This window comes from Lactuca sativa, chromosome 2 (genome assembly GCF_002870075.4).
Source record: "Lactuca sativa cultivar Salinas chromosome 2, Lsat_Salinas_v11, whole genome shotgun sequence".
NCBI classification, from domain to species: domain Eukaryota; kingdom Viridiplantae; phylum Streptophyta; class Magnoliopsida; order Asterales; family Asteraceae; genus Lactuca; species Lactuca sativa.
In genome coordinates this window covers 123237603-123309691 of record NC_056624.2, presented here as the reverse complement: position 1 = coordinate 123309691, position 72089 = coordinate 123237603, and the positions used below count along the sequence as shown (strand labels likewise).

The 72089-nt window shown below is 38.7% G+C and overlaps 3 protein-coding genes across 4 annotated transcripts; all 3 read right to left on the bottom strand.

Moving 5' to 3' along the window:
* Positions 1-27609: 27609 nt before the first annotated feature.
* On the bottom strand, positions 27610-28242 carry LOC111888463 (F-box/kelch-repeat protein At3g06240). The gene has a single exon (XM_023884637.1). It carries the CDS (start codon positions 28240-28242, stop codon positions 27610-27612), a length of 633 nt encoding a protein of 210 aa, XP_023740405.1.
* A 549-nt stretch (positions 28243-28791) lies between these two features.
* Positions 28792-33111, bottom strand: LOC111888223 (uncharacterized). The gene is made up of 5 exons (XM_042899711.2): positions 32982-33111; positions 32638-32878; positions 32303-32494; positions 29273-29374; positions 28792-29093 (listed from the first exon to the last, which is right to left on the bottom strand). Exons 1-5 carry the CDS (start codon positions 33089-33091, stop codon positions 28992-28994), a joined length of 747 nt encoding a protein of 248 aa, XP_042755645.1. The 5' UTR covers positions 33092-33111; the 3' UTR covers positions 28792-28991.
* Positions 33112-35725: 2614 nt separating this feature from the next.
* Positions 35726-41313, bottom strand: LOC122196469 (uncharacterized). Of its 2 annotated transcripts, none has more exons than XR_008230246.1 (5): positions 40639-41313; positions 40452-40546; positions 36489-39719; positions 36307-36382; positions 35726-36128 (listed from the first exon to the last, which is right to left on the bottom strand). XR_008230246.1 is itself a non-coding variant. In XM_042899164.2 (5 exons), the coding sequence occupies exons 3-4, from the start codon at positions 37280-37282 to the stop codon at positions 36349-36351; spliced, it is 828 nt and encodes a 275-aa protein (XP_042755098.1). In that variant the 5' UTR covers positions 37283-39719; positions 40452-40546; positions 40639-41312; the 3' UTR covers positions 35726-36128; positions 36307-36348. The 2 variants fall into 2 exon arrangements, 1 of the variants encoding a protein (XP_042755098.1); XM_042899164.2 differs by having other exon boundaries at positions 40639-41312.
* Positions 41314-72089: the final 30776 nt, after the last annotated feature.

The window sequence follows — 72089 nt, the reverse complement described above, 5'->3', positions numbered from 1 at the left end:
ATCTTCGAGGAATACATCGGCGGAATCACAAACTGAGGGTTGATGAAGATTTTTATAAAATAAATATTCAACTAAAAAGGAATTTCTAATAAAATAAAGAGGTGTGATGCGTGCAATCGGCTTAGCTCAAGTAAGTGGTTCTTAGAATACCAATACATCTTTATTATGATATGATATGATTATAAGAATTGCATGCTAGTTTGGACTAAGGATCTGCTTAGTTTTTTCATAACAGAATGCTAGGAGAGATGCATTTTTGTATGTTTATTATATGGGCTGGTAGACTTGCATGCTAGAGCTGATTAGTCAGTAATAGATTGGCCTGATATGTGTGATGCTTAGTGGTCTAGGGAGTATTGGATGGTATGCTGTAATGTAAACATCTAATGGTATCAGTAACTTCTAAGTGTATGCTTTAAAAATTGTATACGGTTCGGATCTTATAGCCCTAGAATAATTGATTTGGCCTTATTTCCTGTTCCTTTTCTGGTTGTGGTCCTAGGGCAGAGTCTATTATTTGACAGTCTATTTGATCCTATTATGTGTATAATTTGTATGCATAAGGCAGCCAACAATGAGGGTGGAAAGGGATAGCATGAGTTATGGTTTGTGGGTGGAATGTTCTATGATAGTTTTATGGATTGGAGAGTTACCGCACGAATGTTGTTTGCTTTATGCTTTATGGAACTCTTGGATGATAGGAGTCAGCTACAAGATGAATATGTCGGTATTCATGAGGTGGATGACTGGCATTATGAGGAGTTCTTCAACAATTGATGGCAGAGTGAGGTCGGGATCCTAGGAGACTCTAGGATATGCTTCATTGAATCTAGTGGTGTGGTTTAGTGAGTTTTGGTGCTTTTGCTAAGAAAGTGACTTCGAGGATTTGGGAGGATTGCAGTGGAAAATATGGATAGGTGTGGAAGGTAGTATTAGGCACGTACTACTGAAAGCACCTGATCCAAACTCGAATTGGTGAGAGTCTTGGAGAATCTAAGAAGCTTATAGGAGGAAGATTCTTGATTTTGTTTTGATCTTTGGCATGTCATATTCGAGTTTGGGGGTGAGCGCTCAGCGAGGTGGTTCTGGTTCTGGACCAGGTTCCAGCTTAGGTGCAGGTGCTAAGCCGTAGTACAGACCCCTGCTTCCGGTAGTACGGGCCCAATACTACCTTCCACATCTATACTTTCCTCAAAGACCGCCCTGAATCCTCCAATTTACCTCCCTATCAATCCATACGATCTCTCGCAAAGGAAATCTCACTGCAACGAAACACCTCCTAGGACTACCATCACACCACTCCTTGCCATCAGCTGCAGAAGGAACTCCCTCTAACGCCATATAAGTAGCTCATGAACATAATTACATATCATTGACTCCAAATAATTCTTTGACTGAAAGGTCTCACTCTACAACGGTTGGACTTAAACGGTCTCACTCTACAACGTCCTAAAAACTTATGGCCAAAAATTTCATTTTTGTATTAATAAAACCATCAACCAAACATATTTATTAAAATCATAAGGAAATCAAACTATGTCAACAATCATCAAGAGTGTGCACGATGCGATCATTTCGAGCTCTTCCCATTCGAACCGGAAGTACCTAAAACATAAATTGAAAATCGTAAGCATAAAGCTTAGTGAGTTTCTCAAAATACTGCATACCATACATATACGTCATCTCAAGGTTGTATCTGGTCTATTTCACCCCCGGGTCTGTTTCACCCTCGAGTCTATTGCAACTCAAATGTCAGCTCAAGGCTGCACCAGGACTATTTCATCCTCGTGTCTATTTCACCCCTGAGTCTATTTCAACTCAATCGAAAATTTTCAACCGTATAGGTCTATTTCACCCCACATACATATAGTAAACAAGCATACAATAAGAGTCATAAAGATAACAAGAACATACAACCCTAGTGTCCTCCAGTATAGTGAGCAAACTCACCTCGCTCCGCTAATAAACGAATAGATGCTCGTGTTGTTGAACCATAAAATCCTCACACTAAACAATCAAATAATACCCTAATTAATAATTAGGTCATAAACGATAACTGGGAATCTAATTCATTAAACCCGACACCTTGGGTAAAAGACCATTTTACCCTTTCCTTTAATCGGCCCAAATAACCGTGGCCTAAAGCCAAAAGCACGCGAAGCCCAAAATAGCCCAAAACCTTCTAAACCCACAGTTGGGAGTACAATGAGTGTACCCGACTCATACACCATGCATACTCACGCCGACCAGGACATGGGTTCGAACCCAATACGCACAACATGTTTAGAAGTATGCCCAACGTATTGGTCTGTTAATCATTCCTTATATAGATGGCTTAATCCCTTAAGAACCTAACGTCCAAACTTCATATCTACTCCAAAACAAGGTCTTAATCCATAAAGTTGGAAGCTTTAATCTTACGCATGGATTAATAAGCCCCAATAACCAATTCTAACATTCTAACTCCATGAGATGAACATCAACCCTTTCATGGTTGAGTTAAACCCATAAAGATACAATTTTTATGCTTAAGGGACCTCGAAATAACTAAGATCTACCATTCCAAGCTTCTGGAGTAGCTTATACTCACATAAAACAACTCAAGGGAATAAAACATGCCAAGAACTCTAAGCTAACTAGATCTAAGAGATGAATCAACAAGGTTGAAACTTTATACCTTCTGGGACTTGTTAAGATGATGACGAATCTGGATCTTCAAGCTCTACTCTAATCATTGCTTGATCAACAAGTTCCTACTTCTTCAAAATGCACAAAAAAACACCAAAAGTTCACTACCAAAGCTCAAGAACACACAAGGAAAAGCTAGGGTTTCGTGGGGAGTCTCTAGATGGAAGGAGGTTGATAAGGGGGGCAGAAGCAAGGTCCACAATGACACTTAAATAGGGGCCAAATCTTAATAATTAGGGTTTGTGGATGCTCGCGTACGCCCGATGTACGTATGGGTATGCCCGACATACGCTAGTAACCCCTACGCCCAACTTAAGGGAGTACAACCATCGTATTGTTATGCCCAGCGTAACAGGGACCAAAGTGCTAACTTTTAAGACTTAATCAAGATATTGAAGGGTACCTGAAGCTCGAGGTTTATAACAGTCAATTTATGCAAGGTGATCAAAAGCATCCGACAATAATTTGAGAAGAAGTGGCGTCGTATGACCTTTGGACATGACATGCATATTTTGGTTCATTAGGTGCCAACAACGACATCAATGGTCTAGACTAATCATAAATATTTAACGACATTTACCTTGGGAAATCATATGATATGGCTTTTCAAGCAAATGAGACATCATACAAGCGTGGGTATTACCGTACTGATGAGATATATCTTGAGTTAGTAGTATTTGTGAAATCATTCTCATGTCCAAATGATGATAAACAAATAAATTTTAAGTCGGCACAAGAATCTGCTAGGAAGGATATCGAACGAGCCTTTAGTATTCTAAAGAGACGCTGATAGATAAGCATGGAGCGGAAACGAATTAGTTGCATGATGTATGCATGTATTATATTGCATAATATTATTATATACTCATGTATCGTATTGCATAATGTGACAATAGAAGATGAGGTGAATGCAATTTGCCGCTACAATGAAAAATGAGAATTTACCAAATGGCGAAAGAGTTGGTATTGGTATGCAGTCGTACATGGCGAGAAGAGGGGAAATATACGACCGAGTTGGACACCATAACCTTCGCGCTGATTTGGTGTAACATATCTTCAATGCTCGAGTGAATCTCGTTGTCGACGGTTTTGATGAAGACGACTTATTCGATGATACAATGGCAGATCATAAATGTTTTACGGAGATTTGGGCGATGATTATGATGACGTGGCGAGCGGCGATGATTAGACTTCACGTACTGTTTTACTATGTTGCGATTATGTTTTTTTTTATATTTTTAATTCGGTATGTATTTTTTTTAATTAAGGAAGTATTTCCTTTTATTTATTTTATATAATTAAATTTTATTCTATTAAAAAAAGAAAAAAAAAAGTATATAAAAGTGTGGTATGCCCCTGACCGGTTTGTGGGGTAACGAAAAAACAATGTTACGATGACGTGATAATGCAATAGTGTGGTACTGTGGTATAGTCACTATTAGAAAAATAGCCTTTTACGACGCACAATTAATGACACACACTAATAGAGGACGTGCATTTGTGCGTGCCTTAAAAATTAATGTCAGTTTTCCTAAATTTGAAGGATAGAAGACACGCATTTTTGCGCCCCTAAAATTAGTGTCCAAAAAAACACAGAGGGCATCTATCATATGAAGTGTGTCGTGTAAGGGTGTCGTTTTATATTTTTTTAGGAAGCGTGTTCTCCATTTTTTTAATAGACTACGGGGGGAATGAAATCCCAAAAAAAAATTAAACACCCCGCCTCTTCTTCTCCTTCTAAAATCCTCTACCAAATTAAGAACCCTAAAATAGACTAAACACATTTTCGGTCATTCCTCTTCGATCAACCCAATCGATCGAACATACCAACACCTTATCTCCTATTAATACTCTCCTCGTCCTATTCATTCTCCAAATTTGATTTCTCTCTTCCTCCCTTAAATTCCCCAAATCAGTGATGTCTTGTAATCTTATTCCTCCCTAAAATCGACGTACATTACATAATTGGAGCAATTTTTCTTAATGCATCAGATTATCGTATAGTTAGAGCTACTTGTCTTCTGTTGCATCGTAGTTCTAACCAAGAACAGTCATTCTTGTCTTCTTCTTCTTCTCGTCAAACATGTAATCTTCATCTCATATTTCTGGCATTAGGGCTTTTTCGTTGGCGTCATTCTTTTGTTACTGATTCCATATTTGTGTTCCCAAGTAGAAAAGCTTCTCATATGCAAATTGGCCCAACATAAGGCCCGCTTGCAACCGGATCTAACCCGACTGGACCCGGCGTCTGCATCTCAACGACCAAACCTGCAATTATCGTAATCGCCACACCAACAAAATGGCAGCAGGATCCGATTCCGATTCTGCACCCCCCTCCGCCAACAGCTTCTCGTCCGCCGCTAAGGACGACATGATGGTGGAGGAGTGCAAGACTATGATACAAAGAAGCCTTAGAAGTAATTCCGCATAACTTTTTTAGATTCTTAGTGTTTAGGGTTTATAAGTTTTTTATTATTTTTGCATCGTAATCACTGAATCTGCTATAAATATCAGCTCCATCGGTGAAGTTTTTACTGGAGCATTTAGAGAAAAAGTGGATGTAATATCGAGTTCAAGTCCATCAATTTGTTTGTTGGTGTTGCTTCAATCTTAGGTCAGAGAATTGAAATGGATCTGACTGAAGAGATCGAAAACGAAGGTGACATATGGGTTTTGGAGCAGAAGATCGATCAACCAATGGACGAAGAGGCTGGTAGGTGTAAGATAATAAGGATAAAATAGCCTTGGAAATTATGAGAATTGTGATTTCACTATCAAATCAAAGTATTGGGTGGTACTCCCTAATCTTTGATTGGATAAGACTCAGAAGAGAAAAGAACAGAGAATGAGTATATGAATTTTCGTAAGTACCAGAAAAAACTGACCAAAATCGGTTAAATACCTTCTTTGTCTAAAAACTGTCAAAACTGTCATAAAACAGTTTGGCAACAGTCAACAAACTGTCATAAATCCGGGTTTTCTATAAGAATTAATACCAAGTCAAAAATGAGTCAAATATTCTAAATTTGGATTTCTGATGCATTTTCAAAAACGGGTCAAATAGTCAAAAACAGCTCGATCCCAGCAAGGGGCTACCGCCCCTTGGACCCCGCTTCCATGGGCACTGCCCCCGAACTCCCGTTCGTTTAGGGGCTTCGCCTCTAAATGACAGTCTACTTTTAATCTTGAATAAACTTAAACAAGTGTGCACTACACACCTTACTTACTTGTTTAATATTTATCAAGATCACTTTTGGTCACACAAAAGTAATCCCATTACACTTAAATCACATTAGTGAAACAAATCACCAACAATAGGCTTAAGAATATGTATAGAGAAAAGGTAACTTTATGCCACTTTCTTTTTCTCAATGCTTTTGCTTTTTGGAAATGTTGCAAGCTTTGCACCCCAACGAGCACCATCAGACCACATTAGTTCTCCCCTTGTTAAGCGTGTGGCTTGAAATGCTTCTCCCCCATGGTGCCAAGATGATAAAGATGGTCATTATGTGTTTACACTTGGAGATAATCTAACTTCTTGATGTAACTACCCTTCACCACCATCAAAGAATCTTCATTTTCTTGATTGCATCCTTGCTACGAATAGAATAGAAATCAATAGGAAACAGTGGTTTTCTACTTTTTATTTATAGACACTCATAGAACTTATGTTTGTTGACTTGTAGTTTTGGATATATATGTTCGATACTGGCTAATTCGTTTCTTTCTTTGTTTGATTGTGTGACTTGCAGATAAGATTCATGGGAAAATGGGAGAAGGTGAGTACAATTTATGAACAAATTACATCTAACTGTTTGTAATATATCATTATATTGACTAATCTGATTGATTAATGTATCATTCAGGTACATTTGGGCAAGTATTGGAATGTTGGGACAAGGAAAGAAAGGAAATGGTGGCAATGATCTCGAGGGAAGACCCCAAGAGGTTATTGTTATTATTATTATTATTATTATTTTTTAATAAAAAATGCTTTTTGTGGGTTTTGATGTATTTATATTATATATATATATATATATATATATATATATATATATATATATATATTTATAGGTAAGGGAGGTTATTGGTACTGAAGATGATAGTGAGGTGAGGAGATATAAGGCAAAAATGGTAGAACGTGCAAGGAGGGAAGAAGACCTCTTCACCCGTGCTCCTCTTACAAGTAAGGAAAAGAAGAAGCTAAAACAGATGCGCAACTCAAGAAATGGGTGAGCAAAAATACAATCAGTCATTTAGTTAAATAAAAAAAATAAAAAATATAACTTATTCTGATGGTGGATGTTTGTTTGTTGTACAGGCTGGCAGGTCTAGCTGATGGTTTCTATGATGATATTAAATCCTTGGCCTTACCTTTAGAAGAAGGTGATGAAGGTCAAACATCCTTCATCATGGATTCAGATGTTGGAGAAAGGAAGTTGAAGAAGAGGCACAAGGTATAAATTTTTTTACCACTTCATTGTTTTACTTCTTTTTCTATTATTTGTTTCTTAATTTTTTTTAATCTCTTCTCTTCTGTTGTTGTGTTGTCAACAGAGACGACATTAGGGATGGATGGATGGATTGGTGATAGAAACTCTTAGTATCATAATTCTCCTACAATCACACAACCTTTACTTTTACCTTTATGCCATGAGGATCAATCTATGTGTTTTCTATAGTTTCTTGTATTTCTTCAAACTTTTTTCATTTTATCAATTTTGTTTTGATGCTTTCTTTTGTATGGGGTTTCTACTTCCCTATATTTTGCACATAAGCCCCTCCCCCATCGAATGTTCGTTGCATTATCAAGATTTAAATCCTTCCAACCTTAGAAAAATAGCTACTTTCATAGTTTTTGTGATTTGTTGGGTGGGTTATTTTATAAGGAATTATTTGCAAATTCATATGATTTTTTCTGACACTTTTGAAAAAAGTTACCTACATTGTTTGGGTTTACTATTTTCCTATTTTCCTTTATTTTTATCTTCTGATTTTAGTTCTACTCATGTCTAATCGGTTCGTTGTATGCATTTTATGGTAGTAGATTCGAGGTTTAGCATGGTCTGTAGTTCTTGTTGGATGGGTTGCTCAGAGTGCAAGGTGATCATATGATATAATCTTGGTTCCACTAATCCTTGATTTTTATTGTAGAATCTAGTGCACACCATTTCCTGTTAACTAACATGTTCTCGTTTTTTTAACAGTCTTTGCATGAAAGATTCATGGGGACCTCTAAAAGCTCTAGCAATTGCAAGTGTCATAAATGGTGTTGGTGATGTAATCCTCTGCTTATACTTAAGCTATGGTATTGCTGGAGCAGCATGGGCAACAATGGTTTCACAGGTATATATATACTATAAAAATTGAAAAATATCACAGCAATACAACCTGCATCTATTTACTTGTTTTATATGTTAATTTTAGTTATGTCACACTTTAATTTACACATATTGTAGGTTGTTGCAGGATTGATGATGATTGAAGCTCTGAAAGACAAAGGGTATAATGGGTACGTCATTGTTGTCCCTTCACCTACTAAACTTTTTCAAATATTCAAACTTACTGGTCCTGTCTTTATAATGATGATGTCAAAGGTCAAATTTTGTTCTTTACTTGTGTACATTACTACATCAATGGGAACACAAACTGTTGTTGAACATCAGGTTGGTTTGACTTTGACTTTGACTCTCTACTAAGGTCCAATTCTGAGAAATTACTTTTAGGTCCTTGTCCAAGTATACTGCATGTTTGTAGTAGGGGGTGATGTCACACCCCAAAACCGGAACGGCGGAAACGTTCTGGGGTGGATGACGTCATGTCAAGTATCACAACACATGCATATAGTAATCAAAGTACAACAAAACATTGCATTAATAGTAATAATTTTACATGGTTACATTACATAGTATCAAAGTAATACAAGCAACATATATAAAGTGCAGCAAGGTACTTAAGCCATCTTCAACAGCAGCTCCGGGGATGTACCTGTCTAATTGCTGACCTGAGATTACAAGTTATTTGAAAAGCGAGTATCAGCATTTTTACAAATGCTGGTGAGTTCATAAGTATTTAGTGTCATTTAGTCAAATAACTTTAATAAGTAGTAGTTTAAGTGTTTTCAGTGCATCAGTGTTCTTTCCAGAAAATCCTATATTTTCTTTAAATAAAGCAGCCTTCTACCAAGACTGTTCAGTGTATTGTGGTAAGAGGTAGTTTTCCCTTAATTGCTATTATTATCAAAATACTGAATTTGATTATTAAAGAAAGCAAGAGACATCAGGGAATAACATATGCCTCAACAGTGAGGACTGCTGACTAAGGCAAAGAATCATAGACTCCAGGAGGGTATCGAATTAACGACACACCTGGTTCAGTCTAACAAAGGGGAGACACAGACCCCAGAAGGTACCAAATGAAAGGTACAGCTGGTAAGGTCTAAAACAGTGAATATAGACCGAAGACGATGCTAAATGAAAAGTACATCTCGCAAGGTCAAAACAAAGACTACAGACCCCAGTCAGTATCAAATGAAAGATACGTCTAGCAAGGTCGAAACAGAGACTACAGACCCCAGACAGTATCAAATGAAAGATACGTCTAGCAAGGTCAAAACAATGTGACTCTGAAAAGCGACATCAGCATATAGTGTAAATTGCTGACGAAAATACCGTTACCTTAAAGCCATGAATTATAAGGTAACCCAGGATACTTGTAACCATACTAACCGACACTAGAGTACCAGACGCCCTACAGGCGTCTATATAATGTGACATTTGTCACCCCTTGGCTTGGTGAGCCGTAGACTGTAGCTAGCAGTCAGGGTGCGGGGGTATCAATCCCGTATAGATCTATACACATAATGTCCGCTCTCCCTACAGGAGACTCTGGTTACCAACTAGACGACGGAGAAGGCCGTGTCCTGAAGATGCATCCCAAATAGTGGGTTTCTAATGAAAGTGTTGAACTAGAGGTAGAGACTCTTAACTGAATTGACTGAAGTAACCCGTATGTCTAAGCTTGTATACATAGTATATAACTAATGAATCAAACGACCTTCGAATGGATATCCGATCCCACAAGACCACATCTCAACGAAGAAAAGGAAATAGGGCGGACAAACCTTCCTAATTCCTTCAACCATTATTTATATGCGTCTACACAAGCACAGACATACATCTAACTATGCTTGAGTGCGTATCAAGTAAAAGTGATTCTCATGAAGTAGGAGTGTCTAACAAGTGAAGTAAGAGCGGTCGCAAGTGAAGTATAAGTGTCGAATAAGTATAAGAGCATCGCGAAGTAGAGACGGCAATAAGTGAAGTAAGAGCGGTCGTAAGTGAAGTATAAGTGTCGAATAAGTATAAGCACATCGCGAAGTGGAGATGACCACAAGTGAATTAAGAGCGTATCAAGTATAAGTGAAGTAAAGTCGATCTCAAGTATAAGCGAAGTAGACTCGTATCACTAAGTAAGAGTGTGAATAAGTATAAGCGTCATCAGGTATAAGTGACTTCAGGCATAAGTGAAAGCATTACTGAGTAGGAGTATAAAATAAGTATAAGCGAAGTGGCAGTAATTAACAAGTAAAAATATACGTCGAAGAAGGGAATTTTTGTTGAAAAGCCTTTATGAACAGAAAATTTCACAAATTGTATCCTTTCGTAAAATATGTTTAAAATTCCTTGGAAGTCTTTCATAAACCAGTTTAGATTGAATTTGGATAAATCAGTGTAAGTAAAAGTTTTAAAACAAGTAAAAATCCTTATAGTGTCCTACTCGATAAAACAGTGTAAAGAGTGGTAAAATCTTGTGCATGCGGGTTATCAATCACATGTGATTGATATGATAACTGGCATGTTTAACTTGTAATCCCCCCCTATAAAACATTTAAAAGCATTTAAAAGGTTCATTCAGGGGTATGAACTCACCTGGTGTAAGTAGGTCCGACGAAGGTGTCGTTTGGGCGTTCGGGGTCACGCAAGGACTTGAACACACACAAGGACCTATTTTAACATATGATAACATATGTTCACATACAATTAGCATATAATATACTAATTAAACAATTAAACACACTCAAAGGAGCGGAAAACACTTTTGGTTGAGTGTTTGGGGTCCCGGGTAGCGTTTAAGGGTGCTAAGGGTCTCTTTTCAGTTGTGGAACTTTGCTAAACTCAAATATCAAGTGTGTGAATGGATTTAAAGCATCAACATGGACCAAACAAGGAGTTTACGGCCCAACCTAAGGGAGTTTACGGCCGAAAACTCCCAAGGTCATATTCTTGGGTGTTTGATGCTTCTAGCTTGTTCATAGAATTATTCCAAGCACTTTTCCTAAAAGGCATGAGTGGGTTTGAGGCATCTAAGGGTATGTTCCAAGAGTTTACGGCCAAAGGACCCCTCCCAAAGGAGTTTACGGCCGTAAACTCTAATCCTTAGAGTTTTGGGAAGTTTAAAGCCCCTATTGCCTTTCTAGGATTTTTCTATGATGTTTGATGCTATTTTGGGTAATTAAAACCAACATTTGAGGGGGTTTTGGGGAGTTTACGACCTAGAGAATTGCTTGGGCCGTAAATGTAACAGCCCGAAATCTCAGGTATTGTTAATTATGTTTTTGGGGTGAGTTGAGAGGGGACTCGGCGAGTTGGAGCCTAGACTCGCCGAGTAGGATCGCAGACCTAGTCGCGGGTCCGCGACTGGACTCGACGAGTCCAGATATGGACTCGGCGAGTCGACGCTGTTCAGCAGAAACCCTAAACGTTCGGTTTTGGATCGTATATAATGCTCTTATATGCCGTCATTGTTCGTTTTTAGTCGATTGAGAGGAACCCTAAACGGTTGTGGGCATCTAGAGCAAGATTGGAGGATATTAGGGCTTGAAGAGGTTGTGGGGCAAAGAGGAGAAAGGTTTTGGCTAAAGGAACAGCAAAGGATTCGAGTTCTGCGGTTTGGAAACACAGAGAGGGCATATTCCAGGTAATATTTCGGATTCCCTTCTGTTGTTTGTTGTGTTTATGAAGTTAGGGTTTATGAAACCCATTTAGTGATTAGATGGGTTATTATGTTATTACCCAAACGTTTATACCCCAGTAATGAGATGTTTAGAAGTCCAGAAAGTCCCATGGTTGTATATCTCGGGACCACACGTAATTCAGGAAGCAGTTGCTCGTCTGCATGGCATGGACTCGCCGAGTTGTTCTTCAGACTCGGCGAGTAGCTTGAAGATTTACTGGGACTCGCCGAGTTGTTCTTCAGACTCGGCGAGTGGAGTCGGGGTGGCCCCGCGATTCCTTCAAGGGTAACTCGTCGGGTCGAGGAGGGTACTCGACGAGTAGATAAGGAATCTCAGAAAGTTGGAGGACGTCTAGACTCGCCGAGTCGCCATGGTACTCGCCGAGTCCGGTCGAGCTGACCGTTGACCGTTGACCAGAGTTGACCTAAGTCTGACTTCTTAGGGATAGTCACCCTTAGAAGATATAAGTGTTAATGAGGTATGTGATGTTATAGGAAGGTTGTAGCTCGTCGGATTGTGCACGAGTGATTTCAAGAGTTGCTAGCTTTCAGCATTTACGAGGTGAGCCTTCTCACTATACTGTACCCGGAAGGGTTTGACTGTGTGACCGGAAGGTCGGATATGTTATGTGATATGTATGCTATGTGTGGTAAGTTATATGTTATATGTGCTATGTATGTTATGTGGGCCGGAAGGCAATATGTTATGGGCCGGAAGGCGAATATGTTATGGGCTAGAATGTGTGATAATGAGGACCGGAAGGTCAGGGCCTGGAAAGGCGTATGTGCGTAAGTGTATATTGGGGAACTCACTAAGCATTTATGCTTACAGTTGTTGTGCATGTATTTCAGGTACTAGCGAGGACCGTGGGAAGGCGCCGGCATGATCGATACACACTGAAGATTGTCTTTATGATCTTGGGATTTTGAATATTTGTATTTGACAGAATGATTAATCTATTTATGCCTTGTTTAAAATGGAAACAATTATGTTTTTAAAATGAAAAATTTGTTTGAAAAATTTGAGTTGTTACAATTGGTATCAGAGCCTTGGTTTGAGGGATTCGGGTGCACCTTAGGGGGTAACTGAACTCAAACCGAGGATTTGAGGGAGCTTTTCAAATAAAGGCATAAACTTTTGTAAATGGTTTTGTGGTAAGCAAGAAAGAAGCAGTGTGTACGATCAGTCAGCGCCCGAACGGTAAAGATCCCCAAAATACCTTACAATATTATATGATATGAATTGTTATGCATGCTAGAAGACTAGGTATTCATGATAGGACTAGAGTGGCCTGATTTGTGATGCCTTAGTCTAGGGAAGTTGCCTATATGAGATGCTTTGCTAGTATGTGGGTAGATAGAGCGTATCAGAAGTAGAGTACTCACTATCCGGAGTTTGGGGAGGAGGACTTGGGATGAACATTGATGCGGTGTGGTCGGTAGTATTGGGCCCGTACTACCGAGGACACCGGGTCAGTGGGAGGCTCAAGTAAGAATCCCTGGATATCTGGGACTGAGTAGGGTTGCGTATCGAGTACGATTATACTCGGTAGAATCTCTGATAGTTTTATGTTGTATTTCAGAGATATCATGGTTAGACCGCGTCACGGAGCAAGTACGAGCGGTGTGAGTGACGAGGATATTCGTCAGATGATCCACGAGGAGGTGGCGGCGGCGATCCGGGCTGAGATCCCGGAGATGTTTGGGTCTATCAAGACCACCCTGATGGAGACGTTCGACGAGCGGTACGCCGCATTGACTGAGGCTGCAACCGCTGCAGCTACCGCAGCTGTGGCCGCTGCTAGGCCACAGGGGGGTGATTCATTGCTGTTCCGAGAGTTCAGCAACACGAAGCCACCAGAGTTCGATGGGACGCAGGATCCGATTGCTGCGATGAGGTGGATCGCAGATATAGAGGGGTGCTTCTACACTTGTTCATGCCCGGAGCACCTGAGGGTACGGTTCGCTTTGAACCAGCTCCGTCTGGGAGCAAAGGACTGGTGGAAGTTCGTGACGGCGAACTTCACTTTGGCAGAGACTGCGGCAGTGACATGGGAGGGGTTCACTACCATGTTCAGGGAGGAGTACGTTCCCCCGGTGGAGCGGGAACGATTGGTTCAGGAGTTCTTAACCCTCAAGCAGGGTACTGATTCGGTGGCGGCGATCACGCGGAAGTTCCATGAGAGGGCGATGTTTTGCCCCGAGCTGGTGGCCACAGAGCAGGCTCGGATGAGCCGGTACTTGGGTGTTCTGAGGAGGGAGATCCGGGAGTTTGTGTCAAACTCCACTTACCATACTTTTACTGAGCTTCAGGCGAATGCCAGGAAGCGTGAGATCGAGTTAGAGACTCAGGCCAGGGAGGAGGCCGAGTCTCAGCAGGCAGACCGGCGGCCGGCTCAGTCTCAGCCGGCAGCCAAGCGGATCAAGTCCGCCGATTCGAGGACGGGAGGTTCGAAGAACCGCACTTGCGTAAAGTGCGGCAAGGGTCACGATGGGGCGTGTCGAGCCGGTGCCTGCTACAAGTGCGGCAAGGAGGGGCACATTGCTAGGGAGTGCCCCAAGGGGTTTATGGTTTGCTTCCATTGCAACCAGACCGGCCATCGGAAGGCCGAGTGTCCGCAGCTTCGTCAGGGATCTGCACCTGTTGCCAGGACTACTGAGACTCGACCGGTGAAGGTCGAGTCCCCGAGGGCTCGTGGGAGAGCCTTTCAGCTGACTGCGGAGGAGGTCCGCGCTGCGCCCGATGTTGTGGCAGGTATGTTGTAATTCGTGTAATTATTTTAATGTCGATATGTTATGCTTATGTTATTATGCGCGTAGGTACTTTCCTTGTGAACTCTGTGCCTGCCTTAGTGTTATTTGACTCGGGTGCGAGTAGGTCCTTTGTGTCCTTAGCCTTTAGTCAGCAGATCGGCGTTAGTCGTGAGTCGTTGAGTCGACCTTTGCGAGTTTCTATAGCTGACGAGAAAGTGATTCGTGCTACGGAGGTTCTTCGGGGATGTGTACTAGAGATTTTCGGGGTTGAATTCCCGATTGACCTGATTCCTATTGCGATGGGGGATGTCTGTGTTATCGTGGGCATGGACTGGTTGAGCCGATTCGGCGCTGTCATCGACTGCGAGCGTCAGTTGGTGACCATACGAGACCATAGTGGGGGAGTTCTTTCGGTGTACGGTGAGGGTACCCGTTCAGGATCAGCTTTTTGTTCGGCCGCTAGGGCGAGGCAGTGCCTACAGCAGGGCTGTAAGGGTTTTGTGGCGTATGTGACGGATACGCGGGAGGTTTCCGAGAGACCGAAGTCAGTTAAGGAGGTCCCTGTGGTGGGCGAGTTTTCAGATGTTTTTCCCGAGGAACTGCCGGGAGTACCTCCTGTGAGGCAAGTAGAGTTTGGTATCGATCTGGTTCCGGGGGCCGCGCCTATTGCTAAAGTGCCCTATCGTCTTGCACCTCCAGAGATGCAAGAGTTGTCCTCGCAACTCCAGGAGTTGCTGGGAAAGGGATTCATTCGGCCGAGCAGCTCGCCATGGGGAGCACCTATTCTGTTCGTCAAGAAGAAGGATGGTTCACACCGGATGTGCATTGATTACCGGGAGTTGAACAAGCTAACGGTCAAGAACCGTTACCCGTTGCCTAGGATCGATGATTTATTCGATCAGTTGCAGGGAGCATCTTGGTTTTCCAAGATCGATCTGAGATCAGGATACCATCAGGTGAGGGTACGGGAAGAGGACGTCCAGAAGACAGCGTTTAGGACGCAATATGGGCATTATGAGTTTGTGGTGATGCCTTTTGGACTCACCAATGCCCCGGCTGTGTTCATGGATCTCATGAACAGGGTATGCAGGCCGATGTTGGATCGGTCAGTGATTGTATTTATCGACGACATTCTAGTGTATTCGAGATCTAGAGAGCAGCATGAGGAGCATTTGAGGGAGGTCCTTGAGGTATTGAGGTCGGAGAAGCTTTATGCAAAGTTCTCCAAATGTGACTTCTGGTTGCGGGAGGTCCAGTTTCTAGGACATGTGGTTAATCAGAAAGGGATATTGGTCGATCCGGCCAAGGTTGAGGCGGTGATGAGTTGGGAGGTGCCGAAGTCACCCTCTGAGATCAGGAGTTTCCTTGGGTTGGCAGGGTATTATCGGAGATTTATCAAGGATTTTTCCAAGATCGCAGTGCCACTCACCAGATTGACCCGGAAGGGTGTTGCATTCTCATGGGGGCCTGAGCAGCAGACCTCCTTTGAGACACTTCGCCAGAGATTGTGCGAAGCCCCGGTATTAGCTCTCCCAGAAGGGATGGAAGATTTCGTGGTATATTGCGACGCATCGATTTCGGGATTGGGTGCAGTGTTGATGCAGAGGGGTCATGTGATAGCTTATGCGTCGAGGCAGCTGAAGCCTCATGAGACGAGATATCCCACACATGATTTAGAGTTGGGGGCAGTAGTGTTCGCTCTCAAAATTTGGCGTCACTACTTGTATGGGATTCGATGTACGATATACACAGACCATAAAAGTCTGAAGTATTTGATGGATCAACCCAACCTAAATATGCGTCAGAGGAGGTGGTTGGATGTGGTCAAGGATTATGATTGTGAGATCCTGTACCACCCAGGCAAGGCTAATGTGGTAGCCGATGCATTGAGCCGCAGGGCGGAGAGCACTCCATTGCGAGATGTATGTTTGAGACTGACCGTGATGACTCCAGTATTGGACGCTATTCGTGGAGCCCAGGCAGAGGCTGCGCGACCAGAAATGCGGAGGAAAGAGCGGGTTGTGGGGTTAATCTCAGAGTTTGTCAAGGATAGTCGAGGCCTTATGACGTTTCAGGGTCGGATTTGGGTACCGTTCGTGGGCGGTACGCGTATTACGTTGATGGAAGAGGCTCATAAATCGAAATTCTCGATCCATCCCGGTGCTACAAAGATGTATTTCGATTTAAGGAAGGAATATTGGTGGCCCTGTATGAAGAGGGACGTAGCATGGTTCGTTGAGAGGTGCTTGACCTGCCGTAGGGTTAAGGCCGAACACCAGAGACCGCATGGCAAGTTGCAGCCATTGGAGATCCCCGAGTGGAAGTGGGAACAGATCACTATGGATTTTATCACCAAATTGCCAAGGACTGCTAGGGGAGTTGACGCAATTTGGGTGATTGTGGATAGGTTGACGAAGAGTGCACACTTCCTTGCCATCAGTGAGAGTTCTTCAGCGGAAAAGTTGGCGGAGATATACGTGAAAGAGGTGGTGTCTCGGCACGGGGTACCGATCTCGATTGTGTCAGACCGCGATGTGCGCTTCACTTCCAGGTTCTGGAAGAAATTCCATGAGGAGCTGGGTACTAAATTGCATTTTAGTACCGCATACCATCCCCAGACAGACGGTCAGAGCGAGCGGACGATTCAGACGCTGGAGGACATGCTCCGAGCGTGTGTGTTAGACTTCGGGGGTAGTTGGGATGCGTATTTACCATTGGCAGAGTTCTCCTACAACAACAGCCATCATTCGAGCATTGGTATGCCACCTTTCGAGCTGTTGTATGGTAGGAGGTGTCGGACCCCCATTTGCTGGGGAGAGGTGGGACAGAGAGTGATGGGCAGCACGAAGATCGTGCTCCAGACGACAGAGCAGATTCAGCGAGTGAGACAAAGGTTATTGACTGCCCGGAGCCGACAGAAGAGTTATGCAGACAGGCACCGATCCGAGCTTGAATTTCAGGTCGGCGACTTCGTTCTCCTGAAGGTCTCTCCTTGGAAAGGAGTGATTCGGTTCAGGAAGAGAGGCAAGTTGGGGCCCCGGTATATTGGGCCATTTCGTGTGATTGCAAGGATAGGTCGGGTAGCCTATCGGTTGGAGTTACCAGCGGAGTTGGGTCAGATCCATGACACTTTTCATGTGTCGCAGTTGAGGAAGTGCATAGCCGATGAGTCGGCAGTGGTTCCATTGGAGGATATTCAGGTGGATGCGAGCCTGAATTACGCGGAGAGACCAGTGGCGATCATGGATCGGAAGATCAAGGTTCTGAGGAACAAGGAAGTACCTCTGGTTTTGGTTCAATGGCAACACCGTAGGGGATCGGAAATGACTTGGGAGCCGGAACGTGAGATGCGGGAGCAGCATCCGGAACTATTTGCAGAATGAGACTTCGAGGGCGAAGTCTAACCCAAGTGGGGGAGAGTTGTAACAGCCCGAAATCTCAGGTATTGTTAATTATGTTTTTGGGGTGAGTTGAGAGGGGACTCGGCGAGTTGGAGCCTAGACTCGCCGAGTAGGATCGCAGACCTAGTCGCGGGTCCGCGACTGGACTCGACGAGTCCAGATATGGACTCGGCGAGTCGACGCTGTTCAGCAGAAACCCTAAACGTTCGGTTTTGGATCGTATATAATGCTCTTATATGCCGTCATTGTTCGTTTTTAGTCGATTGAGAGGAACCCTAAACGGTTGTGGGCATCTAGAGCAAGATTGGAGGATATTAGGGCTTGAAGAGGTTGTGGGGCAAAGAGGAGAAAGGTTTTGGCTAAAGGAACAGCAAAGGATTCGAGTTCTGCGGTTTGGAAACACAGAGAGGGCATATTCCAGGTAATATTTCGGATTCCCTTCTGTTGTTTGTTGTGTTTATGAAGTTAGGGTTTATGAAACCCATTTAGTGATTAGATGGGTTATTATGTTATTACCCAAACGTTTATACCCCAGTAATGAGATGTTTAGAAGTCCAGAAAGTCCCATGGTTGTATATCTCGGGACCACACGTAATTCAGGAAGCAGTTGCTCGTCTGCATGGCATGGACTCGCCGAGTTGTTCTTCAGACTCGGCGAGTAGCTTGAAGATTTACTGGGACTCGCCGAGTTGTTCTTCAGACTCGGCGAGTGGAGTCGGGGTGGCCCCGCGATTCCTTCAAGGGTAACTTGTCGGGTCGAGGAGGGTACTCGACGAGTAGATAAGGAATCTCAGAAAGTTGGAGGACGTCTAGACTCGCCGAGTCGCCATGGTACTCGCCGAGTCCGGTCGAGCTGACCGTTGACCGTTGACCAGAGTTGACCTAAGTCTGACTTCTTAGGGATAGTCACCCTTAGAAGATATAAGTGTTAATGAGGTATGTGATGTTATAGGAAGGTTGTAGCTCGTCGGATTGTGCACGAGTGATTTCAAGAGTTGCTAGCTTTCAGCATTTACGAGGTGAGCCTTCTCACTATACTGTACCCGGAAGGGTTTGACTGTGTGACCGGAAGGTCGGATATGTTATGTGATATGTATGCTATGTGTGGTAAGTTATATGTTATATGTGCTATGTATGTTATGTGGGCCGGAAGGCAATATGTTATGGGCCGGAAGGCGAATATGTTATGGGCCAGAATGTGTGATAATGAGGACCGGAAGGTCAGGGCCTGGAAAGGCGTATGTGCGTAAGTGTATATTGGGGAACTCACTAAGCATTTATGCTTACAATTGTTGTGCATGTATTTCAGGTACTAGCGAGGACCGTGGGAAGGCGCCGACATGATCGATACACACTGAAGATTGTCTTTATGATCTTGGGATTTTGAATATTTGTATTTGACAGAATGATTAATCTATTTATGCCTTGTTTAAAATGGAAACAATTATGTTTTTAAAATGAAAAATTTGTTTGAAAAATTTGAGTTGTTACAGTAAACTCCAAGAAATCCCTCATTTCCTTGAGTTTATGTCCTTAAATCCCCTCCTAGTATTTTATGGTAAGTGTATAAGGCCATTTGGGGGACAAAACAATTATTTTGGGCATGTTTAAGGGTGTTTACGGCCTTGACCCTTGTCTGGGCCGTAAACTCCCTTTAATAAACCATTTTGAAGTGTTTCAAGGGTCTAAACTCAAGAGGATAAGTCCCTAAATTATGTAATAAGCCCTAGGATGAGTTTGGGAGTGTTTTGGGGCACTTTTGACATGATTTTGAGGAGTTTACGGCCTAAGCTTGTGCTTGGGCCGTAAACTCTTCTTTGAGTCCTAAATCCATGCATTTTAGTGTTTAAACACTCCTAGGCTATTACCTCAATTTATTTCCTAGCCATTGGGGACGAGTTTGGGTCGTTTTGGCCTTGTTTTAAGTGTTTACGGCCTAAGGAGGAGCTTAGGCCGTAAACTCCTTTTCCAATGCTTCTAAGTCCGAATTTTTGTCCAAAAACATGAATCAATATGTTTAGAATAGGCTAGGGTAAGCGGACTTACAATTTGGAAGCGTTTGGTTGCGGATTCGGGGCGAAAACGGGTCTAGAGAGAGAGTATAGAGAGAGAGTGTAAAAAGTCTCCAATGGACTCCACTCACCCTTATATAGGTTTCCGGGTCGGGGCTCAGTGGAATTTTACCCGATACTACCGTTAAACGGGGCTTTTGGTCGCACCCGATTTAGCGGTCGTAATAATGAAACTTGACATTTTCCAAATAAATGGAAATGTGTGTCCTATGTTTTTATTTCCTTTTATCACGACTTAACGGCATGTTGAAGGTAATCAAATGGAATGCTTATTATTAAATTGACGCCCTCTAACTAACGGAACTTTTATACAGTGGAATATTCCGTTAATGGTAACGGGGAAATGTAACGGGACAACTTGGGTTGTCACAGGTGAGCATCTTTCACAAACTACACAGTCATTTATGTCAGAGCTTATTTATGGCGCTAAAAGAAGCCTCTCAAAGGTTGGTGATATTAACTTAATTTGTGTTTTTTATAATGGTGATGTAATTTTACGATCTTGCCCTTGGCCCAGGTACGAATGCTGTTGAAGTCATTGGTGATAATAGGTGCATCATCTGGGTTAATATTAGGTGCTGCTGGAACAATTGTTCCCTGGTTATTCTCCTAGATTTTTTCACCTGATCCTCATGTCATAAAGGAGGTCAGTTTTTTGTTTTCTTGTGTTTATTAAAAAATTTATTAAATTACAAGATAAGTCGAATGTTACATTACCTGTTTTTATTTATTTAATTTAAAGTTTGTCTTGTTTGAAAGCAGATGCACAAAGTTCTACTTCCATACTTCATTGCTTTGTCTATGACAATAAGTACTCAATTGAGGAAGTAGCTGATCAGTGTCATTCCCCTGAGGATGTATGTATTTATTTATGTCGTCTTCAACATTTATATTTTGTTAATCCCATTTTGGCTCTGTTTTTTTTAAATTAAGTGCTGTTAAAAAATATATATTTTATAAAATGAAAATGCACTTGAAAAATGAAAACAACAAATAAATGAACACAAATTTGTAAAAATTTAGGACTTAATGGTACTTTCTTTATTAATATCAACTATTTATTTCTACATTAAGTAAAAAAGAAACAAATATATATATATATATATATATATATATATATATATATATATATATATATATATATATATATATATATATATATATATATATATATATATATAGGTGAGGTGTTGTTATTAATCCATACAAAATCACTTTTTTATTGGCGGATTGAGATGGTGTACAAGATTATTGCACACATGGCTGCTAATGGTCGAGCTATACTTGCAGAAGGTGATTGTGGTTTGCCTCGAAGTGTCAAAGTTTTTCTTGGGGAGTGTAATGTTGATGGCTTGTATGGGTAATCGTGTAACAGATTTTTCTTTTTCCTTTTCCTCATTGAGATTTTTTCAAAGATGGATTCTCATTTTAATGAAATAAGAACAAATATCGACATATTGTATAAACCTTGATGAAATTTATTTAATGGTGTGTTTGTATGTCAAGGTGATGATAATACTGCTGCACAAGGTAGATTCTCTCTCTCTCTCTCTCTCTCTCTCTCTCTCTCTCTCGCTTCTGTGAATAGAACCTATTACAATGGATGCTGGTGAAAGATACAAATTATGATGTGAAGTATATGAAAGATACAAATTATGAGGTTAGTCCCATGTGACTTTTATGATGCAACGTATATAAAAGATACGAATTATGGTAACTTGTTTCTGTCTTTTCAGGAGACTAACTATGTTCCAATTAAACATAGGAGTCGTGTTGTACTTATGATTAACGGGTATGCAATGTAATCACTCTTGCTTCGTTGCTTCTTGCCCTTTGATAAGTGGTATCTTACCCTAGCCTCTGTTAAGATTTTAATGGAATTCAGAACTCAGAAGCTATCTATATGCATATTGTTTTATCTTTTTCAAAGTAAATAAGATTGCTAATTATGTATTTCTTTTTGACAGATTGGATTTATGATTTGGAAATTGTAATCTCAGATTAGGGGGGACACCTTTAATGGAACTGATGACTGATGCTGGAAAGGTTGTTCTTATTTTATAGTTGGAACATGGAGTAGCTGTTGTTAGAGTGTATACAAGGTCATTCATGACTCCTGGCAAGTTTTTTAAGTTCATTTTGTTTTCTGATGCAAAAAAGTGGCTAATATATTTGTGTTGTGTTGTAGTGTAGGGTTTTCAATAGCTATAATGAAGGCAGAGCAAGCAATTCTGCAATGCCTGGATGTTGCAACTAAGTCTCCGCATTGGCCTGTTGGTGTTGATGGTTGGTAATTCCATTTGATTTGAATATGATATAGCTATTAGTTAGTTTAAAATTACAATATAAATATATGGTTGGTGGATATAAAAGACACAAATTGATTTCCAAAGTGACAGATTATTAATTAGTTGATATTAATATTATACAAATGACATGATTATTAAATAGTTGATATTGATTTGAATATGGTTGATTCCACTCTCATACATACCATGTGTATAATTAATTAGTTGATATTGATATTGTACAAATGACATGATTATTGTGTAGGATTTCCGTGTTGTTCTTGATCAAGATTTGGGATTGATATTGAAGCTAAGAGACATGATGATTGGTTGGATACATGAAGGGTTTTAGAGCTTCTTCAGACAACTTAATGACGAGTTACTGAAACAAGAAGGTGCCCCTTCATAGCAATGTAGTATTAGGTTATATAGTTAGGGAAAACCTTTTAATAACAATGTATAGTCAGATCCGTTTAATATCAATGTATTACATTTTTTTGACATGATGTTATTGGATGAAATTGATTGTTTTGGGATATATATATATATATATATATATATATATATATATATATGTGTGTGTGTGTGTGTGTGTTTCTATATATTTGTATTATGCATAAAAGAGTATTGTAAAGGCATGTCGTATATGCATATCGTAAATGGTTGCTGATGTTTATGACACACAAATGTGTGTCATCTTCATTTATGACAGGGGATTTAATGATACGCAATGCGTGTTCTAAAGGCGCGTTGTAAGGTTACGACACGCAAATGCGTGTCGTCTTCCTTTATGACAGGGCCTTCCTTGATACGCATTGCATGTCGTAAATAGATGACGCGCAAAAGCGTGTCGTCTCTCGTTATGACAGGGCATTCCTTGACACGCCTTTGCGCGTCGTTTGAGCGTTTTACGACACGCATTGCACGTCGTAAAAGGCTATTTTTCTAGTTGAGTGTGGTACCTGTCTAAAATTGTGTGGTATAAAGGATGATGTAGCATGTGAATGTGAAGTGGTAAAAAGTAATATTAAAGCTGGTGGGTATGGGTCCTAACCACCATAATATTTTTTTGTCACGTTCCATGTCACTCTACACACCATATAATTTTAGGTAGGATATGGTAATCACACAAAAACAATTTCCATCTTATAAAAGTTTTAATTTTTTTATAAAATAAGGACAACTATCAATGCGTGAAGTACGACTCTTGAATCAATGGAATGTCAGTTGCCTTACGTTAAGAGGGTAATGCCTCATAACATAACATTGGTCAGGGGTGGTGTTGCTTGGCCTTTAACAACGTTAAGCCTTTTCCACATAAAGGATCCATACGAAGTGGTCTAAGACATGATCCCATATCCACATGTCTAACTTGATGAAGACCCCTAACTTACAGGTCTGATTTTTAACTATGCATTTTCCTGAAAATGATTAGTTGTATGTTTTATCAAGCAAAAATGGAATGTTGGTTATTGGATTTTAAACGATGCCATCATGTCGATATTAATATAAACAATGAAAAGTTCCCCACGCATTACATTTTATTCACTTAAAGATAACATGGGAGTCAACAAAGCTATTATAAAAAACAATCGGGGACGCTTGCTATTTGACTGCATGAGGTATAGTATATAACACATAAGCTTTAGTCAGCTTTGAAAAGCTAGGATGGTAAATAAAAGAAACATTCTTTGATAGACAACCTCATAAGCAACATCCACATAAATGAAATGTTATTGAGCAAAAGAACTCAAGTGAGTTTTTTGCAAAAATGGGTTGATTTGAGTTCTTTGCAAAAATGGGTTGAAAATAGGAACCCTTTGCAAAAATGGGTTGATTCTTATTTCTTTTGCAAAAATGGGTTCTTTTTTGTGGCCCCACATAAAAATCAAACGTATTAATATATAAATTTACATTTTGGCCCCTTCAACTCTCATAATAACCTCATAACTTATCTCTTATTTACTTTTTATATCTTTAATTTTTTAAGTGTATATTTTAATCTTTATTACATATAATACATAAGTTTATTATTCAAATTACAAAATCGGAATTTATGTAAATATCAAATATTTCTTTTTAATCTAACATATATATATATATATATATATATATATATATATATATATATATATATATATATATATATATATATATATATATATATATATATATACACACACACAATTTCTATGTCAAATTATTTGTAGAAAAAACCAAAAGCCATTGAATTGTCATTCTTTATCGCAAAGTAGATGTCTTAGTTGTCACTATCCATATGCAAAAGTAGGCGTCTTAATTGTCACTATCCACAGGCAAAAGTAAAAGTATGAATTGTCATTTTCATCTGAAAATATGTAAGTAAAGTTAAAAAAATAATTATCACTTTGTTTACGTTCAATTCATTTTCTGATGTATATATTAAATTCACCATTTTAGTTTCCATCATCATTTTCATAATCCATAGTTCTCACAAATTTGAAATCCCAACTTTTCTTCTTTAATTCTTCAGTCACGTTTGTAACTTCATATACGAATCCTCCTTCGCAACTAAATTGTAAGGTACATACTCTTGTCAAAATTTCAAATATCTAACGTGAAACATTATGTAAAATATGATAATTTATATATTTCATCTTATTGTTTATTTTGCAGTTACAAAAAATGTGGCCTGCGAATACTAGTCTTGTAGATCTTCTTAACAATTATGGAGTATCACAGCCAGTTCAGCCTATTGATTTTGTCACCAACCCCTCTGAGGTACAATTTCCTTTACCTAATGGTGCTAGATGTGAGACAGATAATGACTTTGGGTTTGATGAACCCAACTCCCAATTTAGTGAAGATAGTGTTAGTGAATCATTAAGTGATGTTGGGGTGAGTCTGACGATAATGTGAATGAAACTCCGATTGTGAGTAAAAGTCCAATTATGAACTTTATGAACGATATTGGAGACGAAGGCGACAATGACGTAGTAGATATCCAAGACAAAATTTATTTAGATTTTTGGAATGAATCTGAAAACAAAATAAGGTTAGGAATGTTGTTTGAAAATAAGGATCAGGTAAAAAAGGCAGTAAGACTTTGTTCGATCAAGCAAAATAGAGAGTTTAAGGTTTGTGAAAGTAAAAGTAGTTTTTAGATAGCAAAGTGTAAAACTCTTGGCGGTGAAGAAGGAAGTTCTAATACTGACCCATATACAACGCAGTGTGCATGGTATGTTCATGTAATGAAAAAGAAAAACCATCATATATGGAAGATCACACGTTGGGTGGATGCACACAATTGTTTTGGATCTTGTAGAGGCAATGACAACATAAGTCTAAACTCTACAACAATATCCTTCTACATCATCCACTCAATTGAAAAAGATATTGCTTATCCAGTGAAACATATACAAGCAAATATTAAAAATATTCTAAATGTTGACGTTTCTTATTGGAAGGCATGGCATGGTAGGAGAAAAGCCATAGAGAACATTAATGGAACTTGGGAAAGTAACTTTGTAGAGTTACCCAAGTACATTGCAACTTTGCAAACTTCAAATCCTAATACCGTCGTGAAATGGTTTCATAATCCAAATGGCTCATTACATGTGGCAACATTTAAGTATATTTTTTGGGCTTTTGGACCTGCAATTTATGCATTTCATTTATGTCGACCTGTTATTTCCATTGGTGCTTGTCATTTGAGAGGTTCGTACAAGGGTAAAATGCTTATTGCTGTTACAAAAGATGCCAACAATAATATATTACCAGTTTCTTATGCCATTGTTGATGAGGAAACTATAAACAGTTGGAGTTGGTTTTTGTATCAGTTCATACATTTTGTTGCTCAAGACATACAATTGTGTGTTATTTCAGACCGACATCAAGGAATAATTCATGCAATGGCAAATCTAGAGGAATGGAAAGAGCCATTGGGATACCATCAATTTTGTCTTCGACACATCAGAAGCAATCTCATGAAAAAGTACAAGAACGTGAGGCTTAAATCATTTTGTTGGGATATTGGAAGCACCACACAAAAAAGAAAGTTTGTGAAGTATAAGAAACAAATCAAAGCAATCAATCTTGAAGCTTGGTAGTATTTAGACCAAATTGATAAAAGTCAATGGTGTCTTTTTTATGATGAAAATCTTCGATGGGGGTCGTTAACGACAAATATATCTGAGAGTATGAATAATGCGCTACGAGGAGCAAGACAACTACCTATTAGGGCGTGTATTGATCTTACATTCAATAGAACTGTACAACTTTTTAGAAAACATAGTGATGTTGCAATGAATTGCAATACACCTCTACCTTCACGTATGTGGCGTCTCTTTCGTAAATGTGACACTTCTGCACAAAGTCATACTTTAAATGAGTTCAACTATAATGAAGGTGTCTATAGAATTGTCACCAAGTTACGAATAAATGAAAACGGAAGAAATACCCACACTTTCAGTTATTATCAACATACATGCACATGTGGTAAGTGGCAGATGGAAAGATTCCCTTGTTCACATGCTCTTGCAGTTTGTTGTTTTAGAGGGGATAACCCTTTTTCCATTATCAATTATGTTTACACAACTGTGACATACAAGCAACAATATAATGATGGGTTTTCACCACTTCCTCATGTTGATTATTGGTTAGAGGCTGATTGGAGTATTCAAGCAGATAACTCAATATGTGCAGTCGGTCGAGGTCGGAGGCGTGCAAATCGATTTCGTAACAAGATGGATGTTCGCCATCGTGATGAACCTCGTAAATGTGGACTATGCCATCAACCTGGTCATAACAGGAGAAATTGTTCAAATTCTCAACCTAGATTCAATGCGATGTGAACCATGTAACTTTTATTATTCTTGTAATTTTATGTTTAATTTAGTTTTTAGTTCATTTTTAATTTCTTTTGTAGTTGTGTCTTTAATTATCTTGTAATTTCGTAATTTCGTAACATATAATATATTCGATATTGGTATCAATTAGAATGTGTTTATTAAAATTTTCTAATGATGTAAATCGCAATAACATAATAGACATATTTTGGTTATATGTTTTTAATATATACAAATTTACATTTGTTGTAAAAAAGCTAAAAAAATAATTCTTTTATAAAAAAAAGATATAAATTAAATATAACATATAAGTTGTAGGGTTATTATGAAAGTTGAAGGGGTCAAAATGTAAAATTATATATAAATACGTTGATTTTTATGTGGGGACACAAAAAAACAACCCGTTTTTGCAATTGAAATAAAAATCAACCCATTTTTGCAAAAGGTTCCTATTTTCAACCCATTTTTACAAAAAACTCGAACTCAAGTATGACTTGGTGAACATTAAGTAGTCTTTTTAATTTCAGGAAGAAAAAACACATAAGAAAATAGAGGATAGATAAGTCTAGACCCAAAAAAGAGTGTCCACATACTCCACGATTCTATGTGCGCTTTGTTCTGTAGAGGTCAATTTAGCCTTGTTTGAAATTGGATCATACAAAACAAGTCGACCCCTACAATCTACAAGAAGCAGTTCATTGCGTGATGTGAATCCAAATGGAAATCTCCAACCATCATTAATAAACTTAGGGAAAACATAGCGTTTGACCCATAATTCAGGCATCCCATACTCCTCCATCACCCACACCTCCCATGCACCATTCTTTTGCCATGAAATCTCACAAAGCTTTCCACCCAAAACTCCTAAACGATGTGCAATGTGGTTGGAATCTAGTAGAGAATCTGGAACAGGTATCTCACGGAACGTCTCTAAACCTAAATCAAATGCCACTATCGTTTCTTCTGTCTCATTTTGCCAATGAAGATGACCATCATGGCCATCTACACAAAGTTGATCGGTGTTTTCAATCCTTCTGATGTGTGATGGAAACGGTTGAGTGATTGATTCCCAAGAACCCTTTCTCATGCTGTAAACCTCACCCACATTTTCAAAGACAGTGTCATGAAGGCGAGTAAGCGCAACTAGTTTGTAATCGTCACTTTTGGGATCAAACCCAAATCGGATAGAGGTTGACATATAATGAGAAGTTGTGGGCATAAAATGAATGTGGTGGGGGGATAGTTGACATGGCAGGGAGAGAAGGGTTCCAAATATGGATGTTAGAACAAAAGTATCCAGAAATGCATATTAAGCCGTTGATAGAGCCAATAACGTTCATCACACTACTAGAAAAAGGTTAATAGAGTACGGTTGAAATTGTGAATATAATACGTACATAGAGGGCGTATTAGTAGAGGGGTGTATTAGATTACATGCATAATAGAGTACGGCTATTTGACCGTATTATATTATGCTATCTACTTTTTACAACCATCGCATACAATCATCTAATACGCCATATATACACATCTAATACACCAATACACAACCGTACTTGATGTCTCAAGTGTCATCTAATACGCCATATATACACATTTAATACACCAATAAACAACCGTACTTGATGTCTCACATCCTTTGCATTCCAGAGCCTTATTAAACTGGAAATTCCACTCCAATTCCACTCCAGCCTTATTAAACAGCCAATTCAAGTCCATGGATGCTGTGGAACACATGGATCACCATTCCAACTGAAACAAACTTTTCAATCTCTGCAAAGCTACTATATGATTACCATGGATCAATCTCTACAAAATACAAACCTACTATATGATTCCATTCCAACCATAAGAAGTGGGACATCACTGATCATGTTTTCATTTTTAGAAATAGAAAAAAAAATTACCATGAACTTAGTTCATTAAACAGAAAAAAATATGTTAATGTCACATCTCTAACCTCTCTTTCCCCTTTGTCACCTCTAACCTCTCTTTCCCCTTTGTCACATCTAACCTCTCTTTCCCCTTTGTGGTTGATTCATTGTATGCCTACAAAAATTAACAAGAAAACTTAGGATTCAAAATCTCAAATAACTTTTAACGAAGAAAACTCAAATTATAGGACTTTTCTGCCATTAACAACTTCATCTATAGCAATGCAAGGGTGAAAACTTCTCCAGAACATAAAAAAATATGAGCAAATACAACATGAAATACAATTTGAGTACCTTACAAAAAGGCTTCACTTTATCACCAAAAGTTCTCATCCATGTTTTAACACGTTCCTCCAATTCCTCACTAGAAAATGGTTTTTTGTCCTTCCAAATGTTCTACAAACAAATTAAGATAAAAAATTTGTTATTTAACAAAGGTGAGCCTTTATTACAATAAAAAAAAATGAAAAAAATATCTAACAATATACTTACTTTCGGAAATCCGTGTTGTCGAAAAAGTACAAACTCATGCATCCAGTTCATAACGTAGTAACCACACACCCAATCGGACAATTGTTGATTAAACTAAAACAATTATATACGTATGAGAGTTTTCTTTTCGGATATATATATATATATATATATATATATATATATATATATATATATATATATTAGTTAATAAGATTAATTACCTTGGGGAAAATCCAAGTTAATGGACACAAATGTGATTTGTTGGTTTTTGTTTTTTTAAACCTTGTAACAGCCCTAAAACAAAAATAAACAACAATGATTTGTTAAAATTTATAAAAAGATATATCATTTCGAATACTAAAATAAGAAATTTCTAACTTATTCACATGTTCAACTATTGTGTAGTCTTTCAATGTCTTTGTCCCTCGGGCGGAATCCAAAATGTAGCTTTTATATTGATGAGGACAAATCACTATCAACATCCATTCCCAATAAACAACTTTTGATTAAAAATATCATAACAGTAAAGACATTTAGAATATCATACCATTCCCAATATGGTGCAAGAAAAAATTATTTTTCCTCATGAAAATTCATCACATCAACAAGATCATTGATGACATGATCTGTTTCACCCCTATCATCGTATTCACATCTTGTAGACGTGATACATTGTGGGTTTATAAAAGTACATTTGTTATCCATTCTTGATACAAGCATCAGTGGATGTAGCATTCTGAAAACACAATATATATTATAATGGTAAAATAATATGAAACATTAATACCGTAAATGTTAAAGTACTTACATTTGATACCATAGAAAACAACTAATATCAAGTTGTTCGTTTTTCAACATCTCCATAATGGCCATTGAGCTAATCACGGTTTCAACACTTGCAGCGTTGAAGATCCCGGGTTCAGAACACAATGGGAAACGACTCCGGAATGTTGTGGCTCTTAAACAGTTTCTTTGGCATCATGGGTTCTTGCATCGTTTTGTATAACTTTTCCTTTTGTACCTACATTAAGAAACCAAATGATTATCATGAAAACTATATTGCTATGAAAATAATAACAATAAGAGAGAGAGAGAGAGAGATAGAGAGATGTAGGTTTGTGCCATATACCCTATTTTTTGCTTCATCCCCCATCATCTCTTTAGATGCTTCCAGTTTCCTTTTCTTTCTAGGAAGATTTTTCTGCCACCAAAAAATAGTAAAAAATACAGTATATTTCTGAGGGCTAAATGCTAAAAATAGCATCCAACTTTCATATCTTTTCATTGTAACTTTTTATCTTATTAAGGCATGTTAATATATAATATCTTTCAAAGAAAACAAAAGAAGAAAATTATGCACCTCATACTCTTGCTTTTTCTTTGCTTTCTTCTTATGCTCTTTAGCTTCTTCAACATTCATGTTTTCTTTCTCTTTTTCCTGAAGTCCAAATTAAAAGATTATATTTTAATATATGTAGTTTTTTTATGGGAAATTAACTATAAATGAAAACAATAACTTTCCAAAATTGTAAGTTAGAGTGACTTACCTGGTCATGAAGAATAGGAGCAGCTTGGGTCGACATTGGTAATGGTTCAATGAGAGGTCTTTTATCTTTCTGCATAATTGAAATCGAGTTTAGTAAATAGTCACAGATGCATGTGATTAGATATTAATGTACCTTAATAAGAGGAATTGAATCTCGAGGCCATTGAATAAAACTATGAAGTGCTTGACCTAGATTATATACACCTTCAATTGGCGAGACTGGAAGAAGGAAAGAATGATGATCTCCATAGATAATATCGACTGATACCCTCAAGTGACCTGCTTCTAGAGGAACCATATGAATTACACCATCTCCGAAAGGGAAGACGGTTCCTTTGGCTAATGATGGGCGTATTGTACAATATGGTAGCGTCAACTCGCAGTTGGTGGCTTCCTACAAACAAATATACATTTTGTTTAATGCAAAGTTATATTATCAAACATGCAAACAAATATATATGTTATAAAAAATAGATACCGTTATCTTATGCAAATCATCCAACAATGTCGTGGATGTCTTCGATCCAACACTTGTCGTCTTCACCCGAGAAAAATTTGTGTCTTCCGCCATATCAGTTGTCTTATCTTGCTTCAACGCAGCAACCACTATCGGTACTAATTGTTCCGACAGCTCAGTCATCAACCTATCTTTGATCTTGTCATATAAGTTGCTATTCAACATCCTCGTCTCTAGCTTTTCTTGCATCTGTTCAACATCGGGTAACTCATGTCCTTTCTTTTTTCTCTTATAAATCATTGATTGCTTTAAGCCGATATTATGACCAACTGCCCTCGTGCGACCGGAATGTTCCCGTCCTAGTACCTCCGCCAATAGATCAGACCGAGGTCCAAGCTCTAACACTCCTTGAGATAACATAATATCTTTTTGGATCTATAAAAATGCAAACAATACAACTGTAAAAGCAGTTTATTTAATAAAGAACTTTCAAAGGGACATGATAACATTAAAAGGAAAGACCACTATCTTACAATCTTATCTGCTAGAGGCTTGGTCTCTGGCGTTATAACCAACTGCCCCGATGAATTGCGTTTTCTACTGGCATAGAGAAAATTCCTTGCCCGCTTGCTTGATATATTGTGGCCTTTTATTGTTACACCGGATGCGACCTCTTCATCACATTTGCTTTCATTACCACGATATCCGCTTGGGCCCAACCGAGGATGGTTCTTGTTTTTATTTGCTGCCTCCCTTCCTTTTCTTCTTAATTCCTTTACAAATGAATTATCCAATTAGAAATAGTAAAACATAATAATATTATAAATAAGAATAAACTCAAACATACCTCAAATTCTTCCGTGGATTTTAGAACAAGGAAATTTTTCCACATTGCTTTGTCAAGGTACGGGTATTGTTTTACTGGATTGACACCATTGTCCCACAACTTAAGAAGCTCCGACTTGTAGGCTTTCCAATGCGTGTTGCAATCTCTAAGTACTTGTGCTTTATGATCATCATCTCGTATATGCCAATAATTCTGCTTTTTTAAATAAAAAATGAAGATAACAACTTTTAGGTATATGATATGATACAACTTGTATGATGGAAGAGAATAACATGGCAGGAAACTGTGATTGCTAGTATTAAATGATATCAAAAGTGTGTTGAATTGAGTTTTACCTTTATGTTTAACCACAATTGATCTTTTTCACATTGATCCACTAAATCCCAACTATCTATCAGGATAGAAATCATCTTCCTCGTAGTCACTCCACGATAACTGGTGAACTTAAAGCGGTTAGGTCCAATAGCTCTACCAAAGTGATCGAACTCAACTGTTAAATTTGATAGATATTCTTTGGAGTGATCTCTGATCAATGTCACACTTATCTTTTTCTTTTCTGGACGTTCCATTGTATTCCTACAAAAGCATAAACACTCGTATAATTAATTCTAAGAGTCCCGAACACCAAAAAAAACCAAAATTTTATATAAAATTGAAGATACCCAAGGTAAGTTTATACCTGGCTTCAAGATGTTTCGTTTTGGGTTTACCAACACTTCTTTTTCTAGTTTTTCTTTCTACCATACGGATCCTCCTACTCTTGGTTGTTTTCACTAGTACCTCATCCATATGTAATGGAAAATTTCCGATGTATAACCTTAGACCTGGTTATAAGAAAATGAGCATAAAACTGATGATAGAAAATGATGAGGGTCAAGATATGTTAAAGATTATGACTTAATCCAACTAATGAGAAGATTATGACACTTTTTTTTTATAGTAGATCAAAACAATAAAAAAAATCATACCAAAAAAATGTGATAGAGACCTTGATGGTTATATAACATAAAAACTGTAAGAGAAAGCTTTTAAGGACCAAGATAGCTACCATTGGCACTCTCAAAAGAAATATGATGCAATTTATAATCAAATACAACAAAAAAAGAATTACACTTGATGGAAAAAAACAAATATGATGCAATTTATATTCAGCCCCTATTTGTGTGAGGTTTAGGCTCCCATCAATTCAGCCATTTGTTTTTATCTATTTTGACAGGTTAATGGTGTAGCACAATTGCACAGTGACATCTTAAAGGCAGAGTTATTTGTAGATTATGTGTCAATATGACCAAACAAGAAATTTGGGCATTACTCCTAGACGTTGGCTCAGATTTTGTAGTCCTGAACTTAATCAGATCATAACAAAATGGTTAAAAACAGAGAAGTAAAACGCATTAATTCCATCTGCAGAAAATAGGTATCTAGTAACTACTTGTGGGTCTGTAGGAGGTACAAGTAACTAGTTTAAGTGCAATTAGATTATCTCACAACCTGCTCTTCCCTAAGCTTAATCTTTATCCCTAACCAAAAAATTTCAAATAAGAAACTAAGGTTTTTGGAGGTGTGTTGATTTTCACCATGAATAGTGATTTCAAACCTTGTAGATTAAAGAGATAAAAGTATGGAAGGAAAACCACCTACCTTTTGGACTTAATCTAGGAGAACTTGAAGAAGGTTTGAAGTTTTATGATGCTATGGATGGTTTTCCACCAAAGAGGTTAGAGAGAATGAACAAAATAAGATATTGCCAAACTTCTAATTCCCTTTCATTTACTTTCATTCCTTGTAACGTGTTCATATGCATTGACATCTGTTTGATAGTGCATTAAAACTCTCATATCCTTTTACAAGTTTTCAAACACACCCTAGCTTGGACTAAATCAAATATTACACTATTGTCATTGCATGCATAGTACACTCTTTTGAAAGGGTATCTAATATTCTAATGTGTTTATATTTACAATAATTATGTAGATTTATAAAGAAAATGTTGCAAGTAGAATAATTTCAGCAATCAACTATATCCTTTCCAAAATGTAGCTTAAGTTCAACCTTGAACAATTTCAAATTTCCTTATTCAATTTCAAACCTTCATACAAAAAGCCAATTTCACAGCAAATAGTGATTCTGTGTCACATAAGTGGCAAAATTGTGGTAACCTTGAAATCAGTTAACAACTTATCAACTAACTCGATTGGAACAAAATTAGAAAGTTTGGCAACCAAGAACTGAATCATTAATAATAGATGAAGTAGTTTTATATTTATATCCAACAACTTAGCATAATGGTATTTACAGAATAACTATAGCACTACTGGTGTATACAACTCCTCTTATACTAGGAAGTGAGGTGTCACAGCATATAAGTACAGCTGGAATGGAAGCTAATGGGACAAGTAATATGAAATTTGCACTCAATGGATGCCTGATTATAGGAACATTAGATGGGGGTTAATGTTGAAATCAGGAAGGAAGTTGGAGAGGACAATTTTTTCTTTTTGGAGCAACAGCAGATGAAGTTAAAAACATAGTCGATGATGCTTTCTCCAAACCTTGGGTCATTCCTAAGCTTTGTCCAAGATCGCCCATTCGTGCTTTCATGGCCTATAAAGGGGCAAAATGGTCAACTTAAAAATATATTACCCCAAGGGTAAAATTGTACTTTTATATCATCATACAAACCTGGACACTTTTTGATGCACATCTCTATATGCTTCTGTTATGTACCTCTCTTTTCTTTTCTATGACAGGAATGGAATCAGTCATTCCATTCCCCTATCAATTCCATTCCTTTGTGAATAATCAGTCATTTTGTGTTTCTAGACAATGCAAATGGATTCCACTCAGCAGTGTTAATTTTAATTTTCATTTGTTGACTTTTTCCATTTGTTGACTTTTTGACCGACTTTGACCGAGCCCAATATCAAAATGGAGACCGAAGATGAGTATGTTGAAATTTCTATAGCCCTTGCTTGTTGTTTCTTTCTATGGCCCTTAAATAAAAATTTAGCCACTGCTGAATGACATTTTTCATTTTAAAATGATATTGTTTATATTTTTCATTTTAAAATGATAAAATGATGGACCATGTTTATGTATACAAAATGAACATAATTCTTGAAACTATCACAAAACAACCACATAATTTGCTGTATTTTAATATGCCTTTGCCTTGTCCATTTAGCAAAACATATTATTATTTATTTCAAATCCCAATAGGTAGAACCCCAAAATGGGGGCAAATATGTAACATATCCTCCTTTGATTGCTTCACAAAAAATTATCATCCTGATTCCTTTTTATTTTGGTCAGCTTAATGATTATCCCTTAAATTTTTTTTCTTCAAATGGTAATGTACAAAAAGTTATTAAAAGAACAAGCAAAAAAATGAAATTCCATACAATTTATTGACTCCCTGTTCTATTCAGTTTTGTTGCAAATCTTGAATGGATCCACCGACTTTCAACACAACACCATCTTTCACCTCACCACTTGCTTCACACCCTTTGATGCCAATTCTTTCAATTGGGATATAAAAAAAGAGTATCTTTTCAATAACTTTATCAATCTAACAGAAGCAAATAACACAACACATATAATAAGCAAAGCAATTAACACATCTATCTAACAACTGCAAAGCCAATTACTGTTTGAGAAAAGAATTGTTATCCCAACAGTTTGTGATGCTTAACTACTCCATGACTCAAAATTCTATCAACAATTACTATAAGAATTTTTTGAGACTGCTGATCAAAAATCCTCAGAGGAAGATATGCCAAAATGACCATATTGTCCTTTTTAATTCTCTAATCCTTCTTTGATGTACCTGAAAGAAAGTGAGCAAACCAAACCATGAATGAAAGGGCATTTTGGTCATTTGATCAACACTCAACTCAAGACATTTTTAATGAATCCATTAGTGGCATCACACTAGGAAAGTACTGATATTATCATGATACATAACCTTTTTTTTTTACAGAAATGCTACATAATTCCAAAAATACCTGATACCTCCTTCTATATTGCTTCAACTACAACAATCACTGTTATTGTCCTTCAGTGTCGTGTCCGTCTGTGTTGCTGCAAACAAAAATGTAGTAAATACATACATAATACTATCCTCATATGTTTCAAATTTACATTCAAATTATATTTTATTTTTAGATCGAACAGAGGGGTTTATTACCTTTCTTCAACATATGATCCTTTGTTATGGTCCAATCTTAAGTAAGCAGCGTCATTAATATCGACATTCATAGATGGAATACCAATAGAAAATGGAGGTAGGTCGTCAAACTGGTTATATTCTTCCTCGTCCACGACATTTTCAACTCCGAGTATACGTCGTTTACCATGAAGAACAATGTGCCATCTGGTGTCCATTGGGTCCTCAACAAAGAATACTTGGTTAGCTTGCTTAGCTAGAATAAATGGTTCAGATACATAACCGTTTGTAGAAAGGTTGACAAGTGTGAAACCGTCTTCATCAACTTTAACACCTCTTCGATTGTCAACCCACTTACACTTGAACACGGGTACTACAACCGAGGAATCATAGTTCAATTCCCAAATTTCTTGAATGACACCATAATACGAGTCTTTGGCTATACATGACCTTCCCTCATGATTTGCACTAGAGTATTCGGTCGACATGGCTATTAGCGTCACTCCACTATTTTGTAGTGTGCTCTTTCTATCCTGGTTTTGGGTATAAAACGTATACCCATTAATGTCATAGCTTTGATATGTTGACACAACATTTTGCGGACCATACCCCAACACCTTCACTAATCTATCAACATCTTTTGTCCTTAAGCCTAATTTCACCTTATCTTTCAACCATTGTGGAAATTTTTTAATATGCTCGTTAGCCAACCATTTTTCGGTCCTCCTACTATTTCTTGATCGTAACATTTCCATGTGTTCCTTTGCATAAGGAGCAACAGATGTCATGTGTTGCAGGACTATAAAGTGTGCCATGTGGAATTCGTCTCGATCAGGAATTACCACTTTCGATCCAATTATACCAACTCCTTGAAGTCTACCTTCATGATGTTATTTCGGTATTCCAATAGTGTTGACTCCTTTGAGATAGTTTGTACAAAACTCAATCACTTCCTCTGCAGCATGTCCTCTAACAATACTGCCTTCTGGTTGATGTCGGTTCCTTACATATCCTTTTAAGACACACATATATCTCTCGAAAGGGTACATGTATCGCAGAAACACCGGACCACAAGCCTTTATTTCTCTTACAATATGGGATACAAGGTGAACCATGACATCAAAAAAGGAAGGTGGAAAGTACATTTCAAGTTCACAGAGAGTGAGGATAATATCATGTTGCCATGAGTCCAAAACTTCAGGATCAATCACTTTCGAATGAATCATGTTGAAGAACAAGCAAAGCTTTGTTATTGTATGTCGGACATGGTCCGGAAGTATTCCACAAATTGCAATAGGAATCACATGTGTGATTAGAACATGATAATCATGTGACTTCATACCAATCAATTTCAAGTCTTTCATTGACACCAAATTCTTGATGTTTGCAGAATAGCCAGATGGCACCTTGATACCATGTAGGCATTTACAAAACTTTGTTTTCTCATCTTTAGACAATGTATAGCAAGCTGGTGGTAGATATGTACGTCTTCTTTCTTTCTTAATAAGAGCAAGCTTTGGCTGAATTCCCATTGCAACCATGTCATCTCGAACACTAAGCCCATCCTTTGATTTTTTAGGAATGTTCAACAACAAGCTTGTTAAGCTTTCAAAAACATTTGTCCTAATATGCATGGGATCAAGACAATGTTGGACTTCCAACGTTTTCCAGTATGGTAATTCCCAAAAAGTAGACCTCTTCTTCCAATTGGTCGGTTGATTGTTTTTACTGCGTTTTCCAAAAACAATATTTAAATTTTGAACTCGGGAAAATGTCATTTTTCCATCCATTGGGAGATTCATATCTTCATTCTCGATTTTACCGTCAAACAAGTTTCCCTGGGTACGATACAAGTGATTCTTTGGAAGCGATCGTCGATGTCCCATGTATACATTTTTTTTATAGTTTTTCAACCACATCGACCGTGTGTCCTCTTCACAAACTGGACACGCCTTCTTTCCTTTTGTACCATATCCGGAAAAATTTGTGTAAGCTGGAAAATCACTTATAGTACAATAAATCATTGCATGTAGCTGGAAATACTCTTTCTTGAATGCATCATAGAATTCAACTCCCAAGTTCCATAATTCTTTCATGTCGTCAATTAATGGAGCCAAAAACACATCAATGTCGTTACCGGGTTGTATCGGACCTTGAATTAGCAATGACATCATGATGTATTTCCGTTTCATACATAACCACGGTGGAAGATTGTATATGCAAAGAAGAACCGACCATGTGTTGTGACTACTTCTCATGTGTTTGAACGGATTAATTCCATCTGCACTAAGTCCGAATTGGAGATTTCTAATCTCATTACCAAATTCTTCAAATTCATGATCAATGTTCTTCCATTGCGGAGCATCAACCACGTGTCTCATCTTTCCATATCTTTTACGCTTCTCGGCATGCCAACGTAATAATTCTACATCTTTGGCATTTGCAAACAATCGTTTCAGTCTTGATACAATGGACAAATACCATAATAACTTGGTAGGGGGGCCATTCTTTGTCACATCACTATTCTATTCTGTTTGTTTCTTCCACAAATAACGCGACCTTCCACATGTAATACATTCATGTAGATTTGCATGCTCATTTCTATACAACATACAATCATTTGGACATACGTGTATTCTTTCGATTTCCAAATCCATTGCACACATTATTTTTTGTCACTTGGTATAGTGAAACATGTAACTCATTACTTTCAGGGAGCATTTAATGTATAACCCCTAACAGTTTTGTGAAACTTTTATCACTCCAACCATTATTTGCTTTTAGGTTAAACAATGTCAGGACAACAGAAAGCTTGGTAAATTTCATGCAACCGTCATACAACGGTTTTTCAACGTCTTCAAACAACTGTTGAAATTTTTCATAATCTCTATCAGGCACATTATCTTCAATATCATGTAACATGTCATCTAGGTTATCATGGATGTCATCTTCTGAATCATCTGTATCATCATAACGAGATTCAACATCAATTGTGTTATGGTCAATCAATAACTCGCCATGTTGTGACCAACACGTATATCCATTCATAACTCCTTCACATATCACATGTTCTTCTATTATATCCAAATCATAGACCTTTTTACAATTTCGGAACATTTTACAAGGACACCAAATGTAAGATTCTCCTCTATGCACCCGATGATCCTCAGCAACTTTAAGAAATTTCTTGACGTTATGTAAATATTCACTGCTAGCCCGTGGTAGTCCATACATCCAAGTTTCACGATACATCTGTGTAAAATAATACCACAAAAAGAAAGGATTAGAGTCATCCCACAAAATAATAACAATGTATTTTCTTTTATTTACAAATAATAGTATAATGCTTATATTGATAGTGAAATGTACAACCTTCCACAACACAACTCATTACTTTTTATATCAACTTTGTTACAATTTTTGTGACCTGAATCAGGCAAATATATCATGTTTTACCAAAAATGTTGATCATTAATAAACCCGTTTCAAGGATAATTTGGTCCAGATAAAAGATTTAACCACCAATTTTATCATTTTTTACAAATCAAAAAGATTCTATTAAACAGTCGATTACATTGGAATTGATACAATTATTAGAAGAATATGATAGAAATGAAAGAATAACCATTGTTTATGAGGTACAGAGGGAATCTTTATCCTTTTAGTTGATGCAAACTCAAATGCTTACAGTAAACAAAAAAAACAACAATTAACCACCAATTTTATCATTTCTTCGAAAGATTTTAGCCAAAATTTCAAGATTATTAAGCAGGTATACATATTATCTTTGCACTATATATGTGTGTATTATGGAACTTAATCTAATATTTTGACAGACTTGATGAGACAGGGAATGTGGTCTCTGTGAGTAAGAAGTTGATATATTGAAATTGATTGGTATGAACTTAGTACTCAAGGACTGTTAAGGACTTGATGAAATAGGGAATGTGTTTGAATTTTAAGTTTTCAAAATAGAGGTCCTACCATTTGATTTTGCATCTCCATCAAAGCCAAAACGCTTCCTTGTCCTTCGTGAACAGTTGTAGTTCCTTTGTATTTGTATTTTTGCTCTTGTTTTTCTGTTGCAAAAACAGAAATCAAATCTCTTACCTTTAAATTTGAACCGCTACCTGTGTTTGTCTATTGAAAAAACAAAAATCAAAGCTCTTACCCTTTAAATTTAAACCGCAGGTCCGGTGGTGGGATTTTCAGGTTGGTTGAATTATTGGAGGTGGCATGCGAGGCGAGGCTGGCCGATGATGATGGTGTTGCGACAGGGGAGATGGAGATGAAGGACCGATTAGTGTGGGAGGAGGAAGCTAAGTATGTGAGGAGGAAGAGGAGGAGGCGTATTCAATTTAGGTATTAGCCGTATTCAATTTAGGTGTTAGCCGTACTTAATCAAAATGGGGGCATATTTTTAGTTATTTGATTTTGTTTCTAGTACATCTCATTAACCGTATTAGATGCTCCAATTAACCGTATTAGATGCTGCAATTGTGTGTATTATATTTATTTATCCCTTTATAATACGGGTATTTTTACAACCGTATTAGATGGGGGTGTACTCTATAGCCAATTTTCCAGTAGTGTCGGGAGATTACTTGGGGTGTGTTTGATGACATTAGTGGGTTCTAGATGGGAAGATTGAAGATTGAGAGGAGTATTGTTTGAAGGGTTTGAAGAGACCATAGAAGATCAAGAAAATTTGTTCATTGTTGTTATGCATGGAACGATGGAGGTGGGATTTTACAAAGGAAGGATGGGATAAAAGTGTATTCCAAGATTTGGAGACAGACCTCATCTGAGCAAGCTGTTTGGCCAATAAGCGGACGAATATGTTTAATAAAATCTTGTTTGGGAGATTCTCCATCGTCGTTGGGCGTTGGATTTTAGACCTGTAGCAGCAGTATATAAAGTATTATCAATGGCTTTCTACATCCAATGAAAAAAAAAGCTAATTAATTGAAATGGAATGCAACAACCATTATGAAAGAAAGAAAAAAAATTTATAGAAAGCCATAACAACTAGGATGCCCTAAGACATTCATACGATATAGCATCGAGAATATAGTCCCTAAATAAGCTCACATCCACAAGAAATAATTACAAATTGATCTAACTGAAAGCAAATGTGTTAAACCTGGCTAGAAAGGGCTTTTCACGAATCTTAATTTTCTCGAGTTCCACCGCTAACTTATTACGTAGGGAACGTTCCCATCGCCGGCAGTCACCATAGGGGAAACACGAACTGTTAAAGGAGATTTTTGTGCACAAATGTTGCTTACGGAGAAACGGAGATGATTATTAATTTCCATGAGAATTATAGAATTTTAAAATTAATATCTTTTGTTTCTTACTTTCTTTTATTTCTTTTATTGTTTTTTTTATATTAGTATATTTCTAAAACTTTTATTTTTATTTTTTTTACATGTTGACTTATACTTCTAAAACCTTTGGCACTTGGAGCATGTTCAATAATAATTTTTACATAGTTTTTAAAAATTGAGACTCATAAAACTCTACAAACTCTAAACTGATTATTGGAAAATCGACTTTTACTGCTTTACTAAAAATATAGCGATGATATGATGCTATTTTTTAAACCAATATATTTGTACCAAAGGATTTACTAAAACAATGTTAAACAAATACTAAAAATAGAGCAATCATAAATATATTTGTTGTTTTTATTTTTATACAACAATAATAATAACAAAACCCGTGAATCTTGTTCTGATGCCATAATTAAGGAAAGTAAATTTTAAAAGTCATGCCTTATAGATAATTGCATTACACCACTATAAAAAAATATAGTCATTAGCGGCAACACCAATAGCGGCGACACCTACCTTTAGCGGTGACATATCAAATTGTCGTCGCTAAAGGTAAGTGTAGCCGCTAATAGCCCATGACACAGATCCGCACTTTAACATTCCAGTAAATTGAGACGTCCGATCATGTTTCTAATCCAACGACTATGGTACTCGATGAATGCACAAAAGCAATACTGGCGACAAAAGTCGCCACTAAAGACCTAACCGAGTCGCCGCTAATTATCGAATAAATGATGCGACATTGATTCCCTCTTAAGTGTCGTCGCTATTGATAGAAGTCGCCGTTAAAGCCAAAATTGTCGTCGGTAAAGGAGTCGCCGCTAAAGGTCGACGTAGTTAACCAAAGAAATCGATGTTGTTTTCCTTTTCTCTATTCGCTTCCATCTTGAGCTGCTGTTGCGATTTTTTCTTCCATCTTCTTGGTCGATTCAATACTAAACCCATCCGGCAAAACCAATATTAAGGATTCCGACTACATAAAGGAAGATACTGGCGGTCAAAGTTGAACTTGACTAGTTTCCGACGTCATCCGGTGACAGACACTATTTTCCGATGACAATAGGTATTTTCAGCAAAAGATTACGATCCCTTTTGTCTTGTAACATTGATTTTTAGCATGTTTTAGTGATTAATTGCAAAATATTTTCAATTTCAGCTTTTGATTGACTTTCCCGGCCACCACCGGCGACTACCGTCACCACTGCACCATTTCTTTGATTTCCGCCGTCATAGGTTCTATTTCCTTCTATTTATTTTGAAATTTGAGTTTAATTGCAAAATATGTGTAGTTTTATAAATTATGTGAAAATTAGCATATATTTGATATATGCATGTGAATGTATGTAAATTTGGTGTATATATGTGAATGTATATGTGTTTGTTGTATATGTTGGATATAAATATGAAATATGTGTATTTGATATAAGTAGGATATTATTATCTATACTAGTTTATAACCCGTGAAACCACGGCTACAAAATTAATTAAACTTTAATAGTTAGAACACAAAATTATTAATCAATTATAATCATTAATTTAAATAAATATATGAAATTATATCACCTTATAATTTGTATTAATTTTATTTTAATTTTTATTGCATTGTTATTAATTTATTGTAATTAAAGTGAAAATTTTAAAATTTGAAATAGATAATTAATAGGTTGACAAGTGGCATGGATTAATTAAGAGGTTTAATAGGGTGACATATGGCAAAAAAACAAAAAAAATGAATAAAATGTGTATTAATTAGGAGGCCTAATATGATGACACATGTCAAAAGGATATTAAAATTATTCTTTTATTAGAATAGAGATATGTACAAGTATGTGTGTATTTGGTATAAGCAGGATGTTATTATGTATGTATGTGATATATGAATATGAATTTTATGTATTTGGTATAAGTAGGATGTTAAACTTTATCTTTCCATAGAGACACGAAGCATTACCGGTGACGGCAACAATAGCGACGACTTTATCATTAGCAGCGACACGAAGCATTACCTGTGACAGGAGCATTAGCGGCGACAATTCTTTTTAGCGGCGCCATTCTGATCAATATCGACAGAGCAATAGCAACGACGTTTTACCGACAACGTGTCGCCACTATTGCATTTACCGGTGACTAGCTAACTCTTTACCAACGACTTTTGTCGCTGCTAATAATTGTATTTCATGTAGTGCACACAAGACCTCTGACATGTTTTTAATTTTTTTTATATGTAACATAAATTAAAATATTATACCATAGTTTATAAGTTTATAAATAAATATGTGTATAGAAAATGACATTTTAGACGACATAGGTCTAAAATAAGGTTAATGATACTGTTCCCCAACAAAATTTTCCGTTTGGTTTAAATATCCTCATTAAAGTTTCATTATGCATTCTAGACCCCTAAAAAGGGGGGAAATCCTAATTGATCCAGGTTTCATGATTACATATAATCTATTTTGCTTTTTTGTGTTTTCTAAAAATCAAAGATTAAAATTTAGTTGAAGTGGTTATGTGAAACTTATTTCATTTGTTACTGTCTTCATTACCTGCTTTTATTTTTGCTTCTAAAAGAATGGTGAGCAAACACTAACATCAATGTCAACCTCTTATCACAACCAACAACATCCTAACCATAAAAACAAAATCAACCACAAAGATCTTGATTAGAACCTTAATACTTCATGACTTTAACTTATGAAAGAATGGGTCTCTTCTTTATGTGGTTTTGTTTGTAGGATTTTGCCTTTGAGAAGTTGAAGTTGGGCTTGGCATGTACGATTGAAATTTATGTACTTCCCTCTGTTATGACATACGCATATAATCAATGAAAAATGTTGGGATGCGAAACTATTCATTGGATGATGACTTAGAAAGTTTCACCCTACTCGATATGGAAGGCTTCTCATGTGGAAGGTCTTATGGGTTGAGCTAACCTATAAATACTAGTTTAGTATTCATTGTAAAGGTTGAGAGAGCTCCCATTGTATAGATGAGTAGTTTAGTCTAGAGTGTGTGTGTGTGTGTGTGAGGAAGAGTATTATAGTCAAACACGTACATGCTTCTACAAGTTTTGTAACTTCTCCATTACCTATACATCTTGTGCTTAAAGTGCCTTAAATATTAATTTGTGTCTTTTCTATTATGCATTTCATCATAATTTCGCATTGTCATCTCCATGGGATCTTATGTTAGAATTTCAGGGTAATAAAGGTACTTGAATATTTTAAGAATTGTGATTTCACTATCAAATCAAAGTATTGGGTGGTACTCCCTAATCTTTGATTGGATAAGACTCAAAAAAGAAAATAACAGAGAATGAGATATATGAATTTCGTAAGTACCAGAAAAAACTGACCAAAATTAGTTAAATACCTCATTTGTCTAAAAATTGTCAAAACTGTCATAAAACAATTTAGCAATAGTTAAAAAACTGTCATAAATCCGGATTTTCAATAAGGATTAATATTAAGCCAAAAAACGGGTCAAATATTCTAAATTTGGATTTCTAATGCATTTTCAATACAAGAATATAACCAAAATATTCTAAATTTGGATTTCGATGCTCGCCAGGGGCTGCCGCCCCTTGGACCCCGCTCCCTGGAGCACTGCCCCCGGACCCCCGTTCATTCAGGGGCTTCACCCCTAAATGACAGTCTACTTTTAATCTTGAATAAACTTAAACAAGTTTGCATTCCACACATTCCTTACTTGTTTAATATTTATCAAGATTACGTTTGGTCAACAAAGTAATCCCATTACACTTAAATTATATCAGTGAAACAAATGACCAACATCTTACACGTGGTATCATGGTATCAGAGCTTAATCTTGAAGGTTTAATAACTTTTTAAAGGTCAATGATCCTAAATGACAACTTTAGTGCGTAATCCACCAGAATATGCAAAATCTTTGGTGAGTCTCAACATTAGATATATTTTCTTTCATGTCAAAATTTTGATCCAATTTGTTTTTGTTAAATTATCCTAAAACATTTATCTATATTTGCTTGATTTGATTACTGTTCATTATCCAAGTTCGAGCCCAAACCTTGAAAATCCTCAATTCATCGACTTGTGAGTCTGAAACTCATTATCTATCAGTTTTCATCTGATTGTAAGTTGTTCCTGCTTCATGTTCGACCAATTTCTCTTATCTGGTTTTTTTGCTTGATTGTCACAGCCTTTCTACCTTATCGATCTGATTATGTGTTATGCGTTTATCTGTTTGATTGATGATAATTTTTTCTCACACTAAGTTGTTTTGTGTTATCGAGTGATCTTGTATATTCTTGAATCACAAACAGATTCCTGTTTCTAGTTCTTTGATCTAATTTTCTAAAATCATTCCTTTGTTAGGAATGATTGATATCGAATAGTTGGATTGTGAGTGATCTAGTGTTGATTTTAGATGTCGAAGACTTGGAATGTTGAGTGGTTGCCTTGCGAGTGGTCGATATCGAGTGGGTTAATATCGAGTGGCTAAATTACGAAGGATTTGATATTGATTTTCGTTACGAGTAGTTAGAGGGTGCTTGTAATCGTAATGAGTGATGTTGTTTGTTCCTAATTGTAACGAATATCATTGCTGGTGTTTGCAACTGGAACGATTTCGGGGAAGAAGATGATATATTTACAATTTGGGTCCCTGCAGTTTCAGCATAATGATAATTCTAACTCAAAAACCAGAATCTTAGTAACTTTTGAAAAAAAAATTCTTGGACTTTCAAGATTGTTATTTCTACAAAAAAAGATTCTCGAAGCATGAACAATATTGTTCGCTTTTAAAGTCACGTTATTGAAGAATTGACATATTTTTCACGTTTTCCGGTTTTTGAAGCTTCATTTTTCTCACTTATCGACAGAGAGTGTTGCATAGAAAAATCCACATCAAGCACTTTCTCATTCCCATTTTGGAGTTTTATAATCATATTTCGATTATAAAAAGTAGGATAGATTATGATATGGGTATTCGAAATCCAAAGTTATTGGATATTCATATTTTGCGAATGATCATTTATAATTGAAGACAGGGGAGTTGATTATGAAGTAATTTGAATTTAAAATTCTGAAGTGGTTCGTTTTTATGAAGGGTTTGCTCTTAATGAAGATTTTTAGGATGTGCTTTAATGCTCAAACATGGGTAATTTTGTAATTTTCCTTGGAGTTTTGGATACTCAAGGTCTCAAAGTTGTCTTTTGATGCATTGGATTGCAATGTCTCACATTCTAGAACTCGGATTAGAAGACCATTGAAGACTTCAAGATTTGTTGATTGCTTCTACATTTTTGTCATGCTTGAAGTCTTGTTGCAAAGTTTCTCTGTTTGGAAATTGAAGTTGGGTCATCCATTCCAAGCTTTTTTTTAGGGGAGGGGGTGGGGGGATGTTGGGATGCAAAACTCTTCATTGGATGATGACTTAGAAGGTTTCAACCTACTCGATATGGAAGGCTTCTCATGTGGAAGGCCTTACGGGTTGAGCTAGTTATAAATTCTAGTTTAGTATTCATTATATAGGTTGAGAGAACTCTCATTGTATAGATAAGTAGTTTAGTCTAGAGAGAGAGAAAGAGAGAGAGAGAGAGAGAGAGAGAGAGAGAGAGAGAGAGAGAGTATTCTAGTCAAGCACACATATGCTTCTAAAAGTTTTGTAACTACTCCATCATCTATACATCTTGTGCTTAAACGTTAAAGCATGTCTTTTCTATTATGCATTTCATCATATTTCTACATTGTCATCTCTATGGGATCTTACGGGAAAAAAAACAACTACCAAATAAAACAAAATAAATTCAATTATATATAATATACAAAAATCAATACACATAAAACATGCTTGAATGATGATTACACATAAAGTTACAATCTCAGAGTTTACAGAAGATTGAGGCCTGCCAACGGTGACCTAAGACAAAAAATTTCCAGGGTATGGATCTACCTTGAAGATAAAAAAAAATCAATCCAATAAGTGATCTTGAATATGTTGAAAATTTCAGTGTTCCCTTCATTGTTGCAGAAAACTAATCATAACATCCGGTTTCAAGAAATTTCTTATTTCAGGATTGTGAACAATAGACGAATCAAGTAAAGGCATTGGGTTTCAAGAGAATATGGCTAGAACCTATTGGATGTTGTTAATATTGGTTAGGTGACCTAAGCCTTGGATTTGTGTTTTGGAGTCAAAGGGGAAAGTGGGAAAAGCGATGTTTTGGGCTTTCTTTATAGATTATGGTTTTTAGTTTGGCATGTGTTAGGCCAAAAATAACTAGATAGAAGTGTGGGGCTCGTCAATACCTTTTTGGGTATATAAATATTACTGAAAACGGAGTTGAAACGAAGAAGTTATGATTGTTTCAAGCTGGAAAGGATTTGGGCAAAACCCGTCACCACGGAATGGTGAGACGGGACCATAAGATGGTGGCCACCACGGAGTGGTAAGTTGGACCACGAGGTGGTGGTCACCACAAAGTAGTGATTCGGAACCACGAGGTGGTGATCTGTCAGGCCCAAGCATATGATTATATGGTTTTCAATATATTTAAACTTAATGTTCTACATTTTTGGGCATTTTATCAGCCTCCACCACCTCTAAGACCCTTTGGGAGAAACCCTAACCTCCACCTTCAAGATTTGATCCCTTCCCCTCCCTTCTCTCCTCTTTTGGATGCTCTTTATGCTATTTTGATTAATTTTAAAGATCAAAAAGTTTTATTTGGTTGCAAGGAATGCTGCTCCAAGTTTGGATCCATCAAAGATACTAAATTTCTAGACTATAGTAAGTATAAAGTTCTAATGTTTCTATCTTGTTCATTAGATTGTGTTATTTGGGGTTTTTGGCACTTTTGTTCCATTTTATGAGTAATCTCGGAGTTGAGTAGACTCCAACATCCTTTAATAGGATTTGAATGCTTCTTGGACATTTTGGACTAGGAAAGTTATGATCTTTTTCCTTCCCATTTATCCATGGAAGTTATCTAGGTCCTTTAAGACATTTTGCTGTAATAAAGTTTAGATCTTAGATGATTATGATGTTCTCATGGATAAACTTGGAAAGTTTATCCCTCTAGACACCTTGTTGATTCAGATCTGAAAGTGGGAGACTAGGACTTAATAGACTAAGGGGAGAAAGATGCATTTTTGGGTCCCTTTGAGATGTAAAGCCTTGATCTTGGTGGCTTGGACCATCCTAATGGATAAAGGTTGAAACTTTATCCATTATGAAGTTATTAAGAATCAAATCTAATGATTTTGGACTTGGTCCTTATGGATTATGACTTATTTAAGAAAAGCCCTTCATATTGAAGACCATGGTGTAGCCAAGGAAGACCATGGTGTGGTGGTGGGACTTATCAAGCCTATTTTATCCAGACATGTCCATGACATTGTGGCATGTCTGCCACAATATTGTAGCAGATTTTGACCGAGACTAGATTGAATGGTCACGACGTGGCCATGGGTTGGCCACAACATGGCGTCAGGTGGAGTTGACTTTTTCACCAAGTTTGAATTTCAGTCAAACTAGGGTATAATTAGGTATTTGACTAGTGGGTTGGTATATGTTTGGTTTTAGGAAGCTTAGGTTGGCTATGTTGTTACTAAGGTAGAGGTAAGGCTTCTATCAAGTTGTTTAGGTGAGTTTTCCTCACTTTACTTATGGGTCGAAGGCACCAAGGCTGGACCATTGGATTTGATATCCTGTTATATTGATAGATGTTAACTACCTGATGATTACTGATATGTGTTAGACTAGTAGAACTATACGGTTACATGTATTACTGGATATGTGTTAGACTGGTAAATCTATAGGACTACTTGTATTTTCTGGTGATTGATTGAAATGATATATGTTGTTGTGTTACGGTCGGTTGGGTTGAGGTGTTCCTTGTTTATAATGAAGGCTAAGATACCCAGGGAGGTCCGGATAGACTGAAGGCCTGCAAGGCAGTCCAATCAGACCGAAGGCTCGGAGAGTAGTCTAGATGGGTTGTAGGCCCGACATGGTGGTCCAGGCATGTTGAAGGCTCAAAGAGTGATCCAGATAGGATGTAGGCCCGACACGACAGTCCAGTGATGTTGAAGGCTTAGAGTATGGTACAGATAGGCTGTAGGCCCAGTCCCATGGTCTAATCGGGTTGTAGGAACATGTATACATGTTGTTATTTGTATGGTTATGTGTGGTACTTTAGGGGAACTCACTAAGCTTTGTGCTTACAATTTTAGTTTATTGTTTTAGGCATTTTAGATGATCATGGCAAGGCGAAGGCGTGATCGTGCACATCATTTGAATTTTATGTTATTGGATTCGGGGATACTCTGATTTATGAATTATACTTCTGAAACAATGTTTTTGTAAACAATTATTGTCTTGGTGTTGTTTTGGAAAAATGAAAATTTTATTATGATTTTTAGGATGTTACAAGTTGGTATCAGAAACCTATTTTGAGAGAATTAGATGAACATTCATGTGAATCCAGACTCAAACTAAGGAACTTCAAAACTTTTCAAATAGTTTTCAAAATTGTTTTCCAAAGCAACGAAGGAAGGATGTGATATGTACAATCAACCGGAGCAAGAAAGGTTTACCCAAAGATACCCACATTGTTATTTTCTTATGATGATTATGATAGAACTGCATGCTAGTGGTAGGCTAGGTATCTTTAGGAATTGCATGATAGAATTGTCTGATGTAAGATGCCTGATAGCCTAGGAGGAATTCTTGTATCTTAGATAAATATGGCATCATTACTGTAGTTGCTTAGTGTGTGCATAATGGTTGTGTATAACTAAGATTTTATAGCCCGATAATGTTTGATTTAGCCTTATTTCCTGTTCTTGTGTGATTAAGGGCTTAGGGTAGAATCAATTATTTGACAGTCTATGAGATCCAACGTTGTGTATGATTAGCATGCATGAGTGTCTGCAAGGTTGGTGGAAGTTTCATGAGTGATTAGATGAGTATAGCAGGCTGGATCAGGAAGGATTAGCCACTCTAGAGAGAATGGGGGCAAGCTAAATATGTATCCTAGATGTTTGGGCCTAGAGGTCGGAAAATTCGTGTGAGAATCTGCCTGATTTTATTGTGTCTTAGTGACAGTCGACTGCACTGATCGAATGTTGTTTGCTTCATGCTTTGTAGGACTCATATTGATGTGAGTAACTATCAACTGAATACCTTAAATTACATGCTACAAAGGTTAAATAATCTTAGAGTGAAGGATTTGGAACTATTGCATAGCTCTTGTCTGAGTCTATCCGTTGTAGGGGTTTTAGTCGAAATATTATTTAAGTTTTGTTGCATGTAATTGTATTCATGAAGTGATTAGATGAAAATAATAGGGGTTTTTTAACAGATGATGGCAGGGTGAGGTGGAGATCCTAGGAAGTGATATAGTGCGGTTGCTATGTTGTTTAGTTGGTATTGGGAGTAATATTATGAGTAGGTAACTTAGAGGATTCGGGATGAATCTTGAAGAAAGTATAGGTATGTGTGGAAGGAGGTATTGGGCCCGCACTAATGGAAGCACATGATCCATAATCGAATCAAGGGAAGTTATGATGATTCTAAGGAGCTGGTTGATGGTAGAAGGCATGGGTTGGTACCATGATTCGTGATAGTGTTACTGCACCTTCCTACCTTTTTGTTATGATTGTTCAGGATGAGGATGAGTCTGGTGATTATTTGGACTTTAGTGGCCATGTTAGTTTGGGTTAGAATGGTGTAGAACTAGGTGAGTTATATGGTTTTGATGTCTCGAGAGCCTTGCTCAAGTAGTACCAGTTGAGTCACAAGACTCAAGAATTAAGCGATTATGATGATCAACTCGAGGATTGCATCCAGAGGTTGAGAGATTGACATATGATCTGGGTTGTTAATATCTACGATAGGATTTATGTTCTCCCAAATTTCCGTGTTCGTGGGAAAAGAGAGCAAACCTGTGCTTTTCAGAGTTGGAATATAATGCCAGCATGGGGCTAGATACTTGCGGTTTTTGGCGGCAAGTATAGTAGTGTGTGAATAAACAAGAGGATTCTTGTGGTATAGGTGCCTTGAGATGAGACAAAGGGTATGTTTTCTTTAAATATGGTCAGGTCACGTGCTAGTTAATTGTTTTAGGTGAGCAGGGAGGTGAATCAGGAAAGACAACTTTTGTTATATCAGATGTATCCATATTGTGTAACATCTTGTTTCAGATCGTTCGTGATTAGGGTTCATGGGCTGCAACCTGGGCATGAGGAAGCCTCGGGGTTGCGATGAGTTGCTATAAGTGTAGGGCTTCGCGTTACCTTTCCGTGGATATGAGGTTCATTGGAAACGGAGTTATATCAAGGAAGCTATGATAGTTTGAAGTGTTGGCAAGAAAGATCCCTTATTTGAGAAAGATGGCAGATGAGTATGCGGGGGGTACATGTGTGTACGCTTAGCATACTCATAAGCTTGAAAAAGAAGCAGAGCCACCTAGTATGTTGGGTGTGCCAGAGGGTACGATAGGCGTACTAGGCACAGAGTGAAAACCCTAATGAGGGGGGTCCCCCTATATAAAGAATAAGATGGCGTCATTCCTGGCCACCATTTCCAGAAACTTAACCCTCTCAAACCCTAATTTCCATCCCTTGAGCTTAGTTGATCAATTGTGAGCTTATAAGTGATCATGTTGGATTTTTGGAGTCAAGAAGGAGCATGGAAGAGAATGGAGTTGGAGTCCAAGTTTTGGATCTGAGCTTTTCTGTGCTTGGAGCATCATTTGGAGGTATAAAGCTCAAAGCTTTCCCATCCTTTTTGATTTGTGCATGATATGGTCCATTTTAGGGTTTTGCTCCCAAAGCATGATGCTTTATGAGTTGTTGCACTCCATAGTCTAATATATGTCCTTTTAAGTGTTTCTCATGGAGAGGATCCATAAAAATGAGGTCTTGGACATGAGAACCACCTCATGCATGAGATATGAACATATTTGAGAGTAAAGAGTGAGAGTTTTGTGTTTGGGACTTTATTAGCCATGCAAAGACTTAAAGTCACAGACTTTATGGAGTAAGAGCCACTAGGGAGTCCAGATCTGTGATATAAGCTATGGTCTTAATGAGTTAAGACCAAGAGAGTGGAAAAGCCATACTAGACGAATGCCGAGCGTAATCCTAGTACGCCCGGTGTACTGGGTTGGAGTCCCCGATCAGATTTCATGTGTATGCTGAGTGTACCAAGGGAGGTATGCCCCGTGTAACCTCGTTGTGGGCTTTTGGGCTAAATCTTATTTTGGGCCTTAGGGGTTAGGCCTGGAACTTTGGGCTTGTGTACTAGAGATTTTGAGCAGGGAAATATTATATATATTCCTTGGGCGCTTGTGTTGGGCTTGTCGCTTAGACTTGAGAGTTAGGCCTCCGGAGAGCCCATTAATTATTGGGCCTTGGTGGGCCCAATGAGTTTTAGGTTATTAATGGGCTAGTTAGTGGACTACCTTTAGACCTAAAGAGTGAGGATTTGGACTTAGATCTTATTTGGGTAATTATGGATTTTTTTCCAGTAATAGAGGCCAGTGCAACAGCAGCATCTATAGGAGTTGTTCATCATCTGAGGTGAGTCTTCTCACTATACTTTACCTAGAGTGGTAACATTTTTTTGACCGTTAGGTCTTATGTGCTTATATTGAGTATTTGATATCCTGCATTATGTCTTTGTGATTTATGTTGTGTATTATTCTGAGCTTACTGAGTTAGGACCGGAGGGTCCACCTGAGTTGTGGGACCGTAGGGTCCCGCTGAGACACATTGACCGGAGGGTCTTATCTGAGTATATCCATGAGAGGCTAATGAGATATGTGTGGTATTTTGGGGAACTCACTAAGCTTCATGCTTACCATGTTATGTTATGTGTTTCAGGTTTTTCTCAGGATCGCAGGAAGGCTCCGGCTTGATTGTACACACGAGAGAAAAAGTTATGTTTTGAGGATTCTGGGTTATTAATCAAATAATTGTGGTGTTACGTTTTGTTAATGAGATAATTGGGATTTTTGTGAAATGTGTTATGAGAATTATGTGATTTTAAAAATGAAAAATTGTGTTTGAAAATTTACGGTGTTACAAGTTGGTATCAGAGCCTTGGTTTGAGGGATTCGGATGCACCTTCGAGTATATCTTGACTCAAACTGAGGATTTGAGAAAAAATTTCAAAATAAATGATTTTCTAAAACGAGAAAGAGTTTCTATGAGAAAAACGAGAAGGAACAGTGTATACAATCAGCCAGAGATCGAACGATGATTTCCCAAAATACCCTTACTTAACTGTGTTATGAGTTATTATTGAGATATTAGTGATGTATGCTAGAAGATAGGCTAGGTATTTCATATTTTAGGGCAAGAGTTGCCTGATTTGTGATGCCTTAGCCTAGGAATTTTGCTTTATGTGATGTGCTTTGAGTATATGTGGAGTAAGAGTATCCAGCAGGAATCTTTTAGAGAGAACTTTGAGTAGAGAAATAATCTAGGAGAGATAACTAGATGAGCATTTGGGGAGCCTACTGAGCGAGTAGTTAGATACCCACGAGAGGTAAGGTTTCTTGAGTTCAGTGATACCTTTTGAGTGTGAGTATAGCAAGTGGAGTTGTAACCTCGAGTGGTTTTACGTGTTGGTGAAGATTATTCAATGCTCGAATGCTGCTTGCTTTGTGATTTGTGGAACTCTTCATGATGGGAGTCAGCTACTAAGTGAATATGACGATATTCAGGAGGTAGATGGCTGGCATCATAAGGAGTTCTTCAGCAGCTGATGGCAGAGAAGTGTGAGAACCTAGGAAGATCCTAGGAAGCGACTTTAGTCAGAAGAGTACGCTGATAGAGGAGAGTATTCGCTAGGTAGTGACTAGGTATTACGGGATTGGTGATCGAGAAGGTTGAGCAGCTACTTAGGAAATTTGGGATGATCTGTGTGGAAAGTATGGGTAGATGTGGCAGGTAGTATGGGCCCGTACTACTGAAATCAGAGGACCCATACTCGAAACAGGGAGAATTCCAGGAGTTCTAAGTAGCAAATTGAGAGGTGATAACATGGTTCGAGTACCATGATTCGTAGCAGATTGATAGGTGATCACATGGTTCGAGTACCATGTTTTATGGCGGTTAGTGCTTCTGATTTTACCAGTTATCCCGTTGTGATTGATTAGACTGAGAACATATATGATCGAGTGTGGGGCCAGAGGGCCATGTCGAACGAGTTTCAATGGAGGATACCTTGAGAGGGAAATTGAGTTAGTTTCTGAGAGATTGTATTGGTGAGATGCTAGTTGGAGTCGCAAGACTTAGGGATGAGTAAAGATGATGCTTATTGGAGGATTGCGGTCTGAGTTGAGCAATCGACCGATAGATGAGACGTCACCTTCTGTGACAAGAGTTACAATGTCCCCGTTTCCTGGGAGAAGCAAAAGAGATAGCGAGCTTCCGGTTTCAGAGTTTGGAGGTAAACCCCGTGGGGTAGCATAGGGTTGCAACCTTTTCACAAGAGTATTTGGGCAGTATGTTTTCTGCGAGGTATTTCTTATACCATGAGAGAGTCATTAGTAGGACTAAGATGGAAGAGAACAAGGAGGTGCCTTATTAAGGGAGGCATACTTTTAGCAACAGTTCCAGGTGATTAAGAGGAGTATACCGGGGCGGTGGCCCTCGTTGTCTACGCTTTGTATAGACTGTGAGAGGGAGGTCTCTTACTTTTATGATGATTCCCACGATGGGAGGTTGGATGAAGAATCAGAAAAGAGGTGCGTGATAGTGCATTATTTCCAGATTGAGAGTCAGGACTAATTCGGAACAGTTGGGACACTCAGCGGTGTGTCGGTACGAGGTTTCGGGATGGATAGAGACAGTCACATGGGGAGGATTTCGAGGATTTCATATGAGATTCAGGATATTTGGAGTTGCTTGGTTTTTATTGAGAAGATCATCGAGTGTTACGTGGTACGATTCCAAGAGTCAAGTGTGACGTACCTGATGAAACAGTCTATGGAGTAGATTGTTGGTAATCCAATTGGTGATGGTTCGAACCCTGAGTGGGGGAGAACTGGGTATTCTAGTGAGAGGATCAGCGATCCATTGAAGCGCGATTAGAGAACTGGTTATGGAGATATGTGGTGCAGACACATGAGACCAAGGTTATTGGTGAATGAGGCGAGGTGCAAGGCAAGATGATGTATGTGTATGTGCTTAAGAAAGGATGAATGAATCCACGGCAGGTGGCCGTTGGTCAAGGAATTTATTGTGGCCATGGATTTTTCAGGTTTACAAATGTAGGGTTCCAGGCGGTTGGGTCGCTGAGTTCAAGGTGAAATAGCTGAGAATTCCGGGTATAGGTCTAGATTATTAACTATACTCCACGAGGGGCAATTGTTGATTTGTCAACCAATTTCAAAGTTAGTAAGAGTAGTTTCGTATGGGTGGTGATCGGTAGAGGATGGAGCTTTGGGTTTTCGTCAGCGTGTTTTCGGTCGTTGATGATTCTGTTGGATAAGGTGTCTAAGTCCATAACTTATTTGGTATATACTTGACCCGACCCGGCATGGTCCATTTGGGTTGCATTTCATCCAAACTATTTATGGATAATTTTATGAGAGTTATACACATATGTTTATTAATATATTATAAGTTATAATATATTAATATGAAGTCATGTTATTTAATTAGTCTTAGTCTTAAATTAATTATGAATTAATTTAGAGATTAAAAGGAAGACTAATTAGATTATGGGCTATTGGTTTTATATAGTGTGGGCTAACACTCATTTGTTAATGGGCTAGGCTTGTATGGAAGTCCATGGATGATCCATGGAGCTTTTAACCCATGGATCCTTGGAAAAGGAAAGGTCATGGGTTATTAGGGTTTCACCCTAATCATGTACACTATATAAGCATGCTTATGTTGCATGAAATAGCCACTAGTGGCACTAGTTGTGTGAGACTTTCTGTGTGGACGATTTTATAAGTGTGTATACACTCTCTCAAAGTTTTCCAAGAGTTTGTGGTGATTTGTGATTCCATTTGAAGCATTCACACTATTGGTGCTTGGCCCTCAAACTCCTTAGAATTCAAACTCATCATCAAAAGGTATGTAATCTCATCTAATTCTTTTATGTTTAAAAGTACCCCATGCCATGTTAGATAGGTTATGAACCTTGGAAAATATTATTTTGCATGTATTTAGACAAACATAGATCCAAGGTTTATTAGGGTTGCATGCACACTTAGGAAGTGTTAGATTGCTCAAAACCCAACAGTGGTATCAGAGCCTAGGCTTGCTTGTTTGATACTTGATGCAAAATAGTTGAAAAAGTCGAAAAACATGTTGTCTGCCTGATGAACTGGCCGAGTCCATGGGGGGACTCGCCGAGTCCATGTGTATCTTCAACCTACTCGCCGAGTAGGTTCATGCACTCGACGAGTAGGAGCCACAGAGTGCAGATTTTCGACTTTTGCTGCTGGAAATGGACTAGAAACATTACCCTAAACTGTTTTGGTGTTTTGAAACTTGTTTTAGTTGGTGTAATGGTTGTTCTAATCCATTTACAATAGCATATATCAAAATTCCATGTTTTATGTGTTCATATAATTCTTGAAATTTTGATAATCATGTTCATGTTCTTATGAATTTAGAAGATGATAGGAATTATTTGCTGAATTGTTTAGAATTAATTCTTGATCATTTATGTGTTTTAATGGAGTCCATAATTTGTCCTCAAGTTATGGATATCCAAAGGTCACTTTTCTTTAACACACACATTTAAACACATAAGTTACATGAAAATGAAGAGTCTTCATTTTTATGAACCTTTAATTCATAAGTTATGAAATGAAAAGTTTATGAATTGTTCAAAACTTGCCCTCAAGTTTTGGAATTTGTAAAGTCTCACACAAACTTTAATTCCATACCCTAGAAGTTTTAAAAGTTAAAATTCTACCCTTATACTATTATAAGATTAATGGTTAATTATTATAAATATGTATAAGAACAAGTTGTTTTACCGTTAGTAGGCCTCATTCACGAAGCCGATCTATAAGGTGGGTATAAGGTTGTTGCCTATAAAATGGCGACTTAATGGGTGTCCACTTTCACCTACCGCTTGCTTGATCGGTGGAGGATCGTTAGCCGAACGGGTAGGACAATGACTTTAAATTCTCATTAAAAGTATAATGAATATTATAAAGTAACTAAATATTTTTTATTTAATTCCCAATTTTAGTTACTTTAGGAAAAATGTGAATTTGGTGCTAGCCCATGGAATTCACACTTTGTACCTTACCAAGTCGTTGGTGGAGCGTGTGTGGTTAACCGACACACTAACTTGGACTAGTAAGGATCACGAAGGGTGACTTAATGTTTGTCATAGATCAATGGAGCGTGTGTGGTTAACCGGCACATTGATTGGGTGATAATATTAAGGGTACCAAGTGAATTGGTATGGTTATTCACACCTTGTTTTGTGATCCTCGGCATCCCAGTCACAAAATTTGAGAGGGCACACTCGAGATTGAAACATGCCATTGAAAAGTTCAATGAATCTCAAAAGATCTAGGAATTTCAAATCCAATTAAAACCTAATAAATTATTTCGTTGTTCATGGTGGAAATTGGTGAATCGTCATTTGCCTACCTTCAAATATTTTATAGCTTGGATTACGGCATCCCTCTTCCAAATTATAAAATATTGTGTTGGGTCCTAGCCTTAATATTTCATATTGGGTGTTATATTAAGGACTTTGAATCAACTAACTTGATTTTCTCCCATTATAGATGTCTGGTTCAGACAACTATGATCTTCCCAAATCTCTTGAAGATGGTGTCCCTCAACATCATGCTTCACTTCCTCCACCTCCTCCAATTATTCTCCCTCACCCACAAGTTCTTGAAAAGTTTAAAGTCACTCAATCCCTATTGGCAAGCATAGTCTATGTGTGCTCGTATCCTAGAGATAAAGTCACATATTGACAAGCCGGGAGAGTTGGGTGCCAAAGTCTCGTGAAAGTTGGATGTTCAATCACTTTCTTAGTAACATAGTGAGTCCCTTTGGGACTATTATGAGATAGACTATGACATGACCCTTAATGATCTTATCTATTTGCTTGGTGCTGCGAAATCAGCAATGATTTGGAACACCAGTAAAGCAAATTTGATTAAAAGAACAACTTCCCAAGTCTTAAATGGACATTGACAATGGTAGCATTGGATATCTAGAAAAAGATTTCTCTTCCCAATGGAAAGGGATCGGCCATAGTCAACTCGGTTGACCAAATGGTAAAGAGAAAGGCTAAGTATGAGATAGTCTCATGTGCCATTACCAAAGGGTCCATGTGTTTTGTTGCCAAAGGGAGGGACACTGATTGCGAAGCTGCCATATTTACCTGAAAGATCATAAGATTGATCAAGTCAAGAGGTTTGACTCTACTTCAGTTAAAGTCCACTGACTAACTCTATTAAGTTTCTATTTGGAGATTCTTATTACATAATGTGAATGGGTCACATGTTGATGTTTTTAAGAATCAAAGAAAAGATAGGAAGCTTAAAGTAAGTATATGTTGATTCTGATTGTGAAGGTGGGTTTCGATCGCATGGTTCGGTAATCAGAATTTTGAGTTGTTGCTTAAGAGTTATAATATATTGCTTATGAATAGATAACAACAAGGTTTTCATGTGGATTGTAAGGATAAGTTTTTCCGCAAAGTTTTAAAATAAAAGAAAAAAAAGGTTTTAATTTTATTTATTTTAAAAATATCCTTACAATGGCATCTGTGGAAAATTGTTGCTTATATGTTTCCAGTAATAGCAATATTGGAAAGTGAATTTGATTCCTTCATTTGTGGTAGTGTCAGAATTTACCGAATGAAGAAAGTTTTTCGTCACCCAAGTTTTATTTGGACAGAAACTTGGAATCATACAAGTTGTATTGTATGATGAATGAGAATTTTCATCTTTGAAAATTAAGACTAATTCTTTGATCACATGTATATGTGAGTCAATTGAAGGACTAAGGAATTAGGTACACTGGGTGTGCGCTGGTCAAGGTCCACCACAAAGATTGATTTGTCATGATTTACTAAAGATTAGTAAATATGATTATACTTATGAGGTTAAGTATAATTCTGTAACATCGGAAAGGTTACAATGTATGACAAAACAAATGAGAAGAATCAAATTAGGCAGAAAGATAAAAGTTTCTCAAATCTGAAAGGATGGGAGAGTACTTTAGTATCGTATCTCATGATCATCTTAATGATTATGAAACCATATCACAAATTCATACTCTAAGGACGTCTTAGTGCATTGTTATGGCTAAGAAGAGAGATCATGAATTGTTGGATTGGTTAAAATCAAGAAGATGAGTCATACTTCGTTCCAAAACAATTCTTAGAGTCATACTCCAAGATTGTAACATTGAGTGACATAAAGGAAGATTTATTAACACTAGTCAAATGTAAGAGTAAAATGTTTTCTACTCTTGTACATTTGAGATTGGTAAGTTGTGATGTCTTGGATGAGACAAAGACCAACTAAGACCAATTGTGTGAAGTGTTAGTCTTGATAAGAATCCGCAGTATCCCTTGAATATTTGTTTTGTCAAGGAATGGTTCTTGACTGGGGAAACTTATATGTCAAGGGGACAGTGGGAGCCTTAATGATCCTGAAAGAGTTTCAAGATTTAATCAAGAGTAAAACCTGTAATTTATCACTAGCACACGACTTAAGGTTTGCAACCTATCGTGTTGACATAATTCTTATTTTTGTACCTACTTCAAATAAGTTGAATTTGCATGTAAGTTATCAGAGTTCAACTTGGAAGCATTGGTGGGCCTTGTGCTACCAAGGTGACAAGAAACTAAGATTGAACAAGTTTAATCCATGTAAGGCTGAATTTGTCACTAACCTTATCTTGTGATTATGGTTTTGACAAATTCACATGGATAGGAACTCATACACTATAAAATCTAAGTGTCATAAGGTTTCTCTCCGATTCATGAAAATGATGGTGAGGAAACGCTTTCACTAAGCAGATTTTACGTAGATATCAATTGTGTTATTTGCATTTTCAAAAGTCGTTAGTGGAGCGCGTGTGGTTAACCGGCACACTAACATGGACTTATGAGAAATGGGAAATACCTAAGCAATTGAGACTATGATTACGGCATCCCTTTTCATAGTTCTAAAAATTGTTTAGACACACATGTGAGCTATCTAAGAAAGGATGTATGAATTTAAATTTCAGAAGTCCAGCAGATTTCTGGAAATATGTCAGCGCTAGTGGGAGCATGATAATTATGATTAGTATTGCAAGCTAGCAATGTTAATTATAGAAAACAAAGTTTCAATTCGTGAAGTTGCAGGGGTTGAAAAGTTGTTTTGCTATAATTAAGGGAGAGAAAATTATACTTCATTTCAATTCTAAAGCTTAGATTGAGATTTTAATCATCTTTAGTCAAGGATATATGTATGAATTTTATGTCTGAATGGTTCGACTTAAGGAAATTCTATATATATTGCGTTCTCAAAATTCAATTATGACTACGGCATCCCTCTTCATAGTTAAATTTTGAAAACATGGCAAATAAAAAATATTGTAGCAAAAGACTTGTCTAGTATCATGTCTTTATGTCAAACATCATGAATCGTGTCCCATATGCTTCGGATATAATATCGATTGCATGTGCTATAATATTCATCTTTTCTAAATTTTCCAAATGCTTAAGGCATTAAGAAGGGAAAAGTCTAGAACTAGATATGACTAAAGTGATTAAGCAATTGTCGAGGACAATCTGAGGTTCGCCAAAGATTGGTTGCTCAGGGAAAGTTGGAAGTATGATGTAAGTTGTCGGAAAGGACCATATTGACATATTCTGAAAAGAAGTAACTCTTGTTTGGAAGTGATAGTCAAAATGGGACTATGGAAATGTCTCCATAGGTGGAAGTTATTCAATCTATGTAAGATTAGAAAACCTTAATGCAAGAAGGATGTTCAAAGCAATGTACTTTGAATATGAGACTTCCGTTCCATAGAAGTTGACCTTCTTTGGAATATTCTGTAATGACTGGTGACAAGGTTTTGGTGACTTTGTGCGTAATCATTACAAGAGGAACATTGCATAAAAGTTTAAAATCTAACAGATTTTTTGGTAAATGATAGGAATCGGGGATTCTCACATTTACAATAAGGATTTGGGATTGTGAAATGAGTATCAATGGAATCATGTTCAATTGATCTACATCACAATGTAAGGATCATAGACAAACATAGTGTGCATACTTGGAGTATGGCATAACTATTGTTTAGAAAAACAAAGTGTACATGCTAGGAGCATGGGACGACTGTTGTTTTTATTCAAGTCTTAAGTTGATTGTTTGAAACATTATACAATGAATAACGTGTAATCAATATGGTGATAAATAAAAGGTGGTTCTATTTATATTCAAAAGGGTTCTGAGACCATATTGGATTCGATTATTATTGTGTTTCACTTTGCATGTTTTGACTTCCAAAATAGCTAGGTTATTCTTTCCGAATGACTAAGTTATTTAAACACTCCACAATCGTTCATATGTTGGAAGTAGGTATGAATCAAGACTGTCATGAATCGAGTTTGTAGATGGCTAAATGGGTTTAGTCATAGCAATTGTAACGCCCAAAATTTCAAAACAATTAAAACTTTTCAAAAATAACGTTGTTACAAAAAGGTTTTCAATACATTATTTAACAGAGTATTTTCCCAGGTTCATATCATAAAACACCAACGCGAGGAACGGTACGATCACGCCTTTGCCTTGTCACAGACTCCTGAGAACCTGAAAACATAAAACCACAATTGTAAGCCCGAAAGCTTAGTGAGATACCCCCAATATACCAACCACATATACGCCCTTCCAGGCCACGACCTTCCGGTCCATACATATTGCCTTCCGGCCCATACATATTGCCTTCCGGCCCATAACATATTGCCTTCCGGCCCATAGCATAAAACGCATACATAACATAAAAAATCATAGAACGACCCTGCATACCGGGTCACACCGCAGATCTAGCAATCATACGCATAACACATAATCATATAACAGTTCACAGTTAGCAATTGATCAACAGATCACATAACGTAGCATTACTCTAATCAAGATACTGGTCTAGCCGGTCACTAGCATAACATTACCCTACGAATCAGTCAACATACTTAATGCATACATACGCCTTTCCAGGCCATGACCTTCCGGTCCACATAGCAATGCCTTCCGGCCCATAACATGCAATGACAACTACCCGGATTTCCATCCGATAAAAGGGTCGGCCTTGGTGCCATAAACCCTAGCGATATAGTGAGGATAACTCACCTCGAAACTGCCGACTGAACAGATAGCTCAAGCTGCTCCGATCACTGATACGATCTCCACCTCTGGACAGCCACCAATGCACTGAACTCAAACAGTAATCAACAATTACCAAAATACCCCTGGAACCACTGGTCAACCCTTGGTCAAAGACAAGGTCAAATTCAACCTTTGACTGACCCTACTCGCCGAGTCAACCCTATGACTCGCCGAGTCCCCATACTCAGAACTTCACTCAATCCACGATCTAACTCGCCGAGTATCCCCCTTGACTCGACGAGTTCCTCCTGGAAGAATCGCGGGGCCACCCCGACTCAACTCGCCGAGTCTGAAGAACAACTCGACGAGTCCTAGTTATTCTTCAAGCTACTCGCCGAGTCTGTTCATCGGACTCGGCGAGTCCATGCCATGCAACCGCTCAACTGCTTCCTAAGGTCAGAACTGCTCCGACCATTCATAGGTCTGGCCTTCCTAGACTGGTCCATCACGTAAGGTCCTCATTTTGGTGCTCATGATACACCCCAAGACTTATAATTTACATATTGACCTAAGGCATAAGGATTCCAATCCAAAACCTTCATCAATTCCCGAAATGCACAGGCATGGGACATTCTGGACCTCCAAAGGTGCCAATACAGGGTTACAATCGTTTGGGGGACTAGGGTAACATTCAATCTATCCACAAAAGGGTTCCATAAACCCTAATTCTCTAAACACATCACCATAGCAGAGTATACTCGAATTCTTACCTGGATGATGTACTCTCTGTGTCCCCAACCCTCAGAACGTGACTCCCTTGCTGTTCCTTTAGCCAAGCCCTTCTCTTCCTTGCACAACAACTCCTTCAAAATCACCAATGGCCTTTAACCTTGCTCCAGATGCACACAATCGATTTAGGGTTCCTCTCAGAAGGCTAAAATGAACAATGACGGCCAATAAGTCCCTTTTATACGTCCCAAACCTGAACGGTTAGGGTTTTCGCTAAACAGCGCCGACTCGCCGAGTCCATATCTGGACTCGTCGAGTCCAGTCGCGAACCCGCGACCAGGTCTGCGGTCCTACTCGGCGAGTCTGAGCTCCAACTCGCCGAGTCCCCTCTTAAAACACCCAAAATCATAATTATAGAAATATCTGGAATTCCGGGCTGTTACAACTCTCCCCCACTAGGACTAGACTTCGCCCTCGAAGTCTCACTCTGAAAATAGCTCCGGATGCTGCTCCCACATCTCACGCTCCGGCTCCCATGTCATTTTCGATCCCTTCCGGTGCTGCCACTGAACTAACACCAGAGGTATCTCTTTATTCCTCAGAACCTTGGTCTTCCGATCTCTGATGGCCACTGGTCTCTCGACATAATTCAGGCTCGTATGCACCTTAATGTCTTCTAATGGAACCACTGCCGACTCATCGGCTATACACTTTCTCAATTGTGACACATGAAAAATGTCGTGGGTTTGTCTCAAATCCGCTGGCAACTCCAAACGGTAGGCCACTCGGCCTACCCTCGCAATCACATGAAAAGGCCCAATATACCGGGGCCCCAACTTTCCCCTCTTCCTGAATCGAATCACTCCTTTCCAAGGAGAGACCTTCAGGAGTACGAAGTCGCCAACCTGAAACTCAAGCTCGGACCGGCGTCTGTCTGCATAACTTCTCTGTCGGCTCTGGGCGGTCAATAACCTCTGTCTAACCTGCTGAATCTGCTCTGTCGACTGAAGCACGATCTCTGTACTGCCCATCACTCTCTGGAACCGAGAATTACCCAAGATGCAACTCTGCTCTAAATCTCAACGATCACTTGACCCATAAGGGTTAGGAAACCATGAACCACCGGATCCCCGATCCAAAGCCCACTTTGTCCATTCCGGACCGACTGAGAGACCCATTCTCACTCTCAGAGCAACTCTCATGAGTTCTCCTCTTGCAATCACATACACATGCTGAACTAGCCCCAACGCCCGCAGGTTGGAAGACCCGATACACTGATGATATGCTCGAACATCTCCCAAGATGAACCACTAATATCCACCCTATACCCTGATCAGAATCACACTGAGAATTCAAGATTCTCTCTCCCCCTGCATCCCTTCTGAGTCTCGACAGTCATCCCAAACCGGATGGGTTCCTACTTCACTGCCGCGAACACGATGCTCAAAACCATACTCGAAATACTCTAACCATAACTCTGCTTTGCAGCTTTCACTTTCGTGAACTTGCACCCCCTTCGGAGTTACACACCTTCCTCTTTTCCTTTTCCAAGGAACCCTCTTGGCCATAATGCCACTCCAACCGGTGCCACGGTGCTCGCCCCAAGCGACACCACCCTTTTTGCGTAACCGCTATTCACATACTCTGGCTCTCATTGCAGGGGCTCTCAAGCCCATGCACTCTCTCCACTCCACCAAATCACTACCTCAACTAAACAAAATCACTAACCCGGGGCCAGACCTTCCAATGTAATCACACTGCAACATATCAGATCCGAAATCTCAAACTGATCCAACAATACCATCAGAGTCCCCAGCATGACTGGACCGACTCTCATAACACACACTAGCCACTCGAGGCTATATCCCTGTGGGTCCGTACACCCAAACTCTGTGAACCCTCAGGTTCTAACTCTGGGAACCTTCCGGTTCCAACTCTAGAAACATGCACAACATAAATCCCGTGGGATTAATGCAATACAACCCATCACATACATCAAGCATACAAATACTCTGATCGCATAATCCCGATTACCTACTCAACTTGATCCCGGCCTGCTCCCAGGGCTCTACAATCAAATGCCCTAGGTCTGTATCCCGCCCCGCATACCCGACACTCGCTCTTGTCAGCCTATACTCTGAGCTGACAGAACACTGCTGAATCCCAACAGCTAAGCACCCTCACATATTCATCGATCTCCCGGAGAATTCTCCAATTCTCCCCCACTTAAAGCACTGACTAACAGCCACCGATCGCCATTAACGACCTTCTAGAACAACCCCGCACAAAGAGAACGCTTACACACTGACTGCTTCCCACAAGCATAAGCAACCCTCAGCAAAACACATCCTCCCCCTGATCAATCCGCTCAAAAGAATCCGGTCTTTCAATTATCCACTCCACGACTGCAGATGCTACCCGACATTCAACTCAGTGCCGCATCTCCACTATCAATCCTCACGAATGATAACCAACGGAATTCCCAAACAATAACCCATAACCAAACCCACAACCTGCAAAAGGATGAATATCGCATCGAAAACCGCACAAGGATACCGGCACCAAAACACCAACTGTAACCATACCAAACCATCAGGGAACAACGAATGCCAAAGCGAAAACCTGAAACACCAATCCATAACCATGCTAAACCCGCGAAACAACGAATACCGCATCGAAATCCACACAAGATACCAGCACAAACAATACGCCACAATCAACGCGAGATAATTAAGACATCAAGAAGGCATCATACCCGCAGCTGCCTCCGGCACTGTTCTGTCTCCCTCTGCCACAAGCTGATAAGCACGACTCTGAGCCCTTGGGGCTCCGCTCCATCCTGTCCTCCTCCTGAACTCCTCAAGGTGGCCGGTGCTAGAGCCTACACCGGTCCTGCAGAAAGCCGTGGACAGTTGACCCTCAAATGTCCAACCTGCCAACAATGATAACAAATCCTCAAATCCCGAATCGGCACTGACTGCCGACAATCCCGCGCATAGTGCCCCTCCTTTCCGCACTTGCGGCATGCACCACCGGACCAGCAAACTCCGGTGTGACCCCTCCCACACTATCCACAAGTGTGGCCGCTCCGATCCCCCACTCTAACATCAACGGTCCTGGACCGTTTCGGCGTCGGCTGCGACTGCATCGGGGTCTGCCTCAGCTCACGCAACTGCAACTCAACCTCTAACTCACGCCACATGGCGGCCTCCTGCAACTCCAACAAGGTCTCTCACCTCTACGCAGACACGAACTGTCTGATATCCCCCTTGAGCATACTCAGATATCGGGACATCTGAGCCTGCTCCGAAGCGAACTCAGGGCAAAACATCGCCCTCTCAATAAACATCCTGGTGATCTCAGTCACCGACTCCGAATCCTGCTTCAGCCCAAGGAACTCCCGAGCCAATCTCTCCCTCTCATCTCGCAGAACATAGCGAGTACTGAACATCTCTCTGAACCGATCCCCTGAAACCGCAGCCCCCTGCGCATCGAAATATGACCCCATGGTCAATCTCCACCAATCCTTCGCCCCGAGCCTCAATAGGTTCAGAGCACACCTCACCCTCTGATCAGCAGGGCATAAACTCGTGGAGAAACACCCCTCCATGTCTGATAACCATCTCATAGCAACAATCGGGTCCTGAACTCCATCGAATGTGGGAGGCTTCATATAATAGAAGTCCCGACACTGAAAACCCCGACTAGGTCTTCCCTTTGCCGCTGCTACAGCCACTGTAGCCGCCACGGCAGCCGTCTCTGCGAGAGCCGCATATCGCTCATCAAACTACTCAACCATGGCGGTCCTGATCGACCCAAACAATTCCGGCAACTCAGCCCGTAACAATGCAGCAACCTCATCACGCAGGATCTTGCGAACCTTCGCGTCCAACTCGTTCGTGCTCGTCTGATTGATAACCTCAGACGGTACCGATCCACCCGGAACTCGCTCTTCAGCTCCCAATCCTGATCCGGATCCACTATCATCATGCCTCGAAATCTCCATACCGAAAACACCATACCAAATCCCAGACACTTCCTACAATCCTGGGATCCAACTCTCGCAACCCTACCCTAGAGATCATGGTTTCCCTGATACGCGTATAGGTCCTGTGCTTTCAGTAGTACGGGCCCATACTACCTTCCACACCTACCCATATTTGTATGAAGTACTACCACAATACCCTAGAGAACATGCATAACAACTATCAACCCTCACCACTAAAGAAACACTGAGAATCTCCCATAAGGGACCCTAGGCTACAGGCATCACAAATCAGGCAACATTATCATGAACACCTGAAGATCCCTAGCCTAACTCTAGCATGCTGTTCTATCAAGTTCAAATAAAACAAATATCATGTATGGTATCTTGGGGTTACTTACTGGCTCTGGCTGATCGTACCTCCGCGTCCTCCTTTTACTTAATTTGAAAACCATTTTAATTTCTCTTTTTAAAATCCTCCTCGATTTGAGACTGGGGTCACACGAATGTTTCCCCAATTCACTCAAACCAAGGCTCTGATACCAACTTGTAACGCCCAAAATTTCAAAACAATTAAAACTTTTCAAAAACCACTCATTTTAATAACGTTGTTACAAAAAGGTTTTCAATACATTATTTAACAGAGTATTTTCCCAGGTTCATATCATAAAACACCAACGCGAGGAAAGGTACGATCACGCCTTTGCCTTGTCACAGACTCCTGAGAACCTGAAAAACATAAAACCACAACTGTAAGCCCGAAAGCTTAGTGAGATACCCCCAATATACCAACCACATATACGCCCTTCCAGGCCACGACCTTCCGGTCCATACATATTGCCTTCCGGCCCATACATATTGCCTTCCAGCCCATAACATATTGCCTTCCGGCTCATAGCATAAAACGCATACATAACATAACAAATCATAGAACGACCCTGCATACCGGGTCACACCGCAGATCTAGCAATCATACGCATAACACATAATCATATAACAGTTCACAGTTAGCAATTGATCAACAGATCACATAACGTAGCATTACTCTAATCAAGATACCGGTCTAGCCGGTCACTAGCATAACATTACCCTACGAATCAGTCAACATACTGAATGCATACATACACCTTTCCAGGCCATGACCTTCCGGTCCACATAGCAATGCCTTCCGGCCCATAACATGCAATGACAACTACCCGGATTTCCATCCGATAAAAGGGTCGGCCTTGGTGCCATAAACCCTAGCGATATAGTGAGGATAACTCACCTCGAAACTGCCGACTGAACAGATAGCTCAAGCTGCTCCGATCACTGATACGATCTCCACCTCTGGACAACCACCAATGCACTGAACTCAAACAGTAATCAACAATTACCAAAATACCCCTGGAACCACTGGTCAACCCTTGGTCAAAGACAAGGTCAAAGTCAACCCCTGACTGACCCTACTCGCCGAGTCAACCCTATGACTCGCCGAGTCCCCATACTCAGAACTTCACTCAATCTGCGATCTAACTCGCCGAGTATCCCCCTTGACTCGACGAGTTCCTCCTGGAAGAATCGCGGGGCCACCCCGACTCAACTCGCCGAGTCTGAAGAACAACTCGACGAGTCCCAGTTATTCTTCAAGCTACTCGCCGAGTCTGTTCATCGGACTCGGCGAGTCCATGCCATGAAACCGCTCAACTGCTTCCTAAGGTCAGAACTGCTCCGACCATTCATAGGTCTGGCCTTCCTAGACTGGTCCATCACGTAAGGTCCTCATTTTGGTGCTCATGATACACCCCAAGACTTATAATTTACATATTGACCTAATGCATAAGGATTCCAATCCAAAACCTTCATCAATTCCCGAAATGCACAGGCATGGGACATTCTGGACCTCCAAAGGTGCCAATACAGGGTTACAATCGTTTGGGGGACTAGGGTAACATTCAATCTATCCACAAAAGGGTTCCATAAACCCTAATTCTCTAAACACATCACCATAGCAGAGTATACTCGAATTCTTACCTGGATGATGTACTCTCTGTGTCCCCAACCCTCAGAACGTGACTCCCTTGCTGTTCCTTTAGCCAAGCCCTTCTCTTCCTTGCACAACAACTCCTTCAAAATCACCAATGGCCTTTAACCTTGCTCCAGATGCACACAATCGATTTAGGGTTCCTCTCAGAAGGCTAAAATGAACAATGACAGCCAATAAGTCCCTTTTATACGTCCCAAACCTGAACGGTTAGGGTTTTCGCTAAACAGCGCCGACTCGCCGAGTCCATATCTGGACTCGTCGAGTCCAGTCGCGAACCCGCGACCAGGTCTGCGGTCCTACTCGGCGAGTCTGAGTTCCAACTCGCCGAGTCCCCTCTTAAAACACCCAAAATCATAATTATAGCAATATCTGGAATTCCGGGCTGTTACAGCAATGGTTGCTACAACATTCATGAGTGATCATAAGTTATGAGTATTGGATTAAACCCACGCTCACTTGTATCACTTCATGGAATTTATCTCGAGTGATCGTGAGACGGTAATATCATATAAATCTTCAAACCTAGAGATATGAGTTGTTACCTATGAGTTGGTTGTGCATTGATTGCACGTAAACGCATCAGTAACTTGATGTTATAAAATGTGCCTTTGTGTACAATTCAACAGGTAGTAGAACAAGCATATGAGTCAAAGTTTATCTGTTCCTTCTAGAAATAGAAGCGATATTTGGGCCCCTCGATGATTTTGTTGTGACCTATGTACCGGCCGGTCAGAACTAAATTGATGTGTTCGATTAAGTTCTTTGTCAAACAAATCGGAAATCGGGAAACAAACTGCTGGACAATAAGTACGCCGTTGTTCCATGTATTTGTCCGGCTGATATCATGAGAACAGAGGATTATAGGATCACTTATCTAAAATGGCGCTTCATAGTTCAACAGAGTTTTCGAGAGCTACGATTGCTGGTTGGTTCCTGAAGTAACATACGCAAATATAGTTATTAGACTTATCCAAGTGGGAGTCTGTTGGATAAGGTGTCTAAGTCCATAACTTATTTGGTATATACTTGACCCGACCCGGCATGGTCCATTTGGGTTGCATTTCATCCAAACTATTTATGGATAATTTTATGAGAGTTATACACATATGTTTATTAATATATTATAAGTTATAATATATTAATATGAAGTCATGTTATTTAATTAGTCTTAGTCTTAAATTAATTATGAATTAATTTAAAGATTAAAAGGAAGACTAATTAGATTATGGGCTATTGGTTTTATATAGTGTGGGCTAACACTCATTTGTTAATGGGCTAGGCTTGTAGGGAAGTCCATGGATGATTCATGGAGCTTTTAACCCATGGATCCTTGGAAAAGGAAAGGTCATGGGTTATTAGGGTTTCACCCTAATCATGTACACTATATAAGCATGCTTATGTTGCATGAAATAGCCACTAGTGGCACTAGTTGTGTGAGACTTTGTGTGTGGACGATTTTATAAGTGTGTATACACTCTCTCAAAGTTTTCCAAGAGTTTGTGGTGATTTGTGATTCCATTTGAAGCATTCACACTATTGGTGCTTGGCCCTCAAACTCCTTAGAATTCAAACTCATCATCAAAAGGTATGTAATCTCATCTAATTCTTTTATGTTTAAAAGTACCCCATGCCATGTTAGATAGGTTATGAACCTTGGAAAATATTATTTTGCATGTATTTAGACAAACATAGATCCAAGGTTTATTAGGGTTGCATGCACACTTAGGAAGTGTTAGATTGCTCAAAACCCAACAGATTCCTTTGCATTTCAATTTGTGAGATGGGAATATTTTGAGGTTTTGAGTTGCGTGACTGGAAAATCAATGGTTGAGGCAAGACATTGTGAGATGCAGTGATGGTGTACCGAGGTACCCATGTATGATGACCTAAGTTTTTGGTCATGTTGAGACTCGAGTTGTGAGATGGACCCCATCAGTTAATTGTCGCTAGAGTGGGACTATCTAAGGGTGTATATGTGCTGAGAAAAGTGTCTTGCCTACGAGAACTTTATTAGGAGTGATGATGCATAAGCTAGGTGGGTATAAGCACCTATCTATGTTGAGTTGCGGAGCATGAGTGGGTGAACTCAGTTTAATGATGACTTGATGATGAGATTATAAGGTGATAAGAGATCAAGTGGATCCGAGTGGGAGTACTCGTTTGGGATTATTAGGAAAAACCATGGAAGGAGCCCATGGTGAGTCAGTGAGCGAGAGAGCGTTGTAAGACTACA

Excerpts from the sequence above, each read along its gene's own strand:
- LOC111888463 (XM_023884637.1), bottom strand. The coding sequence starts at position 28,242 with ATGTCAACCTCTATCCGATTTGGGTTTGATCCCAAAAGTGACGATTAC.
- LOC111888223 (XM_042899711.2), bottom strand. The coding sequence starts at position 33,091 with ATGGATGAGGTACTAGTGAAAACAACCAAGAGTAGGAGGATCCGTATG. Across the intron at positions 32,495-32,637 it reads AATTGTGGTTAAACATAAAG|AATTATTGGCATATACGAGA; the intron begins GTAAAACTCAAT and ends TTAAAAAAGCAG. Across the intron at positions 29,094-29,272 it reads AAGTGAAGCCTTTTTGTAAG|GCATACAATGAATCAACCAC; the intron begins GTACTCAAATTG and ends TAATTTTTGTAG.
- LOC122196469 (XM_042899164.2), bottom strand. The coding sequence starts at position 37,282 with ATGGCACACTTTATAGTCCTGCAACACATGACATCTGTTGCTCCTTAT. Across the intron at positions 36,383-36,488 it reads GGATCATATGTTGAAGAAAG|CAACACAGACGGACACGACA; the intron begins GTAATAAACCCC and ends TTTTGTTTGCAG.